We start from the raw sequence: 72,089 nt of genomic DNA, 5'->3' as shown, positions 1-72,089 counted from the left end.
AAAAAAGCATCTGTTGCCACCGTCTCCTGAATAGATTAATACCAGGTCACTAAATTCACAGAAGATAACTAGATGAGGACAGATTTTACAGAAAGCTAACAACAGAATGAATTTAATTTTGTACTGTAAAAGCTAAAGTAGTGGAGTTTGTGTCAGTAGAGCTGTATACTATAGGTTATGAAGTGAATTGGAGAACATTCTTCAGATAGTCTGTGTGGGCAGAAGACAGCGTGCCTGATCTAACAGAGCTGCCCCACCTTTATATTCTTCCCTTCTGTGATTAATGGTCATTGATCTGACTGCATACAACTGTTTTTGTTTTGTTTTGTTTTGTTTTGTTTTTTTCATATCAGTATTATAAAAAACAATTGGATTGCTGTCAACTCCTGAATATCTGTACAGTGGATCATCTCTTGTTGCATTTTTCTTGCTTGAATATTGCACTTTGTTGGCCTTTTGGGGAATGTTTTCCTCTCTTTTTTTAATTCCTGAGAAATGTTTAAGTGACATTTATTATCCCAGGACCAATGTGTTTAAGATAGCACCTGGACAGAAATTATGTTAATAGAGCTACTTTTCTGTCACTGTCGCAGGGTATACTCACCTTAACATGAACTTGTGTAATCACATTCTTCACATGTGACCTATCTTTCTGTTGACACTATTTTCAAGGTGTTTTTAGTAGGTACTATGTGATGAGGTTGGCTAGGAAGCCTGGAAAAAAAATAAATTCTGTCAAAACCCTGGCAGAATAGTTCACTGCATTGAGATTTCTGACTCAAAGGGCACATGCATAAAACACAAGGTATGTGACAATGAGGAGAGGGCAACAAAATCCTACATTACTCTTTGGAATTAACGTAAGAGGTTTTTCAATGAGATTTCATGGACTTCAGCTGATAAATATCAGATTTGCATCAATCAGCAATTAACCTATATACTGTTTGAAAGTGGTCACTCTCAAAATATTAACAGAGAAAAACTGAACATGTTTTTGTCCTTAATGGACAGTGCAGTGTTTTGTGATTGCGAAATGGATATATCTGAAGTCTTTTTTTGTTGTTGTTTTCTTGTTTCAGAAAATAGGTTGCAGGTGCATTCTCCCATTTAGTATGTCTCTCTCTGTGTATCACTTTTCCAATTACATTCATATCTACAAATGTCATACTAGCATTACTAAAATGATAGCCTTCAGTTTGATTTGAGAATGGTGTAAGGCAAGGCCCAGACATAATCATACCAATCTTAGTGGAACAGCTTAAAATAAGCACCTCTTGAGAACCCTCGAGGAGTGGTTGAAATTGCTCTATAAAAACACAACAGCATGGAAAATAATTGAGAAAACAGCTCCCGAGAATAGTGACTGTTTAGAGGAACAGGTTTTTTTTTCATCATGAATCATTTTGTAGGGAAGTCAGGGCTTGCAGATGTGAAAAAGTCTCCACGCTATGTTGTAACTTCTGGTTTTGAACTACCAGGATGCAACATCATTCATCACCATTATTCTTGGTAGAGTTATCACTGCACAGTAGTCCAAAAAATAAATATATATATATATATATACCTTTTAGAGAGTTAAAGTTGTAAACAGGGAATCCTCCCTAACTTTTATCAATGGAATTTTTTATCCAAAAGATTAATTAGCCTGCCAGTATTTCTAAATGTATGTTCATGTACATATTACAGCAATATTCAGTTTCCTGGTTTGCATGCTCTTCTTATAGTCATTCTCTCATGAGAAATTGCTCATGTCTTCCAAGGAAACACAAGACAGATCAACTCCCCTCCAAAAATAAAAGCTTCTGTTCTAATACAAGAGGAAAGTTTGGCCAGTTATTCCTTTTATTCTCATGATTAATTTGGAAAAGCAGCAGCAAACTCATCCAATTGTACCCTAACTTGCACCATTATTTCTGCTTCTGTACCTATGTACAAATAGTATTTTGTCTTTTACTTAACAGATTTATTGTTTCACTTTTCTATTTATCAAAATAAAGCTTTACAAAAACGAAATGCCATAATATATTTTGTTTGCTTCTAGTTTGACTAAAAGCTTCCTGAGGTGACTAGAGCTTGCTTCCTATCCCTGAACTAGTTTACTCATTTCTGATTTAAGTACTTGGTGAATTGTTTCAATTGTGTTCAAACATTATCAAAACAGGCTTTGAATACTGTTTCGATGTCATTTTGCACTGAAGCCAAAATATGTTATAGCACATTTCTTATTTTTTTTCCCAGCTTTTAATCGTCAGTAAATTACATGGAAAGTTATCCTTTTCTTAGTGTCTGAAGCAAGTGAGCAAGACTAGATAGCAGTTAAAGGCAAGAAATGACTGAAAGGAGGTGAAGAGAAACTACTAAAAAGTTTAGGTGGAGAAAAGGATACTATTGTAAATGAGAAGCGATAAAGAAGAAAATGGATCCTGGACAGCATTAAGATTAAAAAATGAAATTATAAAAACTGTAATCCTGTTCTGGAAAATGTCATACACTGGTGCAAATCAGAGCTAACTTGTGAAATTAACATCTTGACCAGTACAAATAATTCAAAAGGACGTAAAACTGAAGTCACTAGAGGCAAAAATGTATATACCTCTCTAAGTGCTCCCTTTCCACACAGTTGGCTCAAAGTGGCACAGGGAAAAGGGTTAGGTGATGTTAGTGATGGGAAAAGGAGGATTTTATGTCAGGTGCTTGCAGTTAAATCCTCTTGGCCTCTCTGTCCTTTGAGCTGCTGGGTAAGGCAGCCATACATTCTCAGAGGATTCCCTTATGATGGCTACTGCCTTAAGGCAAGATAAAGTCTTTTTTTTCCACTGCGGTAGCACAAAAGGGAATTGTAAGCACTCAAGGATAAAGTCTTTGGTTTCAGCAAGAACAAACAATTTTGGCAGGTTCCCAGCACAGGTTTCCAAATATACTGAAATTCAGTCCCCTATTAAAAATAATTTTTACAGCTTGTAAAGAACCCTTTTACATCTTACTATAGGTATCCCTTTTTTTAATGTCCAGCTTTGTTCTACAGTAGCTTCATAAGAAGAAAGATAAATGTTGCAATGAGTCAGTTTCCATTTAACTTTATATTGCTTAGTGTGGGGCAGTAGTTCAATCTTTCTCTTTTTGTCATTTTTATAGTTTGCACAGATGTATCTTTAGTGACTGGAGTCATGGTGGATTGAAAGGAGAGGATTTTGCTGAAAGTTATTTCTTTAAAACAGTAAACAGAGTTGGAGAATGAAAATGAAAAAAAAAAAAACAACTTTAAGTAACATCATGATAATTTATAACATCTGCACATCCCATGTCTTTCTGAGCAACATTTATGTCGCTTCTTTGAAATTGAGCACAACCATACAGCAAAGCAAGTTTCACTGTGGAAAGTGAATGAGGTAAATAAAAAGGTAAGAGGATGTTTAGCCCTCTTTCTTTCATCTGAAATTTGCAGAACTTCACTTGGAGTCTAGTTTTAACGCTCCTATTTGACTGCTCCTACCAACAAATAAGTCCTTTTCCAAATATAGCTTCCAACACCTGCTTTAGTAAAGTAGACAGTATAAAAAAATAAAATGACACGAGTGATACCTAGACTATATAGGTAAAATTTTTGACTATCAACCAGGCTTTCTTTTTAACACATCTTTTTCAGCACAAACTTAGCATGTCTGTTTCATTTTGTCTGTAGGTATCTGCTGTGAGCTTTTTTTTTTTTTTTTTTTTAACTTGTATAGGAATTGATCACTCAACCCAGAGAGTCAAAATAGTAATAATTACTTGTCTTTATAGGCAACCTTTCAATATTGAAATATTGAATTCTAATTCACCTAATACACCTAATACAAAAACTAATCAGGATTTCCTGATACTTGTCAATTTTGTGTGAGATCTGAGAAGGGCTTGTTTTCATAAATTTGTCTACTAGGTTTATATAGAGTCACCAGCTTTATAGGAGCATTGAAATCGGTGGATTTTATTTTTATTCTTATATGTATCGCATTGGCCCAGATGTTAAAATGGGACAGTATTACATCTGAACTTCAGTTGGTGGATGATGGTACTAAACTCACAGTGTAAATGAAAAAAAATGGATGTTAATGCTGCAAAAGCTTGAGTCTCTCTCAGTGAAGGTCAATGAGACATACATTTTAACATCATGAGAAAAGGGATAGTTCTCTATTCAAACCTACTATGTGCTTAAAAGAGAAACAGTAACTGTGAATTTTGTAATTCCTGGCCTTGTATTTTTGTATTTTAAGTATCTTGGGTATAATCAGAAGGATGTATCTCTAAACCAAGGTGCTTTTTTGTTTGTTTGATTTGGTTTGTGTTTTTTACAGTGTAAAATGGTTTACACTTTTTTGCATACAATTTTCATATGAAATGAAAGCATGCCATAGAAGTCTAAAATAAGATTTGTGAGATGCTGAATAGCAAAACTGAAAACTTAAGTTAAATAGGGAAGGAAGGTTATATGATGGATATTACTTAAAAATAAAATGTTAAATATTTTCCATAAGAGAGATAAAATAATAATAATAATAATATACAGATCTGGTGTGTGTGAAAACGATGCAATGCACAATTGCAATAATGAGAAAATCTCAGGAATACAGTGTTACAAGCAAGTCTGACTAGACTGAAATACTATAGTTGATCTTTGTTTTACCTTTCTACATAAATAATTCTGTTAATGGTATAGCTTCCACTTTTCAGAACATTTCCTGAGAAAATTAGTTGGTATAATCATAACAGACTTTACAAAATCAATAGTAGTATGGTAATATGTAATAATTTGAATAAAAATTTCTGAAGAAATCTTTTACATTACATTTACATTACATAACTAATGAAGCTACCTTTTTTTTTTAGATTGCTATTATCGTTTTAGAAAAAGGAAATGTTTACTGACTAATCCACTTCCGATCAATTATATAAGTTTTTTGACCTACCCTTGTTTTATATTCACGTAGGCCAAAAAACTTTAGGTTTAATTGTTTAATGGTATTAAGCAACTTCACTAAGTCAAGATAAGTGAGGAATTATCTTTACAAGAAATATATAGAACGGTGTGTAATATTAATTTCCAGCTCATAACTAGCTTGCTTGCCTGGGGAAAAGAATGCATAAATATTTAAAAAGTTGGATGAGAACAAAGATTATATCTAACTAGAGTAAGTAAACTTCATTTCTGAGTGAAGATTTAATATTATTATAGATAGGAATAGCAGAATAGTATGATTCTGCTATAACACCCTTATTAGTTTTTGCAGTTACTGTACACGATTAAATTAAATGGGTCCATAGTACGTGCAGATATGCACACATTTCCAAAAGAAGAGATATTTCAAAATCCCTTTTAACACTTTGCCTGATGAAGGCTGTTTGAATCCACAGGTGGTGAGAAGTAAATATTATCAAATCATTTTTTATAAATATTAAATATATATTATAGAATTTTATATATCTAATATTTATGACAAAATTATAATATAAATAATCTAATAAAATAAATTATTTATAATATTTTTATAATTCAAAAATAATCTGCTGCATCAAGAATTCTGCAGTTTCATTTCTGAAAATTTGTTTGCATATATTTCCTTTTTTCCTTCTCCCTGACTTTTTTTTTTTTTGGCATGATACTGCATGCATGGAAATAGGATCTTTGTAGGAGGAGGTAGTTACAGCTATGACTCACAGGACTTCTATAAACTGTTATGTGAGAAGATAACTTTATTAACAAGAAGTAAATAGTTTTGGCTTGCTGAGTCATTTATGGTGATCTCTCCAATGTGAACTCTCCAATTACTTTCACATTCATGGAAGAGAACTGAATTTGTTAAAGTAACAAAGTAAGATATTGCCTTTGCTCCAAGGTATGCACAGTGCTCGGCAATGCTCCGTCTCCTAAAAAGAGATTAATGTTCTGATGTTTTCAAAACTGAGAACATGTAGAGAGGAAAACTGATTTATCTTTCTAAAATATGTTATAATTTATGTTTATCTTAAACCTATAATACTTCTAGTCTTAGCAAATTCCAGGAATCTGTTTTTGCTGCAGAAGGAAGCATATAGTTTTCAAGTTTGTTGATAAAACTTTAGGTAAATGAATAATGTGTAATTTAAAAAAATAAAAATCCCTGAAAAACAAACAAAACAAAACAAACAAACAAAAAAACACCTCCTCGATCATTTAGTTCCTAAAATTTCCTAATTTGAGCTTGCTTTAAGATTGTTTTATCTGGGACTGAAAATGCCAACAGCTTTACCAAACTTTTTATATATGCTACATACAGTTTTATAAAATTTAAGTTTAGGAATGTAATGCTTGTGAGCACTGTTGTTTGATAGCATATAGGTACTATTTGGATTTTTGTCGTTGTTGTTTCCTTGTTGTGTTCTTCATATTTTGTGATTATTCTGTTTCAAAGACTGACATATTTTTCTTATCCCAATTAATAAAGCAAAAAGTAACGAGTCAGTCTGTTGAAATAATCATTTTATTCACTGAGAAATTAAGTATGGCAATTAAATAGAGAAAGTTACTCTTAAACTGTTGCCATTTAGGCTAAAATCTTGTATTTACATTATTTAGACAGGGAAAATCTTCTCTCTGGACATGCTGTGTGATATATGGGAATTATGTACAGACAGGATATCACTTATTTCATTTTTCATAAAGATACTGTTTTTGTTGTTGTTGTTTGAAAGGTTATATATTCCTACTGGTTGTTATGCAACAGGAGCCATCACAGCTCCTCTTACATACTACATATAATTATTAGTCTGACTTCCCATAAGGGCTAATTTGTAAGACAGTGAAGTTAGTAGAGTTTCCATTTCCCTTCCTTGGGTTTCAGAATAGACCCTTACAAAACACATTTAAAAGTGGATGAGCTCTTCACATTGGTCTTTGTAATGAAAAAGTTTTAAAAAAAATTTCAAAAGTGAAAATTAATTTGTACTTATTGGCACTCAGATGTTATGGTAAGATGTTTATTAGAGACACTTAAAAAAGATAGAAGTAAAAGAAAACAAACAGCTTCCCTTTCAAAATGTGATATCATTTTTCCCATGGTAGTTGTAGATGCTTGTTACAGTATACCTAAGAACAGGATCAAAGGCTTGTGAAGCTGTGTTCCTCAGCCTGTTTGAACCAAACATGCGTAATGTCTGTCTGATACACCTGCAAAGTAAAGACATCAGATGAAATAGGCACAAAGACTACAACTGAAGAATGTCAGAAAGCCAGCTGGAATGTGATCAGACAGAGAAAATAATCTGTCCCACACTGTTAAACTTTAAATACTGAAGTCTGCTTTAACTTATCCTCTCTTTGCAGCTGCTGAAAAAGCATAATGCTTAGGAAGTGTGCTGTTTTGGCATCCTGACTTGTGAAGGTCACACCCCTTGATTGCACTATTATTTGTATGAGCATAAATGATCTTTGGAAGGTCCATAAGCCTCTTAAGCCATGCTTCAAAATCTTCAGTGCAACTTAATGATGCACAGGGCTTCTGTTCTTCCTGTGTCTCTGGACAGGGGATGGCAATGCAGGGGTGGAGAGGAAGGGATGGGTTCTGGCTGCAGCCACTGGTTCTGATGCCAGCAGACCCCTGCTGCAGAATTCCGTGTATTTGAGATAAGGCCCTTTACGCCACACTAGCTAACCCTTCACACAGTTTATCCCTTGTGTATAAACAATCATACTAGGCTAGGGTAAAGGTCTCTTGTGTCTCTTTGTGGCCTATGGCAGATGATTAGAAAGCAGCAAGGACCTTCCCACTGACCCCATTATCTGGCTGATGGTGTTTCTGAGACTTCCTGCTCCTGAGGCTGCATCCACAGCACCATGCTTAGTACACCTAGGCAGACATTTCTTCAATGAATTTGTGTAATCACTTTTGAACTGTTGGTATTCACATTCTGTAACAATGAATGTCATTGTAAACTGCTAGGAAAAATGGAGAATAAATGTAGCCTATTTGTTTTCTGCAAGACATCTGACTTCATCCGTGCTTTGTATATCATCCTTCACTCATAGTTTGTCTAAACTAAAGATAGGGGATGTTTAATTTTAGTCAAATGGAAACTCCCCGCACATTTGATCGGCTCTGTAACTACATTTACAGTTGTTCTTTATAAGTCTTTGAGCTATAGGCAGTTTCAAAGATGTGGACCCAATAGAGATTCAAAAGAAATAACAAAATGCTTTTCCTTTCCTTTCCTTTCCTTTCCTTTCCTTTCCTTTCCTTTCCTTTCCTTTCCTTTCCTTTCCTTTCCTTTCCTTTCCTTTCCTTTCCTTTCCTTTCCTTTCCTTTCCTTTACGCTCCTTTCCTTTACGCTCCTTTCCTTTCCTTTCCTTTCCTTCCTTCCTTCCTTCCTTCCTTCCTTCCTTCCCTTCCCTTCCCTTCCCTTCCCTTCCCTTCCCTTCCCTTCCCTTCCCTTCCCTTCCCTTCCCTTCCCTTCCCTTCCCTTCCCTTCCCTTCCCTTCCCTTCCCTTCCCTTCCCTTCCCTTCCCTTCCCTTCCCTTCCCTTCCCTTCCCTTCCCTTCCCTTCCCTTCCCTTCCCTTCCCTTCCCTTCCCTTCCCTTCCCTTCCCTTCCCTTCCCTTCCCTTCCCTTCCCTTCCCTTCCCTTCCCTTCCCTTCCCTTCCCTTCCCTTCCCTTCCCTTCCTCTGCTCTTCTCTCCTCTTTCTAATAATCCAATTTTACTTGATTTTTTTGACCTCTTCTGAACAGCAATCTGATATTTTCGTAGAATTATCCATAATTATACAAAGCCCTCTATCCTGAATGTTAATTTTTAGAGCTCATCACTGTGTATTTGTAGTTGTAATATTTTTTCTCTTCATGTGCATTACTACACATGTATCAATTTTGTATTTCATATGCCATTTTCATCACACAATTTTTCATAACTGTAGGATCCTTCTGAGGTTCTTTGTAGTCTGTTTTAATTTATTGCCAGCTGACAGTCTTCACCTCCCTATTTCCTCTTTTTTGTCATTATTTGTAAGTAGTTTGAATTTCATTGTGCACAGCACAGTTGCCTGATAAGCTCTGTAGGAAATTTTTGTTCTAATAAACTTACTCCTTTGCAGCTTGGCTTTCCTATTTTCCTATTCTTTCCTGAAAACCCTGCTATTATTCTATGATACAACTACTCTCCTCTTGCAATGACAATTTAGTTTAAGAATCCTTGTTAACTTTTCCAATAAAAGTTTATCAGAAATCCAAGCAGTCTATATCATCCCAATAAATGTTGTCATAGGACTGGAGTAGATTTCAAGGAACCGTGACTTCCTTCAGTGAAAGTTGTTGGGAAAGTTGAATCTTTCCTATGCCATCACTTTTCAATTTACATAGTTCCATTGTTGGCTTTTTTCTATCACCTTATTCAGTGCAAAAATCAGTGTTGCTGGTCTGTAGTCTTATGTTGTGCAATCTTGGTCCCTTCAAACAATGGATTATGTATGACAAGCAGTAATCTGATCCATATTTTATCTCTTTTAGATTTTTGGGTTGACTTGAGTTTTGTTTCCATATATTTTATTTTTTCTCTTATTATTCTGTTCATTTCATTGCTTTATCCTGAAAACTCTTCTACTGACACTTCAATTTAAAACATTTTATCAAAGTTCTGGGGGAGGAAAGAAATCAAAATTTTCCTAAACTCATTTATACTTTCTGACCTAAATCTCCATGAATTGATGTGAATCATCAGCCTAAGAACTACTCTGCAGATATAATTATAGAATATTTGGGTTAAACGTGAAACATTTGAAATACAAATGCATTGAGACTTTCAGATATTTATCAGCATATCTGACTGAATCAAATACTTTAACACATTTTGTTTGTTTGTTTGTTTCCTATTTGCTTATAAGGTGTAACCTTGGGTTGTAAAGTTTGCAGGGTTGCTGTGGTATCCTATAAGTATAGTTAATGCATGAGATCATTTTTGCATTCTTATCACAGTTTCAAAGGTATTCAAGCAATGCTATTCAGAAATACAGGGCAGATTTAGAGTATGACTTGCAGAAGATACTTCTCTACCTTCTATATAATTAATACTTGTGACACTACATTCCTTCTGCCTCTCTTTGCTCCCTTCTGTTAACACATTTTTTTATGTTCTTTTTCTTAGAATTTAGCTTATCAAAAATATTATCCCATTTTCAAATGACTGGCTTTCTGGAAGTAGAGTATATAATCAACTCCTAATGTTATCACACATATTTGATCGTTATAATTGCCTTGTTGGGACCAAATATTACCTTTTGTTTTGCAAGAGAAATTACAAATCTGATCAAAGGTTTATTACTAATGTTGTCCTTGACCCACATAACTACCCTTCAACCTTTCTATAAGAACCAAATCACAAAAATTCTCTATTCATAGAGAGAGCATCAAAGAAAGGCCAGCTACACTATATACTGCCTTCCACATTACACTGTCTGTGGACATCAGCTTTACTTTTTATGCAGTTACACTTTTATCTGTTCCTAATGGCTCTGACCTATTTGTCACTTTCACATAACAAAAAAAATAGTCCACTGGGACTCAATCTCCTTATTCATTTGTGTCCTTAGCAGATGCTTAAATAGAACTGGAGATTTTAATATCTCCTATATCCATCTGATTAACTTAACATAAAAATAAAGATAATAATAAAAAAATACAAGGTAGCAAAGACCATGATATGCATGGTTAAATGGCAGATGTCTGGCATGATCCATCAACCTATGTTTGCTAATCCTGGTTGTTATTACTGCACAGCTTTTCTCTGGTGTGGAGGTGTGGGGTTTTTTTGTTTGTTTTGTTTTGTGTCTTTTTTTCCCACTTTTTTTTTTGTCATTGAAGATTACGTCAACAAGTTGGTCAGTCAGTACGTGTGTTATTGTTCCAAACTGCAAAAGATATGTCCAACATTCATAGCAATAGTGATTTTTTCCCAAATAATTCTTTTTTTTTTTTTTTTTTTTTGGGGGGGGGGGGGGGGGTGCTATATTCATACCATAATTTTGGTCATTAATCTCCAGTACTAGAGATTTTAAATCAAGTCCCCGTTCTGACAAAACAAATCATTTTTTTTTTCTTCAGCAAATCATTCTTCAACAAATCATTTCACCTTGTTTTGCCTCAGTTGCCCATTGTCAAAAGCCAGCAGTATTTCCTAACTCTCAGCATGATAATGAAGTCTTTGATGATATGTTATTTATTGTTGTGACTCAGAGATACTCGTAAACATTTTCCTATACAGAGATTCTCATCAGTATTTGAAACATTTTAATTATCACCATTTTGTTAGCCTCACAGCCAGATGATATTTTTTCTAAGTATTTATCAAAATATGTTTTTGACAGTTGTTGCAACATTGCTATTATAGCCAAGAAATATCAAAAAATCATTGTCAAAGAAGGATGTGTTATTACTTTTACATGATTTACAAAAAAAAAAAAAAAAAAAAAAAAAAAAAGGCAAATGATTCTGAAGATGAAATAATCAAAAAGTCAAAAGTAGTATTGTTTAATAAGAAAAAATGTTCTTTTGCATTTTTCCTTCTATATTCTTAGAAAGAAAAATATTTTTTCTATTGAATGAAAATCAGTAAACGTTTGTCCATCTTAAACATGATTTCCATACCACCGTGCTTCCTTTCCTTCTTTTAAAGTCCACCATAGTGTATTTCTCGTTCTACTTTCCTTCTCTGTTTCCCTGCTGGCACTTGTATCCTGGAGGAATTTCTATTCCACACTCCTCCTTTACATTTTTGATCAGATTCCACTTGCTATATGCTGCCTTCTCCAAAGTCTAGCCTGATCTAAATTTCCATGAGTAAAAAGCCTTAATGTTTTTGTCTAAATTTAAGAGAAATTATGCACCTCTACAATTAAAACCTAAAACCACATGCAAAGTATCCCTGTGTGTAAAGGCAAAGTAAAACACATCGACTTTTTTTTTTTTTTTTTTTTTAATCTGCAATGTATTGGTAAACGATAGCCACTTTATTGCTGCTACATTGGCCTGGAATCCCTTTGTCTTTAATGACGTAATTGTCATAGGGTGGGGGTGAGGGGAAGCTGTCGTTAAACTACAGACATGGTATTTCTGAACTGTTGCTGCCTTATGATTGTTCCTGACCTACTACTACAGATTATCTGGAACAGGTAGAGAGACAAGCAATGTAGGCCACAAGTGGAAAAGAAGCAGAGAGAATTTAACTCTTTCTAAACAAAATTATTAATGTATTCTCTGTCCTCTGCAGCTCTGGTTACCCAAATGTCTTTGCTAAAGTCTTTGAAATTAGCCAGTCCCTAAGTGACATCCGTTTAGGGATTAGCTAGTCATGTAAGGATCAGTGTCTAAGTATGGGCTTGTTCCCTCTTCAACCCATCTGTCATTTTTCTGAGATAATACATTAATTTCCATGGCAACAGCTTGTAATGTTACCAATGGGATTATTATGACTTTGCTGCAGGATCAAGCAAAAAGAAGCTGGACTGGTCTGGAATAAACTCCTATCCAAGCACAGGAAGTCTGAAATAATTGGAAAGCTGTTACAAAAACCATAGTTAAGTCTCCTTTGCTATCTGTTACATTAAAATAAGTGGCAAAAAATAAGTTAAATGTAGTGAGAACTGTCACCATTTGTAAACGTTATGTCCACTTGATTGGCTTTATTCCAGGTTTTGCTAGAGTCCAGGAGATGAACAACCCTGGCCTAAATCCATTGCTGCTTTTTAAATAATTAAAAAATTGCAGTCTGTTATCCCAATATTAACACATTATGCAAAGTTCTAAATATAGATGATTTTAGCAATATAACAGAAAAATAAAAACATTTTAATTTCAACACAATTTACCCCACCCATGGAGGTGTTCAAGGCCAGGCTGGATGGGGCCTTGGCCAACTTTTTCTGGTGGGTGGCATCCCTGCCTATGGCATGGGGGTTGGAGTTAGATGATCTTTAAGGTCTCTTCCAACCTGAGCCATTCCATGATTCTATGGTGTGAAACACATGCATTAAAAGTATATTACAACTTCTTGATATTTTAACAAAATTAATTTTAACAGAATTCTTCCCTTCCCTTCCCTTCCCTTCCCTTCCCTTCCCTTCCCTTCCCTTCCCTTCCCTTCCCTTCCCTTCCCTTCCCTTCCCTTCCCTTCCCTTCCCTTCCCTTCCCTTCCCTTCCCTTCCCTTCCCTTCCCTTCCCTTCCCTTCCCTTCCCTTCCCTTCCCTTCCCTTCCCTTCCCTTCCCTTCCCTTCCCTTCCCATCACTCTACATCCTTCATTTAATGTTGTGGGTTAGGTGACCCAGACTTGCAGGGAAAAATGAGCTGTTGGGACCTTCTTAGAAATTCAAGATCTTTTGGAAGTCTTAAGTGAAATCCTGCAAAAAAATGTTATTTATGGATGGAATTTAGATAAAGTTATTTGGCCTATTAAGCTTCATATACTGGCTTAATTGCTGAATTCCCAAATAATTTAATAATATCATTCTAATTCATTGATTGAAATCTACCCATTAGTGGCAGGGTATTTAGTGAGACACTGGCTTTGGCTCCCAAATAAACAAGTTTCAAAAATAAACTTCATACTGAATTAATAGCATGAGATTGCTTTTTGTTTGTGGTGGAATCTTTGTCTATGTCTCCACAGGCTTTTATTATTGTCATTATTGTTTGTCATTGTTGTTGCTATTTCCATGTTTTTATTACTACTTTCCATGAGCTGAATTAGCATATATACTGGATAGTATATATACTAGTTAAACACTGTCAAGAACTAACCAACCTGACAGCTGTCTACAATAAGATGACTGATTTGGTGGATGAGGGGAGAGCAGCAGATGCTGTTTACATTGATTTTAGTAAGATTTTTGACACTGCTCCAGTAACATTCTGATAGGCAAAGTAATGAAATAAGGGATAGATAAACAGACAGGCGGGTGGACTGAAATTGACAGAAGTGCCATGCTCACAGGACTGTGATGAGTGGTACAAGGTCCAGCTGGAGACCTGTCTCTAGTGCAGAACCCCAGAGGCTCATGCTGTTTAACATCTTCATTAAAGTCTTGGATAATGGGACAGAAGATGCAAATTGGGAAGGAATGGTTGATAGACCAGTGTCACAGAAGGAATAGTGCATTTCACTCGTAAGAGAGAAGCAGCAATATGTTTTATTGAAAGGAAAATGCCAAGTAGTGCCCCTGGGGAGGAATAAACCCACACAGGGGAATGACCAGCTGGAAAGCAACTTGGCAGGACAGGTCTGGGGGATCCTGGCAAGCACTAAGCTGAGGATGTGCATTGGCAAAGAAGATCAATGACTGCATTAGGCAGAGCGCTGACAGGTGGTCAAGGGATGTGGTTCTTCCTCTCTGCTCAGTCCTGGTGAAACTCATCTGGGATTTCAGGTCCAGGTCGGGGCTTCCCTTGAACAAGAGAGACATGGATTTACAGAAGCAAGTTCAGGAACAGGAAAGAGCCACAAAGATTATTAAGCAACTGGACAATATGACATTGAAGGAGACTCTGAGACAACTGGGACTATAAGTCTGCAGAAGACTGTCTCTTCTAAAACTATAAATATCGGTAATAACCCTTACTTCTACATCAGCAAATCTCATGAGATTTAACACCCAAACCATTTTTTTTATGCTATCCCTAACATCAGTACCCAATGAGGGTCTGGAAATCGAAACAAATGTCCAAACCTTGAGGGCCACCATCTTTCTTGTACTGACTACTGCCCATTTCGCTCCACCTTACATCACTAGCAGTTAGAATAGGGACTAACCTAGATCACAGACCTTCCTGTTCTGAATCTATTGCTCTTTCTTTTTTTAATTTTCTGCCTGTTGCCTAGGTATTATGTACAATTCCAGTACTTAGTAAACTATTCCCAGCACCTATTTTTTTCCAATAAATTTGCATCCTTTATAAAGTCCAGGTTCATAACTACGTATGGATATTTTCTGAAACTTGTAACATCTTCTTTGCTACAGTTGTGAATATTTCCTTTGAGTTTATTCCACACCTCCAGATCTTCTTGTGAGTGTGTCTGATTGCCCGCTGTCCTGTTCCCTACTGAGATCTGTTCTTTCTCCACTTCAGTTTCTAAGATCAAAGTCCCAAAGCTCTATAGCTTATTGTGGAAAGCTTGACTTCTAAATACATATGTTTCTTTGTGACTTTTCAACCTGTTCCTCTCCTAACAGGATTTCCAATATAATTTCCCCATCTGTTACTTCTCTTCAGGGGATAAGAAATTATTTCACTTTGTCAATCTTCTATTCCACAGCAAAGAAGATTCACTGAAATAGTAAGTCCATGAGGACAAATTTGTTATCTATATCATGGCCTATTCTAGCATAGCCTGTTGCCCAAGATTTGTTAAAGAATTACTGTCTGTGGGAATTCTAGATTAAAGTAGTCTTCTAGATTAAAATAAAAGCAGTTATGTAGTAGCACCACAAAGAAGATTTAATTATGTAATTTGTAAACCAAATCACAGGGATGATTAGGAGAAGGAAGGTGAGTAGGAAGAAGGTGAGACAAAAAGGTTTCAAGTAAGAATCAACTGATTCACTCTTTAGATATCAACTTCAGAGGGAAGATTTTCAGTCACTTATTTGGTAATTGCTGTAATTACTTTATCCCTTCAGTCTCATGCACTGATGTTAACTTCAGGTTTCTTATGGGAATATACTACAAGTACTCTTCCATATAAAATTTGAAATATTTGGAAATACTTAATACAGTACACTTCTTTCAGAAGAATAATGTTTAGGTAGTGGCCACAGATCATTCACATGGAGTGGCCACAGCTCATTCACATTGGACCTGGTATATATTAACATCTTTCCCCCTTCTCCCCTCCCTGCCCCCCCCCCCCCCCCCCCCCCCCCCCTTCCTCTTCATCCCTTCAGGATAGTTTTCTTCTAATAAAAAAGCAACAGTAAGCAAACTTTGCGATTTCCTTAGGTTCAGCCAGTCAAGCTGTTACTGCTGATGCTGAAGTGGCTGCTAAACTAAAGAGCATCACTCATCTTTTCCTCTTACTTTGTACCCCATTCTCTGATCATGGTATATGTCAAAACCTTTGTCCTTGTCAGATCTTTACTTTGGATCCGGCTGCCCATCTAAGTGCAGCTGCTACCTTGGCTCATGTCCATCTTTCCATGGTATTCACAGTAAATGACCCTATGGCTGCAAGCCACAGATACTCAGAGAAGACTGCTGCTTTCACCACTCAAAATACCACTACCAGGATGCACCGTGATTTCCATGGTTTTCACATAGCCATCTGGGAGTTTTTGATTTCACAGCCATGGCAGCCATTCCCAGCAGAACCATCTGCTCCTGGGTTCCCTGATATGTTGCCATCTGACGATGTGGTTGTCAGGATTCTCTGTCTTGCTATCCTTGCCAGGAGATCAGCTCCAGGTTCCCTCCAACATTTTGGCTGAAGCTGCAGCCCTCTTCTGCCAGTATATCGACCAGGGAAACCTTGGCAATCAGCCCCATACTATTGCTCCTATGAACTGCAGCTGCTTTATCCTTTCATCTTCTGCTGAGAAATGTCCTGTCCACCCTTCTTACTGCACCTTGTCATTAGATGTCTGGCTTTACCTGCTAGGTTTCCATTGTCTTTTTTTGTCCTTTTTTTTTTTTTTTTCCCCTAGCTTTTTGTGCCAGACTCTCTAGCCTTCCACAGGGACTGTATCTCCTTTCAGCCTTCCACAAAGTGAGCTAAAATGCTGTGTGAATAGTCTTCCCTTCCTCAAAGATTTTTTTCATCTGTATATATGTTCCTTTTGGTGTTTCTTCTCAGTTATCACTGTTCTCTTTTCCAAATCCAGAACAGAGGTCTGTCCAGATAGTCTTTGTTGATAAATCTTCCAGTTTTCTTAACCCATTCTCACTTGTGCCCTCAATTTGCGAAAGTAATAGATCTGAGAGTAGACCTGTCCATATCTTTTGCATAGGTCAACCAAATATTCTTACTGGACCGCAAGATGATTATCTCTGTATCACTGCAGCAAATATTTTGCTGAGGTTTAGGTACTCTTACAAAGATTGTGTCAAGGTGTTTTGGAATTGCATCAGTTGAAATCAGCACAAAATAAGAAAGCAATAAATAAAAAGTTAGTTAATAAAATAGAATCTCATCTCTACCAAAATATCGTCAATTAAAACTTAACATTTCCTTTTCTTGTAGGGAATGTTTTCAAGGATTCACACCGCTAATACTGTCACTCTTTTCTGCTAAATGCTCTGCAAACAATCCCAAGGAGGTTTATCACTAGTTGATGTACTGACATTTATTTAACACATTAAATACTTTATATTCTGCAAGAGTTTAAGCTTATTTCTGGATCAATATTTTGCTAGTATTTTGAATATAACAAAAAGAATATAAGATTGTTGATGTGTCAGTGTCTGTGCACTGAACAAAGTAAAAACAAAGGTAATGTCAGCATACTGTAGATCTTTTCCACATAAGAAATTTTGAGTAATGTTATACACTTCACTTACCAAAATGAACTTAACATTCTGCGTACCAAATATCATCTCACCCATTCTGGCCTTATGTAAGAGCACAATGTTTTGCTTCAGCATGTGTATAAAAGTGTCTTTGTGCCAATCACTGAATTAATGAGATTTACAAACAAATTTCTTCCTCTGCTTCTCCTTCATTGGATTTAAACATGCACACATAGGTATCTCGCCTGTACACAACAATAGATGAGAAGGGGACATTTGTGAGACTGTGTGATATTTTGAGTTATTGTCAATGTTTATTTAAAGGTTAAATATTTTAATATCTAACACCAGTGCCCCCCATCTTCCCCTCCTCCCCTCCCCCAAAGCCAATTTTTCAAAAGTTCTTGGCACATCAGATTTCTATGGAAACTAAGTGGATTGTTATAGAATCATAGAATCATAGAATATCCTGAGTTGGAAGGGACCCATAAGGATCATCAAGTCCAACTCTGGGCACCACACAGGTCTACCCAAAATTTTAGACCATGTGACTAAGTGCACAGTCCAAATGCTTCTTAAATTCAGACAGGCTTGGTGCAGTGATATTGCTGAGTGTTTTAGATTGAGTCCATTTTTATTTGGAAGCTTCCCTGTACAGTTAAATCTTACATTTCCCCTTCAAAGTTTTGAATCTCCTTAAAATTACATATCCAAAAATACATTATTTTTCTCTTTATACCAGAGCAAATCTACTGATCTCAACATAACAATCCATGCATAACAATCTAGTTTCCCTACATTTTTTGTGAGTTAATAAAAGGTAGTTTAAGAATGATAATGAGAATTCTTATGTCCTTTTTCCTTGAATATATATACAGACTGGGGGACAAGAGGCTGGAGAGCCGCTCATTGAAAGGGTCCAGGCTGGTGGGGTGGGGTGGGTAGGAGTTAGTCAATGGAAAGTTGATTATGAGTCATCAATGTGTCCTGTCAACCAAAAGGGCCAACCATATTCTGGGGTGCATCAAGAACAGCAAACAGCATTGCTAGCCAGTTGAGGGATGTGATTGTCCTGCTCTACTCTGCACTGCTGCAGTCTCACCTAGATCACTGCTTTGGGCACCACAATATAAGAAGGACATAAAACTATTAGTGTCTGAAAGAGGGCTACAAAGATGTCTAGAGGGCAAGATGTATGAGGAGTGGCTGAAGTCAGTTGAATTGTTCAGCCTAGAGAACAGGAAATGGGAGACCTCACAATGGCCTACAGTTTCCTCACGAGGGGAGCAGAAGGGCAGGCACTGAGCTCTGCTCTCTGCTGACAGTGACAGGACCCAATGGAATGGCATGGAGCTGCAACAGGGGACATTCAGTCTGGATGTTATGAAAAGGTTCTTCACTGAGTGAAGGGTGGTTGGTCTGTTGGGAACAGGCTCCCCAGGGCAGTGGTCACACAACAAGCTTGACGAAGTTCTGGAAGTGTTCGGACAATGTTCTCAGACATGGGGTCTGATTTTTGGGTGATCCTGTGTGGAGCCAGGAGTTGGACTCAATGATTCTTGTGGGTCTTTTCCAACTGAGGATATTCTATGATTCTATTCAGGTAATGTCTCAAATGTCTCAGAAGGTTACCTAACCACCACTAATCAAATAAGATCACTTTAGTAATATAATTGATAATTAAAAGAATAAATACTATTAACTTCTACAATATAAATGCTATTTTTATCACTATAGATGAACGTTTTTGCACAAGGAAACCTAAGAAATCCAATGATTCACACCTGTAAAAATGAATAAGGTTAAGACGAATAGTACTTCCCAAAAGAGAGGATGTTCTTTTAGAAATCTGGGTGTAGTCAATCTGTGTCAAAGGATTTCATTAAATTAAACATAGCTATGTAAATTTAAATTTTATATATATATTAATATAAAACATATATATGTATGAAACTGTGGGTAAATCTGGTACATTTTGGTGCATGCCATATTAACAGTAATAAATATTGGTGGTGACATTAAGTATATTAGTTTACCTTAAAAAAAGCATAGGAAGAAAAAAGACAGTCACTGTGTAGGATATCTATTGCCGTCTTGTAGACTACTCCAGCAGTACTGTCAGCTCAGTCAGTGCAAAGCAGAATGCATCAGCTCCTGATTTTTTTTTTACTTCAATGAAAAATACTCAAGTACATAATGAGGCTGCCCTATAAACAGCAATATCTCTCCTCCTTTTTCCTATGATCAGTTTTGATACTGCATAACATAAGGAAATTGAGATTCCTATACTGTAGAATAAGTATTAAGTTAAAAAACTTCTTAAGAAGCTCAACTCGGGGCTTAAGACTGTAGCAGAAAAAGAAAAGCACAAATGGATTCAGGAAAATGAATTTATGTTTCTTAGGAAAATCACGGCTAATCCTGCAGCTTTTCTTTAGCCCCATGTCTTAAGACCTGACCAAGTATCTTAAAAAATAAAATTAAAAAAAAATCCCAAATTATACTTTACTTCTGTATACAGATAAATCCCACATAAAAGCAACATCCATTACAACTGCTTAAAATATTCTTTGTTCCTCAGTGACCTTATAATATATGACAAGATATATTGAGCTATAATATTTTGTTTGCAATCCACACATTTGGCTGCTGTTTTGTAAATATGATGTTCAAACATTATATTTTAATGATATTTTAAAGCCCATAATGAAACTTTGCATCAGTATTTAACATATTATTTTGTTAAAGTCACATAAACTGTCTTCTAGATGGTTATTCAAAACTGGAGAAATACAAGCTGATCTGATGTTTTGAACTAATTGTTTTTGTTTCTTGTTTTCAATTTGTGCATGATGTACTTTGGCTTTGGTAACCTTAGTGCTTCTATGTCAGCTAACTCTAAGTGCATTTATAGGATAAGATAAATACTATGCCTTTACAAGAAATGTGGATGTTTTTATTAGGAACTGATAACTCCTAAGTGCTATACAAATGTACACACAGATACAGCTACATCACTTAAGCACTGAAAGCTACTAATGGCCTAATCTAGTACTAAACTCAAAGTCAAGTAGAAAATGACTATAGTAAGTAGCATGCCATGCCTGCCATGCATCACCAGGGAAGATCACTAGAGATTTTTTTGTTGTTGTTGTTTACAATTCCTTCTGTATTTCTTATACTCAGTGTAACTCATTTGTTGAACTTGGATAATATTGTGGGTACAGGCTGCTGTTAACATCTTCTGCAAGTGCATCTCTGTACTATTAAATTCTGTATATAGATTTTTGTCTGGACACTGAAAAGACCAATAGACTTCTGCAAAGTCCACTAAAATGAATGGGGGGATTCCTTGTGGTTTCATTGAGAATTAAAAGCTTTAAAAGAGGCAAAAGCAAACCAACCAAACACACACAAAAAAAACATAATATTCCGTTTGTTTTTCTTTATGTCTCTACCTATGCTAGCAAGACTATGGGAAGCCTATAAGGTCCAAAGAAGGGCAACAGAGCTGGTGAAGGGTCTAGAGAACCAGTCTTAGGAGGGGTGGCTGAGGGAGCTGGGTTATTTAGCCTAGAGAAAAGGAGGCTCAGGGGAGAACTTATTGCTCTCTATAACTACCTCAAAGAAGGTAGTGAGGTCAGTCTCTTTTCCCAAGCAACAAGCGATAGGACAAGAGGGAATGGCCTCAGGTTGCACCAGGGTAGGTTTAGGGGTTTAGGTTGGATATTAGGAAACATTTCTTCACCGAAAATGTTGTGAAGCATTGGAACAGACTGCCCAGGGAAGCAGTTCAGCCACTATAACTGGAGGTATTCAAAAGACCTGTAGAGGTAGTGTTTAGGGACATGGTTTAGTGGTAGATTTGGCAGGGCTAGATTAATGGTTGGACTTGGTGATCTTGGAGGTCTTTTCCAACCTAAATGTTTTTATGATTCTCTGATTCTAAGGTCTTTGTTTCAAAGAAGAGATCTTATATGTTCATGAACCCAACAGAAGTCCTGTAAGGGCAGTTTTTCTGGCTTACTTGTGCTTTTTGAAAGAATCATCATTTGTAAGATCATCTACTTGGGGTTACACTAAAGGTCTGTCTAGTCCAGCCATCTGTCTCTAACAGCCGAAAGCAGATGCCTGAACAGTATAAGAACAGGAAAAACATATATGTTACTTTAATAGTCTTTTGATGCTTATCTTCTCTCAGTTCAGGAAGTTCCCTTGTCGGATATGCTTTCTGTAATAACTCTTCATGGATTTTCTTCCATGAATTTCTCATGTTTGAGTCCATATAAAATCTTAGCATCCATGTTATCATCCAAGGAATTCAACAGAACATTTATCCTGGCATTCAAAAATCATTTATTGAAGATTTTCACTGTTTGTTTGTTTGTTTTTCACTTTTTGAAAATAATAATAATAATAATAATTTACTCTTCTCTTTTGTTTACATTAAAAAAAAAAAAAGTTCCCCTGCAGTCCGTGGAGAGTACCATGGTGAAATAGACTGTCCCAGTGCAGCCCACAGTGTACCACACTGAAGCAGATATCCATGTTGCAGCCCATGGAGGAGCCCATGGTGGAGCAGGTATGGAGCCCCATGGGAGCAGACTCCAGAATGGAGTCTTTTCCATAGTATTTTCTCCCACTCTTCTGTTGAGAGAGAGTGAGAGTGAGAGTGAGAGAATAGTGTGGTGTTTAGCTGCTCATTGGTGTGAAACCACCACAGGTGTCAACTACAAACTTGCTGAGGGCGTACATAATCCAAATATTTATGTTACTGGTGAAGATACTAGCAGTATTGGTCCCAGTATAGGTTCTTGATGGACACCACGCATTACTGGTTTCCATTTGGACATTGAACCATTGACTGTAACTCTTTTGTTTTTCATATTACTTGATATGTTATATGCAGATACCAATGCAGCTTTAAGATAATCAGTGCTACTAATTTACTTTTGCTTCTGAGATCTGGAACTACTGGAAGAATACTGTCTGGCTCTAGCAACCCATTACAGTTCATCTTGTGTAGCTCAAAAATGTTTTCAAGGTTAAATTGAACCTAGTTCTTGTAATGAGTCTTACACAAAGAAAAATATAAGGTTGAAATCTCCTTTTTTTCTTCTGCATTGTACAAAAATATGCTCAAAAAGAACTGATATTCCCCTTCTGTGTTCTCTTTTGCTATGAGTAATGTGTGTTGTTGTTGTTGTTCTCATTTGATGTTTTTTTTTTGTTTGTTTTATTTTTTGTTTGTTTGTTTGCTTATTTCACTGTTATGCCTTGATCATCCGGGGACACTCTAGAAGGCTTCTTTCCCTTAATGTATGGGAATATGGCAGGCTGACCTTAGCCAGCAGCCAGATGCCCACCCTGCTGCTGTCTCACTCTCCCTCCTCAACAGAACTAGGAGATAAAATAGCATGAAAAAACTCACAAAATGACATAAAGACAGGGAGATCACCTAGCATCATGCGTAAAATAGACTTGACCTATGGAAAATTAATTTAATTTATTGCCAGTTAAAATGCAGTTAGGTGTTAAGAAACAAAGAAGAAATCTAAAAAGCACCACCACAATTCTATATTTTTTCCTCAGGCTGCTTCGCTCCTTCATTCCCAGCTTCTCTACCTCTCCTTTCCATTCAACAGTTCAAGTGTTTCAATGACCTGTGTAAAGTTCATGCAGCAAGTGCAGTGGAAAACAGAAAAGACTTTGGTTTCCAACAAATTATTAAACTTTTTTTTCTTTTTTTTTTTTTTTTTTTTTTTCTGTACAATCCCACTTTGTTAGATATAACAATTGTTTGTTTTGCTTACATGTTTCTTGTCAGAATCTTTTAGTACATATTTTTCTATCCACCAGTGGAACCTAAATTCACCTTATTCTGAGACAGGAACCTCAACAGCAACTACTAGCATAAAATGGTAAAATAATTAGAAGAAGGTGACTGAAAATCTCAATGATATCTCTAATTATCATATATCCTTAAAAGAATCACATTCCTTCATCTACAGAACAGGAAAAGAACCTGTGGCTTGTGAACATTTACAAAGGTAATAGCATAACTTGCATTTAGCACAATGAGCACCGAACACTTGCAGAATAGCATGACTTATGTACAAGATAAACTTAAACAGAGATTTGTCCAAGATATTCGCATACACGTTTAAAGAATTTATAGCTTTTTCATGCAAGTACCAAGAAAAAAAATAAAGGCAGAAAAAAGCTTTTTTTTTTTTGCCTTTTTTTTTTTTTTTAAACTACTTGGTTGAGTATGAATTATTTGCTTTATACAGCTGTTTTTCCACACTGCAAGGAGGAAATGCAAGGTGATTTTAATGATTGATAATGCTTCTTGTCACTTCAGCACAGTAGTTTAAGAGTAAAACTCTGTAGAGTCAGCCACTGCATGGGAAAACAATTCAATGCATTAAGATGCTGCAATGCCAGCTGCCATATATCATCAGCTGTTCTAGTGGTAGCAAATCCGTAGACATGAACATCAAGGACAGCTTGTATTTCAAAGGAGTCAGCAGGAGACAACTTAACTGCTTTACCATTGTTAACTGTCATCAGTATTGTGACATGCTGCTCTCTGTTTCTCAGTGATGTGGAAATGAAGAGCATAAAAGTAACTGAATAAACACAAGAACTAACATGACACCTTTGTCTAGTAGTTTTACACCTACAAAAAAAAAAAAAAAAAAGTAAAAAGAACACTGGACATGGGCTGCATTTGTTTAACTGTCCAGACTATCGTTTATGAACAGTTACTAAAATCAGTTCATAAATTACGTTTTGAATTCACCCTGAATTTCACACGCTGCTCCCCAGTGGATGGTGTCCTGGAAATCATGGAATCATAGAACCGTTAAGGTTGGAAAAGACCTCCAAGATCATGTGGTCTAACTGTCCCCCTGCTGCTGATTTTACCCCCTAAATTAGGTCCCTAAGTACCACATCCAACCTTTCCTTAAATACCCCCAGGGACAGTGACTCCACCGCCACTCCCTGGGCAACCTGGCAAGATGATACTTGCACCACTGATGGTCTGTAATTCGTTCTTTTTGGTGGCTCTTTGTTTTTTATTCTTCAGGTCTTCAATGTGTTTGTTAGTTTGGAGAATTAAACAGGAAAGTGTTTACAAAAGGTGTTCTTAATGTTGGTGTTCATGGCTTTTTGGTTACTGCATGTTCTACATTTTTGCAAGGTGTACCTGTCACCCTATCAAAAGTGTGCTAGGACTTTTTTCATTATTATTATTTTTAATAAAAGTAAGCTTTCTTCTGCAGAATTTCCACCATTGCCAAAGCATATCCTGTATTAGTGATAATAGGCCCTACAACAATGGGAAGGTAATGAATATAGAAAAATTCTTGCACATTATGTTAGAACTGTAAAATTATAAGTGTGAATTAAGGTTTTGTGTCAGGTTAGTAGTGGTCTACTTCCACCGTAACAGCCTGTCATAAAAGAAAGCTTTTTCAAAGCCTACAGAGAAAGGTAAAAAAGCTGTTATATCACTCAAAAGTTAACTAATTCAAAATTTCAGTGTATATTTTCATGAATTTCCTTTTCTTTAGTCTCAGAGACACTTTTAAAGGAAGAAATATATTATCAGTCTTAGTAGAAAGAAACATATCTTTTCAACATATCTTTTTTTTTTTTTTTGGGGGGAGAAGAAAGTCAGATCGATATCTTTTGTTCCTGTTGAAGATGGAGTTTAATCTTATTCCCTTATTCCCTTTAAGGAAAAAAATAAAATTAAAATAAAATAAAATAAAATAAAGTAAAATAAAATAAAATTAAAGAAATTACAGCTTTTGTATCTCACAATTTCTTACTTGCAAGTAGCTTCTGGCAAACTACAGACACACCAATTGCTCACTAATTTTTATAAAACTCCATCTGTTTAAGACTCTTGCTTTTAGCTTGTCTGTTCACAGACTTCTGACTGTATTGCATAAGTGGAATTATCCCGGCCAGCTAATTTTATACGTAAAATTCACAGAATTCAAATATATAACTACATTTTTTTAGAAGTAGAAAGGAAAACAGCAATATATTTTAAGAGCTGCAGGCAGAGTCACAGACACTGTAATTGAAGTAAGTTGACCTTGATAAAGACATTCATGATCTTGATAAAGGAGCCAACAGATTTCCATATGCAGGTTGTCTAATTTCAAAATCAGGAACATAAAGTTCATGATGCAGGACCAGCAAGCCTCAGATCCATAGGGCTTCTAGGAGCAGGGAAAATAACGTCAGAAGCTTGCTCTACCTGCCTGAGCTCTCTGACACCAAGACAGGCAGAAAGATATAACTATCTCCCTCTTTAAAATCAGAAAATCTAAACTTATTTTCTTTAAGTCTTAAGACATATATTTTCTCATAGTTCTAGGATCTTTTGATATTCCCAATTGCTTTGTTAAAAAACATCCAGTCTATAATAACTTTTCTGCCTTTATTTTTTGCTTATTCCACATCATAGGCCAAACTATACTAGAAAACTTATAAAATAAGCTTTTGCCAGACAATTACCATACTAGGTTGTACTTATCAGAATAATCCAGTCAGATATCAAAACTCTGAAAATTATTTGGAAGGTAAAGTTCCAATAAGACACTGATTCACTCTTCAGCAACATACTGGCAATGATGGGTTACTATACTGTACATTATATCAATTTCAGACATACCGTGTTTTTTTTTTTCTTTTTTTTTTTTTGTTAGCTACACAAGAAAACAGAAGACCATTCTCTTCATTTTTACTTTATTTTATTTTTATTTTTTTCAAAACTGGAACACAAAATGCATATATTGTTAAGATCCTCTAACCTATAAGAATTAGTTAATACCTGACATTCATTTCTTATGTAATTTAGATAAGTAGTAGCAGGATATACGTATTAGCTGCAGGTAAAGGTCTTATCAATAAAAAACAGTTTATAAGTCAAAATAAGATTTGCACAGGTGAAATTCCTTTGATAAAATGTCTTTGTTGAGGAAAATATATTATAAGCCATTAGTTATATTACAGAATTGCAGAATCACAGAATATTAGAGATTGGAAGAGACCTTGAAAGGTCATCTAGTCCAATCCCCCTGCTGGAGCAGGAACACCTAGATCAGGTCACACAGGAACACGTCCAGGTGGGTTGTGAATGTCTCCAGAGAAGGAGATACCACAATCTCTCTGGGCAGCCTGATATTGAGAAGTTAATTCTTCCTCATTGGTCTTATGAAACCATTCAAATTTGTTTTCAGTTCAACAGTAGCAATTTAGATTGCAAGATGTTTGTTCAGCTTGCTTTAAGGTTCCTGAATTCCAGTGATGGATTCACTTCTTTTTCTGATTTATGTTATCTACTAAATATTGTGTACATTTAACTATACATTAATATTCTTTCCAGCAACAAATTTTGAAGGATGTTACAAGGAGCTCAGGCTTTCAGAACTTTAACGTAGGAGTACTGTATTTAAATGCATCAGTATGCCCTACCTAAAAGCTAGTCTGCATACGACAAGGGAGATAAACTTAAAAATGCCAAAGATATTACAACTCAGTCTTCCTGGGAAATTACTGGCAAAGTTTTATTAGCTAGAATTTAACCATATGTCTCCAAAACATGATTACTACACTTGTACTTTGTCTATGCTGAATAGACGAAATAAAGAACAAAATCACAATTAGTTTCAAAGGGACCTGTTCAACTCCTCTGGCCACAGCACAAAGATGTCATGGTTAGTTATGGTTTGTAATGAGTTCATGGAAAACAGAATAAATGACAGACTAAAGTGAGAGACTGGATAAATGAAGTCTTTTACCAGCCAAATTGTACAAATACCATCCTAGCAAAGTAAAGAGATAAGCAGGAAACAGGTTCTTGGTAATAACTAGCTAACTAACTAACTAACTAAAACCCACCTGAATTTAGACACATATAAACCTCAAACAATACAAATATGGAGAGTTTGCATTCTCCAGTAGGTTTCTGTGATAGATGTAAAGCATAAATTTTGATATATATATATATATTTTTTCTGATTCTATATTGCTTAACTCATAAACTCTTTCAGTTTCTTATATACACTACACAGATATGTGCACTTACTTATTGTCACTTTCTTAATTATCTAGTCTCTGGGGAAACTAAACATTCAGAAGCAAATTGGAAACTGCCCAGTACTATTGGATAAGAGGGGGGTCATTTCAAAACACTAACAGCCCGTTATTTTCACTAGGTATTACTCTGGAACCCAATAACAATTGTGAATTCTGCCACCAATAACTTTTTATAGCTGATTAAAACATGGGATAAACATGGTCTTGTTTGAATATCTCCATAGTCCTTTGAATGTTTTGTCTGGCTTTAAAGATTTGAATAAATGAATCAGTCTTGAAGAGGCATGACTGGGAGAGTATATATATGTATTTAATATTCTTCATTCCAAGTCTAATTTCTAGGAAAATTAAAATGGGTCCATGAGGTAAATCATAAATGTATATATTAATACTTTGACTTAAGAATGTAAGTTCATAATAAAAACTTCAATATTAACTTGTCACTGATGTATTAAGAAACAATTTGTCACAATTTAAAAAAAAAAAAAAAGCTTTTGAAAGCAACAGGTGTTCCTCTCTTCTGTAACTATCAAAAGCAATCTATTCATATGAAATTGTTTTCTAACAATATGTGTAATTAAGAGCCTGAAAGTAGAAACTGTTGGGTTTCTGAACAAGGAAACCTCCTGGGGACAGTTTTGAAACCTTATTAATGAAAAACAGATTCAAGGAAGAAATTTCAACACAAAATCTGTATTTAAAATATTTTGGCACTAAGTTAAGCATAGTCTGCAAAGAAGATGGTAAACTAAAGAGCAGTAGATCAGGCTCTTAGAGCAACTCTAAGTTTTGTGGAAATGCACCTACATATTTGAAAGGTCTATGGGTATCTTTAATGTCACCAGTACCACATGCACTAAAATTAGTACTCTAAAATGTAATGGATATGACAGCTGCTTGGTGGTTTTTTTATTTTATTTCTATTCTATTTATTCTCTATTTTATTTTTTTCTTTTTTTTGGGGGGGTGTCTTGGTGGGGTGTGTCTGTGTGAACATAATTTAATTTAGCAGCTTGCTGTAATGAAAGGCAAAGAATTAATTTATTCAAGATTTTTTTTTCAGGAAATATACACGGCTAAATGTTTTTGTTTGTTCCATCTTTATTTAGTTTCAAAGAATAGAAAGCTGATGCAAACTGAAAGGACTAATAGAAAGCTACTTGTGTTAGCATCAGTTTGTATTAAAACCACAAAAGAACAAAACTGATATTATACTTCGTGATAGTGTATTCTATAAATGGTTCTTTTTAAGATAATTCACATATTAGGGTTACAATTCTGTGCGGAAAACAGATATGTAACACAAATGTATAGAAAAAAAAATGGCTGTAGGCATAGGCAAAGTGGGGATGCAATCAATGTACCTGACCCCAATATGTGATTTATCTTTGCCAATGTTCTGGAAAGCAGACAGGTGGTGGCTGCTGGTGTCAGAGCAGTTGTTGCTCACAACCTCCCATCTGCCAGGCAGCAGGAGCAGGAGCAAGCAGCCGAGCTCCCTGCAGCTCCCCCGTGGCTCTATGTTCCTGCTCCAGCCTTTCTCAGCTTCTCACCCATGGAGCTGCAAAATTTAATTTTGCCTGTGTTGTTGAGAGGCCTTGAGCCAGCTCTGGGAATCATTCTGAGTACCTTGAAGAGAAAAGGTATTGAGGCAGAAAAGCTACTGGTCACTATGAAAGCTCCCTCTCTTTTTTTCTCAGTTATATTAAATTGTAAGGTTTCCGTATGACATTTGTACATCTATATTTTCTGCACATACACACTCATACACAACCCTTCCGAACTTCTATCAGAGAAGTTGTATAAAAGGAACCCATAATAATTACTGTTTCTGAGACACAATGAAGTTCTACTCTTTCTATTATTTCATGTTGTTGTAACCTTTACTCTCAAATCTGGAGTCGTTATTGCTTTAGTATTGCAGACCTTAGGATTATCTCTAAGAGGTCAGCTGATGTTGGAAAAGAATAGATGATCTAAATCACATCCGATCTCTTGACCTTCTGACAGTCACTCTTTAAATACAGAAATGTTTCTTAATTCATATTCATAAGCTTCTCACCCTCATTCAAAAGTCAGATTATCTCAGCAGCCAGAAAGGGAATATGTGAGTCCTGTTAGATGACTTGCTTTAATATTAAATGTCATCCAAAACAGCTTTATTAAGAAGCTATTCAATTTGTCTAGATAGCAAATGAAACAGTTTGAGATATTGCTACACTTTTCTAGCTAGGTATACCCAAGCTGGCACACAGAATATAGTTACAGGAGGAAAAAAACAAACAAACAAACAAACAAACAGATTTTAGACCTCTTCTCTTTTATCTTCTATGCTGCCCTTTCTAGGAGTAAAAATTGTTAAACAAATAAATAAACACTACAAAATAAAATGTGGTTTTACCTGATGTAGGAGTGAAGAGGAGGGATGGACAAGTATTTTCAGTTCTTATCACTCCTGAAAGAGTAGAATATGTGATGTATGTTGTAGATTTCCTTGCCAAAGTAGGCTAGGCAAGGAAACCAGCTCCCTAAAAAAAGTTAATTGTGACCTTTCAGTACTTAAAGGGGACATAAATAAAGATGGAGAGCGACTCTTTGCTCAAACAGATAATGACAGTACACGGGGGGAATGGTTTTAAAATAAAAGAGGGGAGATTTAGATTAGAGGTTAAGAGGAAATTCTTCACTCAGAGGGTGGTGAGGCACTGGCGCAGGTTGCCCAGAGAGGTTGTGGATGCCCCATCCCTGGAGATGTTCAAGGCCAGGTTAGATGAGGCCCTGAGCAACCTGGTCTAGTGGGTGGCAACCCTGCCTATGGAAGGGGGTTTGGAACTAGATGATCTTTGAGGTCCCTTCCAACCTGAGCTATTGTATGACTGTATGATTCTATGATTAACAGTGCTAACTCCTGGGAGAGCCCAGGAAACAGGTGAAGAGCTGAGCTGAGTACAGAGGGCTTCATCAAAATCATACAAGTGGGACACTAATGGACAAGTTAATTAACAGTGAGTTTTAAAAAAGTAGCAAAAGAAACAGATGGGCATGGAACTAGTGCTCTACAGGGAGGGAGCCAGCAAAGGCTTCATTGTGGTCCTGGAAATACAGGAGAACCAATTCACACCCCTGAGAGTCTGTGTTCTTATCCTTCCTTCTGCCACATAACCCTGTACTTTTACTTCCTTATTCCGTGAAGTATTATGAGACACTTCCCATCCAGCAGCTCTGTGTGATCAATTGTTTAGAAAACACATGGAATATGAGAACTAAAGTAGACTATTCTACAGAGGAAAAGACAGAAATTAAATATTAAATCTTCAAATACGTAAGAGAGCTGCAAAAGGTGATCATCCGTTCTCCATGCTCACTGTTAATAGGATGAGAATAGTAGACTAGAACTGGAACAATGTAAATTTAGTCTACACAGTGGAAAAAATGTCTAATGGTAAAAGTAATTATGGACTTTTTCAAAACTAGTGAGAAAAATATCTGTTATTAAAGTTGATAGTAAAAATGGAGTTGCACTATAACAGACTGTGTAGACCATGCCATCCATGTACACCATTATCACTTCTTTTGCTACATTTCTATGACTCCCATCTGAATAAAAAATAGGTTTAATTTTCATTGTGTACATAGAAAGGTTTGTATGAAGAGCTACTCAGATTTTCTAGAGAATGGGGGGGAGGGGGGAAGGGGGAGTAAATAATTAATACCTTGTAACGTTGTCAACCTAGCTTCTAAAATTCATAAACTATAGAAAAGTTACACAATAGCAGCTTTATATAGTTTTGAAATATAAATGCCTGTTCAAATCATGGAAAGTCTTTTTAAAACAGATCACTGTTTTATTGTATTAAAAAGTCACAACAAAAAGATGATGTTTTGAGGAGAGGCAAGTGAGAAGTGTCTATTTCTACTAAGCCCCTTTTCCCTCAACAATTTCTTATCTTACTTTTGTTTTCCAGACTGAAGAGAAAATCATTAAAAAATATCTCTTTTAATGGGATATTAAGGTGACAGATGCTGGTCTATAACTTAAAATAAAACATTAAGAAATACTTTGTCCCCAGTTAGAATCCTACTGTTTTGATTAAAATTTTGTAACATTCAGAAATATTAGGCCCATTTCAAAACAATGTATGACGTACAAGTTAAAAATCACAGATGTTTTCCTGAAGGTCTGTTTACCCTTAAGAAGATTTCTTTCTTCATGTTTTTGTACTTTCATGTAAAACATAGGAGGAATAGACATCTTAGGTTGCAGGCTAGTGGTGTAGTGGACGATTGATTCATCCCAGTAAGATAATTCCTAACTTCTCTCACATGGTATTTCCTGGAATAAACTAATAACATTGTTTGAGTTCTGCTATGAGTTTCCAACACTGAAATTTTAAAGAGTTTCCAACACTGTTCTGTCGACAGAGGAAATTAGCTGTAGCCCTTACCTAGATAATTTCCTACCATGTGGCAATATAGACCTTGATGACAATGGAGCTGCACATAAAATGCAACTTTTTGGTATCAACATTTAAAGTGATGGTGAAAAAAAAAAAAACAAATATTACAATTGCAGTATTACGTCTGTGCAAACAAATACTGTTTGGTTGAGAAATCATTTTCAAGCAATTGCTTGGTTGGATATTCTTGTTGTAAGACAGGAAATATAAAGAAAGTTTTAGAAACAAAGCAATACAATCAGATGCTCTCACATTTCTCAGTGTGAGAGTCTATTAGCAGCTCTTCAAATCTGTTCATAAATAACTTCAAGTTAAGTTTAAATGTAGTCAGGCCTTAACCATGCTCCTCAGCCTAAATATTCACAAGTTTGGGGTGATTTAAGAACATTGAACTATGTGTTACAACACAAATCCTTGTCTCATTGATTTTAAACTACTTAGATAATTTTTCAACTTTCTTTACTTTCATGCAGCTACAGCTCAGAATATTTAAATCACTTTTTTTTTTTTTTTGACAGTTTCCTGCTCCTGGAGGGAAAAAGGTACATGCAACAAAGCTGTTAAACTTGTCACCTTAAATGAACTGAAGATGAGAACTGATATATAAAAATATCTGCAGCACATGCATATCACAGTATTGCCATAGAAGAAATTCTTCCATCTCAGCCTGCAGATTGCTTGGATTCATGAGGAACAGAAAAATACATAGCGATATGCTGATTATCATATGTTCACTTTTAGAGTGACTGAATAAGGTTATATTGGTGAGAAATTAAATCTGATATTGAATTTGAGGTGTATAGATAAGTGGGAGTTTCTCTCTGTAATATCTTGTGGTGGTTTTACCGTGCTAGGCAACTGAATACCACAACCGCTCTCTCACTCCCCCTCCTTAGATGAGGAGGGGAAGAAGTAAAGGAAAGAACAACTCACGGGTTGAGATAAGGATGATTTAATTAAAGGAAAAAAATTAATTATTAAGGAAAGATTATTCTTAATTAAACAATTTAACTAAGCAATTAACAATTTAACTAAAGGGGAAAAAAGGAAAAGGGAAAAGGGAGGGGGAAAGGGAAAACTAAACAAAACAAGTAAAGGCTATGTGGAAGTGCAGAGGAAAGGAATTACTCTCTACTTCCCACAAATGAGCGATGCTTGACCACGTCCTTGAAGCAGGGCCTCAACGCACGTAGCCAGTGTTCGGGAGGAGGACAGACGTTTTCACAACGAGAGCCCACCCCTCCCCTCTTCCTCCTTTTTCCACCTTTTATTGCTGAGTGTGACATCATATGATATGGAATATCCCTTTGGTTGGTTTAGGTCAGCTTCCCTGGTGATGTTTCTTTTCTCACATCTTTGCCCACCCCTAGGGGAGTTAGAGAGAGTCCTGATGCTGTGCCAGCACTGCTCAATAGCAGACACAACACTGGTGTGATACCATTGCTGTTTTAGCTACAAGTGCAGAGCACAGCACTGTATGGGCCGTTGCAGGGAAAGTTAACATCCCAGCCCGACCCAGTACATATCTGCTCCATGAAGTTGCCAGAGCCTCATCAACTAGCAGTTATAAACACTGAGAACTGTTTTTTTTTTGTTTGTTTGTTTGCTTGGTTTTTCTCTCCCCAGCTTTTATATTAATATCTATTTTTTTTTCATCATTGTTTAACTAGATTTTAAGTGTTTTCAGGGCAATTCCTGCTTTGTCACTTGCAGGGAATGATTTCAAATCGGCATCTCAACAATAAAAGCAATTTCATTAACGTTTAAACTAGAATATTTTTCTTACATGAAAGTTTACATGTGAACATTTTTTGAATATGGTTGAATTCAGTCTCAGAAGAATATTTAAAAGAAATACTTTTTGAACAGTATGCTTTGTATTTTTCAGCCAGTTCTAGTGTTCCCTCAACCACAGAACACAAAGAATTAGATCAGGTACATTGCTCACATGTGAGCCTACTTATTTGCTCTTCACTCCTAGAAAAAAAATGAAGGTATGGAGTAGATCTGGCATTTTTAGATCAGAAATTTCATCTTATTTAATTCTCTTCTCTTATGTCATTGTAAACAATGGGGTACAAGAAGTTTGCTCTACTTTAGACCAAGGAGTAGACGTGTCAAGTCATTTCTTGTAGCTTTCCTCAATATGTTGTTCCTTCTAGAAATCCGTAAAGCAGTATTGAAGTGCTAGACATGCCTTTTTGAATGAATGAATACATTCAAATTGCACTTGGGACTTTTGCACTTTTCTTTAAAACATTTTTGCTGGATTTTTTGTTTTGTTTTGTTTAAGAAATCTAAGAAAAGGAATTTGTGCTGACTATCTTGAATAAGATGGCCATCTACTTTAACTTTTGCAAAATGAAAACTAATAGAAAATTATAAAAACACTTTCATGGGATTCTGTAACAAATATTAACGTCTTAGTCTTCCCAGATACATCCTAAAGTTCTGTGTTGAACAGAATGATTAGTTGTCAGACAAAAAATGTATTGCCAACATTTCAGATATTCAGACTTGATTCTGATTTGTAGCATCCGCAGTTAACTGTGATGACATGTTCCACATAAAGTTCTAATAGGTAGGGAAAATATTTTTATTTATTTTTCTTTTGGACAAAATACAGCATTTAAAATTGCTGAAAAACAATCACTTGAATATCAAATGAAAATCACTTTTCTCTTAAATTCAGCTCAAAATTTATACCCCACTGAAGTGCCAACTTAAATATGCCTATTGGCAGATTATAAAAATACAACACCCACTTTATCTTTAGCATGGTTATCAAATGTCATATTTTTTTCTCACTCTAAAAAAGCTTAGCTACAGAAAACAATAACAAAAACAAAACAACCATGACCAAGTATTAAAAATAAATAAATCAGAACCTCCACATAAAATATTAAATGGTATGTCTGAATTTCTGCCTTCTTACATAATAATCATGATTTTTTTTCTCTCTTTTTTTTTTAATTGTTTATTCAGGAAATAAGCAAAAATAGTTTCTTAATTCTTTTCTTTACAATTCTCTTATAGGATAATGGAATTTCTCAATATATAATACAATAATAAAGCCAGCCCTGTACTTAAAAAGATACTTATCTCCTTAAGTCAGTGGGCCTTAGGCTGTCAGATTTACATGCTTTTAATTTTTCTGTCTAGCCAAATATCACAGAATTACATGATCTAACAAGAAAAATAGAGTTCAGTTGAATCTGAGTCAGATTTAGTCAATGTCCTCATTTGTTGATAATAAAAGTACTAAGCAATGTCTGTATCATGCAAGAAAGTATTTAAGGAAAACTGAGCTATTAAAACTGTCCTTCCCCCCCCTTTTTTTCTTTTCCTTTTTCGTTTCCTTTTCCTATTCCTTTTCCTATTCCTTTTCCTATTCCTTTTCCTTTTCCTTTTCCTTTTCCTTTTCCTTTTCCTTTTCCTTTTCCTTTTCCTTTTCCTTTTCCTTTTCCTTTTCCTTTTCCTTTTCCTTTTCCTTTTCCTTTTCCTTTTCCTTTTTCTTTTTCTTTTTCTTTTCCTTTTCCTTTTTCTTTTTTCCTTTTTCTTTCTTTTTCTTTTTCTTTTTCTTTTTATTTTTCTTTTTCTTTTTCTTTTGCTTTTGGTTTTCTTTTTCTTTTTCTTTTTCTTTTTCTTTTTCTTTTTCTTTTTCTTTTTCTTTTTCTTTTTCTTTTTCTTTTTCTTTTTCTTTTTCTTTTTCTTTTTCTTTTTTTTTCTTTTTCTTTTTTTCTTTTACTTTTTTTTCTGTTTTCTTTTTCTTTTCCTTTTCCTTTTTCTTTTCCTTTTCCTTTTTCTTTTTCTTTTTCTTTTTCTTTTTCTTTTTCTTTTTCTTTTTCTTTTTCTTTTTCTTTTTCTTTTTCTTTTTCTTTTTCTTTTTCTTTCTTTTCCTTTTCCTTTTCCTTTTCCTTTTCAACTGTCTTGGAAGACAAGACAGTTGACCTATTCTAAGCATACAGGAAGGTGTGCTTGAAAAGAAAATGGGATGGTTTGCATTATGGATTAGACATCTTATTTAGTTATGTGCTCAGAGCAGTAAAAGGGTATTCTTTAAAAGCACTTTACGAAATGCTAGAGCCAGTTTATTGATTTGATAATAAGTCAAGATAGAAGGGAACTAAGAGTAGGAAAAATAATTTAAGGCAGTCTGTACACAAGATTATACAAAAAAGGTCTACAGACATTTGCAACCTGGGTTTTGTTTCTCTTAGGACTTTACACCCTACATGTGACAGTCTTACCATATAGATGGTTACTCTGGCAATGTTGCTGTGTTAGGAACTGATAGATAACCATTTGAGAACACCCTGAAAAATGAACCAGTGGCAGACCTGAAACTAGCAGGAATTTTTCAGAAGGTTTCAGACACCTAAATCAATGCCTTGCACAGTACATTTTGTTGTGTTGTTATTCTTATCCTCAGTACATTGCAGGAGGAGGACGTTTGTATAACTTGCTGAAGTTTCTATTGCTTCTACTGCTGTTGGTTATTACATTCTGAGCATAGGGCTTTTTAAATTGTGAAGGGCTAAGCTGGTTCATACAGCATTCTTTTCTTACAAAATAACTTATTTTGTAATAGGCTTGGATATAAACTATTACATGGACATAGTCTTTGAATTAAACTAAAAAATACTGTCTTCTTACATTTTATATTTGATGATAAAAGGATTTTTTCTGATGTGCCATGCTAGTACACTGTCCTTGACCCAGTATACACTGCAACTATGCTATGCCATGACCTACAAGATCAATGAAAATAAAGGTTTTTGGAGTTTGTTCTGAGTAATATAGCACCATAATTTAAAACAAAGTGAAACACTATTTGAGCACAATCTATTCTTCACTGGTTACAAGAGTTCACCTACAGAAAGTTTTTCAAAGTAGGGAAGTCAAATGTGACCAGGTGTTTAGGACAGTGGAACTGATGAAGCCTTACTTTTTCCAGATGCATCTTTGTCTAAAGTCTTACATACAGTATTCCAGTAGACAGAGTATATAGCCTAGTTCTCCTCTGGGAAAGAAAGAATTTAGTTGTTTCCTAAGAAAATATTGAATTTTTGAATTGCTCACTGGCAGCAGTAATTTACGTATTTGTCCTCCACCTAGTTAGAGAAATATGAGACTTCTTTCAAACACTTGCGAAAATGACTGATATGCTCCAATGTATATAGTGCTATGAAGATTAGATTATTGGCAAGAAGACTAATGCACAACATAGTCACCTGGTATTTGAAATGTGCATGTAGTAGCCCCTGGAATGCCCACACCACCTCCAATGGAACTGAACGGAACCTTCAGATTTATGTATGTATGTTCATGTATAAATACATATACAAGTAATTCTACACACATTGAAAAGACAAGATGAAAATATTTTGTGAATATTTTTTTCTTGAAGTCTGTCTATTCAAGCTTAAAGAAGAGAAAAGCCACACATTTTTTAAAACAACTTTTTATTTGCAATTAAAAAAAAAAAAAAGTGTGTGTCACCTTCCTGTTAATAGATGCCATAAGTTAATTAATCTTTGATGATACAAATTCAAACACAAGGCAAAGGTACACTGAAATTTACTTACTGTGTGTGTTTGCCTGCCATATTAACTAAGAGAATAATTTTCAGTCTTTTATTCTTTCTACTGTGGGTGAAAAATATGTTCAGACATCCTAAAAAAATGTAAGCACATGTTGTATGTAACTTAAAGAAGGATGACTGCCCTGCATTACAACAGTAGAATGAATAATTCTTGCATAGGGTCCAATGCCAAAGAAACGTGCCAGCTGGCAGGATATGAGGGTCTGATGTATTTGCTATTAAATTTATCACACAGGAGTCTTTCATTTCACTTCTCTGAAACAAAAAACAAACAGCAACTCTTTCCATAGAATCATACTAAAAATAAAATAACAAAAAATAATAAAAAATACATAATTGCTACATGCAAATAGTAATTATGTTAATAATGAATAACTTAGAAGGAGACTGATAATGTTCTGAAGGATTTAAAAGTCTTTGTATCATGCCAGGCCACGTTGGGTGATTTTGTGATGTTTACTGTGACAGTTTCAATAAACAGTTCTTCTCAGTAAACTTGAGTATAATGAGCAAACAAACAATCTTGCAGTAGAATAAACTAAATATAGAACGCCACCTGATTCTGAAAAAAAAATCATCTTAAAACATTATAATTGATAAAAAATATTTTATAAGATTAGAGAGAATTATGAAATCAATTTGTCATTTTTCAAAAAACAAGAAAATTTATATTTTTCATTGGGCAATAGGCATGAAGTGATTCATCTTATTATCAGATGCTGACTGCGGCTGTCCAAGTATAAATGTCCCCAAGAAGGAGGAATAAAAATATAGCCCATAACCTCATGTCCCCTCACAGTACCATCTAAAGTTGGGACCTAAACCAAGATTTTTAAAAATATCAAAAATATGTAAGAATCTTAGCTGACTTTTATGAAAAATTCCATTCGCTTAGACCCTTAAATACTTCACTACCTTTGCATTGGATCCTATGCAAGAATTATTCATTCTACTATTGTAATGCAGAGTAATCATCCTTCTTTAAGTTACCTACATCATGCGCTTATATTATTTAGAAGATGATATTACATATTATATATTTATATTATATATATATATATTTATATAATAATATATTATATAAAATGTAATATTATATATGTAATATATATTACATGTTGGTGATTCTATCTTCTGATTTAAAAATTATACTCTAATAAGAGAAGATTGAAGTAGTGAACTGGAAATAGGACCAATGTCTGTGGCCAGTCTGAAGTTGGCTTTAAAGCTTAGTTGAAATATATACTTTTTTTTTCTAATTTTGTTGTAAATTTAGTTTGCTGAGAAACTCTAGTGTACACTTGCTCTTAGAGTATTTCAAATCTTTTGGCATTTTCAACAAAACTATAATGATTAATAAGTATATCTCAATCCACTGTGTATTTCAAATGATATTTTAATAGCCTATTTTTCACTGTTCTTAACAGAAAACAAGTTTTTAAAGTATTTGTGTTGTATGTGAGACTGTCATTTAAAGAACAGCTCAGTGGAGTTACATCTTTTACACTGAATTTCTCATATTGGCAACATTTTCCTTTATTTGTAAATGAATCCAGTGAAGCAAAGCCAGCTGCAAAAGCAATGTCTTAATGTGTAATAATGGAAAATAAAACCATCATCCCATACTTCTTCCCTTCCCCAAATTACAAAACTTACATTAACATAGCCAATTTATTACATCTGAAAGCATCATTATGTAAATGTGCTGGATATCTGTTATAAACGCATTTACTATAGAATATTATGGAAACAGGATATTATTTTTATTTATTTATTTATTTATTAAGACTGTTAACTCTATAGACTGAAAGTCAGTGAGAGCTCATCTTGTTAGACATTATTTTGACTACAAAAAATGATCTGATATTTTAAAATTGACAGTAGAAATACAACTGTTGATTGTAGACATTTAAAAATAATACTATTCTAGGAGAAAAGTTCAGAAGCTAGTTTTCAGAAGTTTCTTTGCAATCCAGGGATCTGGGCAGATACGACAAATAAAAGGAAATATGAAGACACTAGACCTGACTAGAAACAGCTCTTGTTAAAGGATATTGTAAATATTTCCATTGTCAATGCAAAAGCCAGAAGAATTAGTAGATGACTTGCACAAATGCACGTATAGATGACAGGTACAGCTCTGTTATGCCAGAAACCTGAAGATCATCTGAAATGGCAAGACTACACAGTTGCTTGAGAACTGCTGCCCTTCATCTGTAGGTAAATGTTTGAGTTGATGGGAACTAAATTAATTGGTTAATAGTTTGCTATCACAGGTCAGAAATCTAAGCTGGTTTAGTTAAATAAAACAGAACATTGCCAAATTTTGTTCTACTTTGTGTCTGAAACTGTGCAAGTTGAAAGACAACCAGAACTATTGGCATATTGTCTGTAAGAATTGATTTAAAAGGATACAGCAAATTATGTTGTATTAGCCTGATGAGATGTCAAGAAGCAGTGAACAAACTGAGGTGAAATGGGCATTGTGTTTTTGTGTATGCAGGCAGACATACAAACACAGACACAAATATCGGCCCAGAAAAGTGTAAATTCAGATGTGATCAAACAAACAAAACAAAACAAAAAAAAAAGAACACTCTTGGATTTCCTTTAGCTACATTTCTAAACATACATATACTTTCAAACACCCAATGGTGAGAGGAATACAATCTGTCTTGCCATACCATCATTTTATTATATTCAGTTAATGGTCAAAAGCAAAGGAAAAACTACTTGCATAAGCATAATTTTACTAATAATATTCATCTATTTTTATTTCCATTAGGGCTATTTGGTTTTTACATTGTTAGAAAACCTGTAACTTTTTTTAACACAAGTTAAAAGTCCAGGAGAATACCAAGGGTACCTAAGTATTAGGAAAATGTTCTTTACTGAGAGGGTGGTCGGGCACTGGAACAAGCTCCCCAGGAAAGCGGTCGAAGCACTGAGCCTTCAGGAGTTTAGACAACACTCAGACTTATGGTCTGATTTCTGAGTGGTCCTGTGCGGAGCCAGGAGTTGGACTCCATGACCCTTGTGGGTTCTTTCCAACTTGGGATATTCCGTGATTCTATGATTCAGTTTGAAGTACTGATCTTTCACTTGGATTTGACTTTTCACCAGACTGCCCTTTTGTAGGTTTGAGGGCTCGTTCATTACCTGAGTTAGGTGATGGTTTCCATTAAAATACTTCCACTATACATTGGGATGCTCCAGCTACATAATTAATATTTTACTGAATAGTTCCACAATGCAGCATCATATTCTGTGATAGTCAGTAAATGTTAAACTCTACTAGAAGCTTTCACATTTCAGACTTACCATACAATAAATGATCAGCTCACTTGAGCACATAAGTTCAGACACTTTTGAAGCTCGAGAGTATTTCTGTAGTTAATTGATATAATCTCTGCAGGGAGGATATTTTTGAAAAGCAGTACTAGATTACATATGGTTACTTTTCAAATTGAGGAAAAAGCAGTGTTATATACTGACAGGAAAATGTATCTGGCAGTCACTTATTTTTGGAGTTTATTAGAAGGCACAGTTCAGACATCCTAATAAATAGCCATTCTAATCAGAAAATTAGTCTCCTTTATGGAAATGGAATTATTTGAGTGCGTGAAACAGTATTCATAGGGTACGAACATAGAGATAATACTGCTCTGATTTTTTTGACCTTTAAAAGCAAGGGACAAGTTCATTTTTATAGAATACAATAATCCTAAACCATATTCTGCTAAAATCTGTCTAGAGTCACTGGCTCCCCTACAAATATCTGTGTTAGAACCAATGTAGGTTTCCAAGTAAGTATCTGAAATTTTCTGACCTTAACACTTTAAACAACAGATCACCAGACACCCCAACTGCTCCCTGTAAGTAGGGACTCAGGACACTGTAGGCCTTTGCTCTTCCAACTGGCAAAGACAGCTCATTTATTCAAAAGAGAACACAGTCTTATTTATTCCCTAAGGATATCTGGATGTCTGCAAGCTCCCAGAAAGTGCTCTACACTGCTTCTCTCTGAACACTTTTTGTTTGTTTTGTTTGTAAATTTTTGTTTGCTTTCTTGTCTCTCTTTTTTTTTTTTCCTTGTGGCTGAGTATAATTTACAAAATATGTTTCACTGTGGTTATATATATCTGTACATGCATGTTGCTTGTTTTGTAGTTTTTAGACTTGTTTGACTGCAAGTAACATATAAATCTTGTGTCAAGATTTCTTTGGTTGAAAGTTTTCTTTTATTTAAGATGAAGTGATTTAGAAAGATGTAAAATGCTTTAAATAAAAGAGCAGAAAAAGCATATTTTAAAATAAGTATTACTTAATAGCCTGATCATTGGCCTTCAAAGCACGTACAATTTTTTAGGCTTGCTTGGTGGCAATTTAAAAATATTTTTTTCTATACATATTAAAGTAACAAATATTTTAGCATAGAAATCTGCTTTCAGCTTTCACTGTGCAGCTGCTTTTTTATCAGTTTTTTTTTTTTTTTCATGATCTGTAACTCAAGAAAACATCTTGGCAGATTTAACCTCATAATTTGCAGGAAATATACACATTTGGATGCTAATCTGCAACAAATCCATTACCACTGCACAGACTATAATCTACATAAAACATACAAACCTTCATAGCTAGGATTAGCTCTTGATAATCCCCTCTTTACTTCTCTCCACCAGCTTTCCCTTCTTTACTGCATCCAGCATAAATGACTTGCTTTCATATTTTAAGTCCTTATGGCCTTTCTCTGCCCAGCCTTTCATCTCTTTTATGGTGCCAACACACTGTCTCCCACCTACAATTTTCCTAGCAGTGTCGGTATACATGATATGGTGATATGAAGTTGTTTTTCAGCAAACATCTTGCTTTCTTCTCTCAAGCCATTGGACAGCACATTGTTTTAATTCTGACCCCCATAGCAGCAAAATCACTATTTTTCTTCAAATCCCTTAAACTATTATCGGTTTTACAGCCCATAATCCTAATTCACCACATCAGTAAATCAGGTGATATTACTCAGGTGTACCCCACACATCATTTCACTCATCTTGGATATCTCTAATTCTACTTCAGCTACCACTATAGTATATAGCTATGTTTTTTTCCTGACACATCTCATTTTGCATAGTTGATTGCTGAAGAGCTAGTTCTCATTAAAACTAGATGAAGAATATTTTCATTTCCTGTTTTTAAAATGTTAAGATTCTGATATAACAGGTTTTTAATGTGTTTGGGAAAGTTTCAAATATCCTGAATTTCATCATATACTCTAATGTCAGAGTGAGTACTGGGAGTCTGGTGCTAGATTCATAAATAACATGTTGCTCTAGAGGCTCTGGATGACTTTTCTGAAAAAACAACAACAACAACAACAAAAACAACAACAACAACAAACTTACTGACATGGAGAAATTCCATCTTGGAGTATAAGTTACATATTAAAACCATTTATCTTCTTTCTGAATGTCTAAAAATACACTTTCACTTGACAGCTGGCATCCTAATGAAATTAGGGACATTAGTTTATTCAGACCACGGACTCTGAAGAGTGAGAGTGATAACTACCTACACTACTCTTTCTATTTATCAACAGCCCTGAAATTAAGTCAAAAACCTTATGTAAGAGGGAAAAAAAAAAAAAAAAAAGATGATCAAGTTTAAGTGGAACAGGTGTTGTCTTCTATTTAAGCCAGCATGTTAGAAATCAAATATGAACGTTATATAGTGCATCTTCCCCTTCTTTCAATACAGAAAATTATTCCCTGAATCCTAAACAATTACCATGGTTGATGTTTGCCTGTTTTCACTAGGCATCAGATACTCAGACATACATCAGCCAGACATGATACAGACTTCATGTCAAACAGGCATGTCATGCCAATTTAGGCCTTTTTAGCGTCAAAAAAGTGACAACTTTCATCTCTCCAGTAGAATACAATCATGCAATTTCTCAGTAACACATGTCACTGAAGTATAAATTAGCTATGCTTTTGTTTTTTGAGAATAGGAGAAAATTGTCTCAGTCTCCCTGTGATACAGGTGCTGTCTATTGTAGGGCTAGTAGAAAAGGTTAGAAACATCCACTTCCATTTTTTGAGACTCGTGCCATTTTTCAACCTCAATTCTCATGTAACAAACAGTAAAATGAAATGATAAAATGATATTTCACAGCAAAATTTTGAACTAATAAAAAGTTATGTTCATCTGGAAACGTTGCCATCAATCCATGCTTTTCAGTGTGGAGAAAAATAATTATGCTGGATTGGCTTTTATCTGAGGCTTCGAAATTGAATCCTAAATATGTTTTATATTTATAACTGTTATCAATTAGCTGGATTTTAAAAATGGAATGCTAATAGTGAATAAAAGGTGGAATTAGCCTTTCCCTGGTAGTTACACAGAAATGAAAACGTATAAATCTCCTGTGATTTTACTTGTGCAAAGTGATAACATATCTGATAGGCCATAAATAGCTAAGAAGGGATAGAGTGATAGTTCTATGATTCTATGATTCTAATTTCTTAAGTTCTATCAGTTTCCAGATAGTGACTGCTGGTCTGAACACTTAGACTAGTACAAATAGTTATGTATATATTTGGATGGCAGAAGTATTTCACAATTTTGTAAGACAGGAGGAAGAATAAAGGTACCAGTATCTATATGTACTAGTATATATGTACAGAGGCAAAGTGGATTTTCCTTCACATATTTTGATGTTTCATAAAAATGTATTGTTGTCTGGAAAACTGGACCAGGTTTAGGTACAGCCATGAAAAGATGGCTGGACAGGTGTTAACATGGACAGGCAGCACAATATCATTCTAGAAATAAATAATATTTTGCTTCATCTATCTGAGGTGCTTTCAGAAAGATTACTGAATTCTTAGGCTTTTCCTCACTGGGACACCAGTAATCTTGAAATGCTTAGTCCTGGATTAATTCTCAAGCTTGTCAGCTTTACTGAGGAGTCTTACATTGTCTTTGATTAGCACTTCAATTTTGTTACCAAGTCCCAAAGCCATATTTTCCACCTCATTGACTTTCCACTACTGAGTGTTCATCTACCCTGCAAATCCATTTAATATTTTCTTAAATGCCCACACTGACTCCCATTAGCCATCTATCTATTCATTCTATGCATTCATCTATGCATTCAGGTGTATGCCATAATTGCAGAACTGGAACTTCAGCATACTAGCTTCCAGTGAGCCAAGTTTCGCTCTCAGTAACATGCATAAATCCAGAATAACATCATGAGTACTGGAAAGGGTGGTTTCTTACCCAACTTTTATCTTTTTTTGTACCATGGGTCTAGCGATTTTAATCTTTAGGTCAGTTCAGAAAGCAAACGTAATTGAATTCACACTACTTATTTAGAAGATAGCAAGGGTCTTCAGAGTCTTCAGAAGCAAAAACTAGTATCAATTCCCAATCACTGAACTTCAAGTTTGTATAGGTGAATTTTAGCTTTTCTTCATCACAAGCCCAGAAGTCCCCACAGTTCACAAACATAGAAGGACATATGTTAAGATTCTCTTCTTGTGTTTTTGGTTTGTTTGTTTGTTTGTTTTGGCTTAGTGTAACTTTATTTATTTATTTTACATTTTGTACGAACTTTCCTATTGCTGATTTTTAAATGTAAATTAAATTAATGGCTATGGAAAAATCATCCAGCTGGTCTACCAAATGATCTCTGGGCTTTATTTTGTAGAGTACTGTACAAGAAAACCTGCAAGAAAAAGTCAGTGGGATATGTGGAACCTCATCACTTTGGGAAAAACAGGACAGAAGTCATCTGATTATTCTTAACAGATGAATTATACAAAATTCAAACCTCATTTTAAACTGTTTTGTAATTATTTCTCTATCTATTCTATTAAAAAAAAAAACTCTTTATATTTAAATTTCTTATAACTTGTGTTCATTGTATATGCTTGCTTTTTCTATTGCAGTAAGAGCAAACACCCATGCTTTGAGCTTGGGGAGAATAAGAGGAATAGGAACTGGAAAATGCTATTAGAGGTAACGAAATTTATTTATTATTGCAATTAGCCTAGTAAGTGGATGCTAACACATTCAGTTGATGGAAGTAGTAAGTTCTCAGAGTTAGGAATTTAATTTTAGTATTTAAGACCTTATACAATTTTTGATTCTCTTCTGGTATGAAAGCTTGCTTTGAAATTTCTCTTCATTAAAACAACAACTACAAAATGACACACGTTATGTGCATTTTAACTGCATTAACTTATACCAGATTTAAGATCAACTTCTGACTATATAGCATTAATTGTTTTTTTATGGTCATTCAAAACTACATGTTTTTCTTACTTTAATTTTCTTGGTTAACAGATATTAGTCACAGACCTGTACTGCTTGCGCTCAGAGATCATAGATATATGTTGGTGTGTTTCTTATTTAATCATGTGAATATACAGGTTATGGCCAGGCATTTTTTTCAATTGTAGGCTCTTTTAATGCATTGTCTTGGCATGGTTGCTCCATCCAATATATAAAACTACACACAGTGTGATTGAATGAACTTTAAAAATTCTGTGCCATGCCATTTAAGAGATATATAGACTCTCATCTGTCAAGGCCAAAGAATGTACTGTATGTGACTCAAACCTTTGTTGTCTAGCTAAAGTACTTCAAAATCATTTCCTTCTATTTAACTGAAAATTGTCCTAAAGTTTTCTGAAAGGAAAATGTTTTCATGAATATTAATTAGTAACATATTAATTATATTACTTAGCATCAAAATTTGAAATTAGAGCAGTGTATAGGCAGTGCTGTTAAAGTATTCTGGAGCACCGTATTCATATTGCACTTGAATAGGCAATTACCTATGATGAAAATTAATCTGAAAAAAAATACTTTTGGCAGGGTTCATATTTGGAAATTCTCAGCCTGAAGGAATCAAAAGTTGGGCCTAAAATGTATATCAGCAAGGTTTATCACCAATCATGAAAACAGATGAGAAGCCTTGAAAATTGTATAGTGAGGAAAATTGGCATAGAAGGCCTCTGAAGTGTATCCTGAACGTCAGTTTGAGCAATGTTAACAAATTTGTTCATTCAACCCTTTCCTGCTATGACTCAAATGTATTGAAAGAGCCTTGGAAGAATATATTTTGAGGAAATAGAAGTAAAATGGTTAAATAGAGTGTGAACATTTATCAGCTAGCATTTCTTGAAAACTAACTATCTTTCAGATACATTGTGAGGAGAAAAAGTCCGTACACTGCTATCAAATTCTTTCAAACTTTTAGTATTGCACCCAAATATGAGCCTTAAATCATTTGGGGAAAAAAAAAAAATGAAGAGGGGAGACCTTAGATCATCAAATACAGAGCACACCAATGTTCATCACATTAGATGACTTTTTTATTGGAAATAAAGCAATGAAACCTCACAGTGCTGGCCTGTAAAATGAGAATCTGCAAAGATAGAGTTTTTGTTGCTGTTGTTTTGTTTTGTTTTGTTGCTGCTGCTGTTTGTTGTTGTTGTTGTTGTTTTTATTGTTAAACTAGAAATAATAGCTTTGCTCTCAGAACAGGAAGGAAACAGACAGTTCCCTAAAGAAGGCAGTAGGTCTATCAGTAAGCTGGAACTCTCTTATTTTCAGTGATGAAGCTTCTTGGAAGATCCTTTTCAGTCTGTGCTTGGAAGGTCTAGAAGTCCAAATCTGTTATCCACTGGATGATTGTTCATACAAGCTCATAATGAGATAGTCCTTGCCAAACAAACAAACAAACAAACAAAATGCCTTACAGATTAAGTTCTTTAAACACAGAACCAAAAGAAAAACAGGAGCACATACTGAAAATATTTATTTCTTGACAAGAGGAAGACAAAACAATTTTAAAATGGACCATAATATATTTGTAAATGGCCTTATGTCTATGACAATATACTGATAAAAGAGGATAAAAATAAGTAATCCTGTAGGTTTCTTTTTATCATATGTCTTTACAAAAGTCCTGATGCGGATTGATCTGCAAACTAAATCAATACCTCCTGAGACTTGTCCATGACTTTTCTGCCTGAGATGCTATAGTAACTAAAACACAGGAACCAAATTCTAAACTGTTCTTTGAGTTCCTACATGAGTGGATTTTCAAGGATGTTGAAATATACCCATTTCTCTGGCGGTAGCTACATTTCTTCATTTGGATTATTGACCACTATACTGCAAATTGTGATTGAAAGTGATGCTTTCATTTGACTGGCAAATCTTTACTATAAATTTCTCAAAAAAAAACTAAAAAAAAACAAAACTACAGAAATAATGAAATAATGTGCCAGTATCTTATAAGCGATATATATAAACGAAGTCCCAGACAGATTTTAGTAAACAATTAAACAGTTAACGATTAAAACCATTAAAATTTGGGCCCAAAGTTAGATTGCTCAGAACGACAATGTAATATAAATAAAATAATAATTAGAAAACCTCAGCTACAACATTTGATGTTTATTGAAGTTTCTTCAGACCCTTCAATAACTTTACAGCATATTATCAAGTGCTTGGACTGGACTTTTCTCAGAAAAGAAATGGCTCACGTGACCTGTTACAATAATACTTGCTAGACTTCCTTTTAATTACTATTCACCTAATTTACACATAAAAAAAAGAAAGATAAAATAATTTTCTCCAACCACCACGTCTCTTACATCCTGCCATTAAAACCACATTATTCAATTAGTACATATGCATAGGTTAATATTTCATATTTTCAATGTGAGCTTAAGTGTAAGGAAAAGGCTAGCTGGAGTCAACCTACATTTTGTACACAGCTTACTAGAATTGGTCTTGCATATATATGTATTTGTTTATTTATTTGTTTTGAATCATCATCATGTTTGTGCTATGACCATGCAAGAGCACTAGAACCAGTGTCCTATTGCATAGTTCTGGTGCAGCAGACACCTTGTAAAAAAATCTTTTAAAAAGTTATTTTAAGCAGTTCTCTGACTCATATTCTGCCACGATAAATAGAAAAGCAGAGGAAAGATGGTATTCTGTGGTAGTTTGTATGCACTGATAGCTTTTTTCTGGCTTCTGCATCCTGTCATCCTTGCACAGTGCTTTGCTTCAAGGGTTGCTTCTGTCTTGGTGGTACATGTGAAATTATTGGAGAAAACAGTTAAAATAAATAGTTCAAAATATGTTCAAGTGCTGTGGAAAAACATGATTCTGTGCATGGCAACATGCAATGTCAACAAATTTAATAAGAACTGAGAATGTTATTTAATGGTTGCAACTTAGATCGTTCAAAAAAATGAGGAATTTCTTACTACACACAGTGCAGTTGCATTAAGCCAAGTAATCAATTGTCTGTTATTTAAGTGACTTCTGCAAGACCATTCAATATGAGCACACTTTTAAAGATAAGAAAGAGTGGATTCTTGAGTTTTTTCGTGTTGCCCTTTACCTCCATTTCTCAGCCTTAATCCTATTTGAGCCTCTACAATAGCCAAGAAGAGACATGTTTAACTTCCCAGGTCTGCCACAGAGCCCAGAACATTTCAGTTTCATCATAAAGATTGTTTTAGGACAATATTATATATTATAACTCCATGAATTCTTCTCTGACAGCCTGATTTCTAAAAACTGCTACTCCCATTAGCTGTAGGAGAGCTGGTCCACCATCTAGGCCAATTGAAAAGGAACCCCACTTGTATGTCTTGGAACTGGTACGTTTTTCCATTTTCTATGGAAAGATAAGCGTATTTTGAAAGTCTGCGGTTAAGCAGCAGATCCTGGGATGTTTCCCTCTTAACTTCCAAACTTGTCTGAAGTTTGCTTGTCAGCCACCAAAGCCCAAAGGCCCCTGTACATCTGCACAAAACAAAAACAAACAAACAAACGAAACCAACCAACCAACCAAAACAAAAACAAACAAACAAAACAAAACAAACAAAAAGAAACACACAACACTTGGACAGTTGGTTAGAATTTACTCTTCAGTTCCCATGATCTGCACAGCTCCTGTGCAATTCACTTTTGTAAGTCAGGAGTGAATGTTTGTGGCTGTGCTTCTCTCACCATCATTTCAGAGACGTTGAGTAAAACACAATAAACCTATTATTTAAACAACCCAGGACCTTGCAATACCATAAAGTAACTGGGTGTTGCTCAGCACAAATCTCTCAGACAGGTACATATGGAGGTGAGATGCGCTTGTTCATGCTTGAAGCTGGCAGGCAGTGAGTCAGTCTGTGTGGGGAAACAGACATGTTGTGCCCTACCAAAGCACCTAAATTAGCATGCCCCCTCTTCCAGTTTATACATCAGAAATAACATAGATCCCCCATGAAATATAGACAATTTGTATTCAGTTATGAGACTTTAGTCCCATTTTTTGTCTTTAGTTTACTACGCAATGCCCAAAACAATAAATTTATACTGCATCTGTCTAAATAATTTGTTAAATGTATAAAATATATATTAGCCTTTAGGGCAGGAAATTTGTAAACCTGCTTTACCTGCAGTATCCTTCCTAGCAGCCAAGAATGAGATGCGTAGGAATGAAATGTTAAAGTAAGACTGAATTAAAAGGAAAAATCAGTTTATGACTGGTACAGTAAATGAAACTTATAGTATAGTGGAATGGAAAGTCTGTACCTAAAGGGGGAACTTAATTACAAAACAACTAAAACAACAACAACAACAATAATAAATCATAAAATCCTAAGGAAACCAATCCCTTTGGTCACCAAGAAAAGGATATAACATAACCTGAAGTAAAAACACTTTATCATAAGTCTGAACCTTGTTCTTATTGTAAGCAACTGGGATTTTATCACTACTTTCAATCATAATTGCAGTTTAATGTTACTACAATCTCAGCCACTTTTTTTTTTTTTTTTTTTTTTTTTTAACGATCAGCTTAAGTTTTGGTACTCATAGCCAAGAGGATACAGGGTCTTTTTGGTCACCCCACCACCTTACATAGAAGCTTAGAAATCCTGAGTCAAAGGATACAAAATTTCTTACAATGCCTCAATTAAAAGCAGACTGTATGGCCAGAATTACTGTATCTACAACTAACCGTGAAAGAGAAAGAAATCAAACACCAGTTCTCCCACAGCTCTGTATTCCAGAGGGATTTTATATGCAGTCCAGTTCTTTATTTTTACATGCCATGAGCTTGCATTTGGTTATGCTAGTTTGAATGTCAAATATTTATAAAGTGGGGAATACGACTGTCAGTTTAATTTGTTTCACTTTCATGCTGAACACTTAGATGATGAGATCTGTGTATGTATGAAATACAGCAGGCTTCCCCACCCTCTAGTCCAAAGCAAAAGTGGAAGATAAAACACTACAAAACAAAATAAAACAAAACAGCACTGAATGTATGTAACAAACACACACACACACACATAAATCCACAAGAAAATTACTTAGGAGATGAAAAAAATCCAGGATCTAGTAATTTTGGACATATGTTTTCCATATGTTTTCTGCTTATGTCTTAAATGCAGTTTATACATACTCATATATTATTACTCATTACCAAGTAACCAAAAGAAAGTAATAATATTTAAAGAGGCAAAATAAACCAGATTTCCATTCTCAGCTTTAAGATTCTCTGTCCTTCAAATTTTTCTGCTCTTAGTGAATATCTACATAGAATATGGTATCAATGAAACTTTTTTTTTGATTGTTTTTGTTTTCCTTTTTAAAAACATTTTATATAAGCAAGGAAGAATTTCAATAATTTCCTTATTATAAATTGGTATAAGCAATCTAAGTTGCTTTTATGAATGATTTTGCAAAACTAAGGTACTTGCTATCCATTATATGTTGTAATGGCAAAGGGTTATTTGTGCAACTGGTAGTTACATACTTTAATTTCATGCAGTTAATTGCATTCCTTTTTCTTTTTATTCTTTTAGTATTGCATTTACAGCACTCCTTGCAGTGGTGAATTGTGACAATCACATTTTGATTTGCAGAAAAGACTGTTCAATAGCATGCTATGCTAAACCAAGCAGGGATTTACAGGAATCTATCACACATACTTGTTGTTGATCTGTATTTTTCAGCCTGCAAGTAGATTTTGAAGATGGCAGCCAAAAATCTATTGGGATTTTCTGGAGCAAAAAGCAAGAGTGAGGTAAAGAAACAAATGAGAAAGGGCCATCCTTATATCCCAGTGCTGAGACAGTTAATTCATGGAGCATCTTGAAGGTATGGCAGTGTGGATCAGCACTCTAAATAACATTTCTGTTTGTTGCAAAATGCTTGTTTTCTGATCTGCTCCTTTTTCTGACACACCTAGCTTTCTAGCCCATAAGAGTTTGTTTGCTTCCTTCTTTACCTATAATTGTGCTAGAGTTTCTATTTTGTGACTTGTCAAGAAAATGGAAAATAAGTACAAGGCTAGAAAAATGTGAAGGAATGAAAACTGGAGGAAAGTCTGAATCCAAAAGGACATAAGGCCAAAGAGAAGATGAATTAAAAGATAACAGCAATGTGTGAGGGAAAGAAAGAATGAGAGGAGCATGGAGCGAACATGGAGCGTGGGAGAACAAGCCAGAACAAATAATCAGTATCACTGAATTCTTGGAGATGCTCTCAAGCATACAGATGTAGCCTGGTTATATTTAGCTAATTCCTTTAACTGGGCATGTCAAAAAAAATAATAAAATAATAAAATAAAATAAAATAAAATAAAATAAAATAAAATAAAATAAAATAGAGAAGTTTAGAAGATATGATGATTTGTATGTGACTTTTAGTGGAAGTGGATTTTTAATTTTCTGTCTCAAAAGCCCTGAATAGCAGCTCTTGGAATACAAACACTTTTCAGAAGACCTAAGGTTTTGACCTTTAGACGGCAAAGTTAGTCCGGTCAGAATGAATGTTATATCTTCATCCTTCTTAACTCTACTGTTCCCAGATACTGCAGGAACTACAAACAGTGGCTGGTGATACTGTGTGTCTTCCATTCTGTAGCATTTGAAACCAATCTGTATGTGAATAAAGGACAGAATCAAGATTTAAGTAAGTTTCTTTGCCTCTTCCTGATTTTACTCAGATGAAGCTTCAACAAAAACCTTTGGATGGAAATTAAAGCTAAAAGTAATACTTTAAAGGAAAAAGAAAAAGCAAACACAAGGCACTAAAACTTCATCTGGATGTTCAGGAATAACTCTCACTGATTTCAGAGATGGTCTGAACATTAAGAAAGTGAAGGATTTGTTTCTACTTGCTGCCTTGCCCACCTCTTTATTAGGACTTTAATGAGCAACAGCTTTAGTGGATCTCCTTCTTTGACTCTTACTAGTATGTCAAGACAGGCCATTCTCAAAAGTTATTTCTTTCTAAATGAAATGTATAAGCTATTAACTACGTGAAACAATAAGATTTTTAAAACAAATGGTTCTGGTAGTTATTAGAGGACAAGTAGTTTTTAGAAGATAAGTGTTTGTACTTATCTAAAAGAAAATGTCAGCTTGTCATTTATTAGGTGGAAGATGTTGTAATAGTTCATTCATCTGTAGAAGAACATAATATAGGCAAATGTCAAGATTATCTGTATTCCTCCCTAGGAAAAACATTTAGTACTTCAGTCAGGACACTTAGACTTCTTATAGAATATGAATGATATACTTCAGCAACTGACTGCAAAGTGAATGTGCTCCAAAGAAAAACTTGAAGAGGATCGATATTCACTGACCTTAGTAAAAGAGAAAAGGACAAATTATATTTCATTCCTTTCACTGTTAATACACACACAGAGAATGTGAATTTTATCAAAATGAAGAAACAGATTCAAAACCAAATCTCTTCTACAAACATGCTATCAATTAAAACAAAACAAACAAACAAACAAAAAAACAACAACAACAACAAAAAAAGAGACTATATCTTCATGTTAGGCATAAATAGAATCAATTCCGGGAAAAAAAAAAAAAAAGAAAAAATTTCTTTGTATTCCTCAAAAGTTTTATTTTGCTTATTCTATCATTATTTTAGTTTATTAATGAATAACGTTTCCGTTGGAACAAAGTCCTTTATCTCTTTTGAACATTCCACACATCATTTCCTGCCTTTTTTTCAGTTTTGCTTCCTAATGGTCATGGCTGCTACTAGTGTGTTGTTCTCTACTGAATCAATTTAAAAAATTAACACAGAACAATATGAATGGTTCTTGTTTCAAAAGCCATAAAATATCAAGTTTAAATAAATAAGTAAGGAGCTGACCACGTGGGATAATTTCTCACGGTTTGCTTCTTGTTATTTTTTGCTTTTTTCCCTTGGCTGCAGCCACCTGTTAACAATTTGGCACTAAATCTCTGAAATTTTAGCAATTACTAATTGCTTTCTCTGGCATATCTATGCAATAACAGCATAAGTGTCAGAAATCATAGAAATAATAAAATATTATGTCAGTCTATTACTCTGCTGTATTCATATCCCTGAATACTTCTAGACTGACAAAGAGTTTAATTTGCCTCAAAATAATACTTACTTGTCCTCATATTTTTTTCAAACAGTCAAGAAGTGTTGGTCTCTTTCTATTAAAAAACTCCCCCTGAAATCTTTCCAACTACTGAAAGCTTCTTTTGTCATTTTGAAGAAAGAGTAAGAGTGGTGAGAAGACATCTGACTGTAAACATACTCAATTTCTGTAGCTTTTTATTTAAATTAAGAAAAAATGAAATTGTTAGCAAGCACGTAATTTCTGAACTTAGCTATATAGCCTATTTGACCCAGCATGCTAAAAGACATGTTGTTTATATGTCATGTGATGTTTCTGCTTATAAGGATGCTTAAAGGATGGAGAAAGAAGACGACAGTTTCTCACTGCTGAAGATGTTGTGGATAACCTTCCCCCTGCAGAGCAACTCATGTCAGAGAGCCCTACACTGCAGAATCAAATTCAGGAATAAATTTTGTTGTTGACATCAGTGCAAATTGTATTGACATTATATGAAGAAATAATGTATCGGCTTGGAAAAGGCTATATACATATATTTTTGAGATTATAATGGAGCAAAGACTCAAGTTCATTATTTACAACTTCCTTAGCTAAATAATGTCATGGTATGTATGCATTTAATAACTGACAAAGAAATCTTATCCTAAGAACTCACTAAATCACTTTCAAATGCAGGTTTTCTTTCTATTACTTTCCAGACCCCTAAATAATTAAGCATACTAATAATCCAATGGCATTTTACTTTGGTTGTCTACACATAGGACTAAAAAGTTCTACGTCAGTACTTACAGAAGCCAGTTTCTGTTTATACTAAATGTAAGAATTTGCATAAAGTCTTTAGAGACCTGAATTTCATGAGATTGAAAACTATGATAGAAACTTTGAAGTTTAACACCATATTTGGTAAGAACAATTTCAAATAAACCTCCCCAGGAGTATTTTCTTAATAAAAACCACAATTTCCTTAAAACTCACTCTGGAGAACAAGATATAATAAAAACAAGCAAACACAAAATAATCAATAGATGTGCCCACTCCATCACTTTGTTAACTAACTAAGCATTTAACATTTTCTTCCAGTGTTTCTCTCCTATTATTAGAAGCTCTCTTTTAAAAAGATTAAAAAATAGTCTAAGTTGTCCAGGTTAGAAGCCTTAACTTTTTTTTTTTTTTTTTTTGTCTGTGAAACACCTTGCAAAGTTGTTGTTTTCTGTATAATAATAATAATAAATAATAATAATAATAAAATCTAATGGTATTTTTGTACTCTTGCTTGGTGAATTATTTTTTCCTCAATACATTATTACATGAATATAACAAAATCAATAGAAAGCCAGTAGTCTGAGGATAAACAATTTAAATGTCTCTTTTTTATACTACAAATATATTCCTGTTTGAATTTAACCAGTTTCCTAAAAAATAATTATACTGAATTTCACTACAGTACACTGAAAATAAAATAAAATAAAATAAAATAAAATAAAATAAAATAAAATAAAATAAAATGAAATGAAATGAAATGAAATGAAATGAAATGAAATGAAATAATAAAATAAAATATTAGGAGGATACAATAATTCTTTGTATCACTGAGCTTGGCAATGGATGTGAAGAATAACAAGAAGGGATTCTATAAGTACCTTGGCCAGAAAAGAAAGGCCAAGGACAGTGTACACACTCTGATAAATGAGAAGGATGAACTACTAACAACAGACATGGAGAAGGCTGACATACTCAACAACTTCATTGTCTCAGTCTTCAATGCCTGTCAGGCTTCCCACATCTCTCGAGTCCGTGAACCTGAAGAGGAAGGCTGGGGGAGTAAAATCCCTCTCACTGTAAGCAAAGAGCAGGTTCAAGACCACTTAATGAAATTGAAAAATTGAACGATATGGGGCCTGGTGACATGCATCCCAGCATCCTGAGGGAACTGGATCATGTAGCTGTCAACCCACTCTCCACCACATTTGAAATGGCAAGGCAGTCAGGCAAAGTCTTCTGGTGACTGGAAAAAGGGAAACATCACTTGCATTTTAAAAAGGGTAGAAAGGAGGACCTGGGGAGCTACAGACTGGGGAACCTCACCACTGTGCCTGGGAAGACCATGGAAAATATCCTCCTGGAAGCAATGTCAGGGCACATGCAGGATAAAGAAGTGATCCCAGACAGCCAGCATGGCTTCACCAAGGGCAAATTGTGCCTGACTAATCTGGTGACCTTCTATGATGGAGTGACTGCATCAGTTGACAAGGGAAGACCGACCAATGTCATCTACCTGGACTACTGTAAGGCCTTTGACATGGTCTCATATGACATCCTGACCTCCGCATTGGAGAGAGATGGATTTGAAGGGTGGACTATTCAGTGGATATCATCTTGAAGGCCACATGCAGAGAGTTCTGGTCAATGGCTCTATGTTTAGGTGGAGGCCAGCGAAGAGTGCTGTCCCTCAGGGGTCTGTCTGCTGTGTAATATCTTTATCAATGACATAGATGATAGGATTGTGCCCTCAGCAAGTTTGCAGATGACACCAAGCTGAGAGGTGCAGTTGGTGTAACAGAAGGAAGATAGGCCAACCAGAGGGACCTGGACAAGATTGAGAAGTGGGCCCATGTGAACCTAATAAGGTTCAATAAGTCCAATTACAAGGTGCTGAACCTGAATCAGGGCAATCCCAGACAAGAGTCTTTCCTGCCGAGAAGGACTTTGGGATTCTGGTGGACAAAACGCTCAATATGAGCCAGCAATGTGCACTTGCAGCCCAGGAGGCCAACTGCATTCTGGGCTGCATCAAAAGAGGAGTGGCCAGCAGGTCGAGGGAGGTGATTGTCCTCCTCTACCTTGCCCTCGTGAGGCTCCACTTGGAGTAATGCATCCAATCTGGGGCCCCCAGCACAACAAGGATGTGGGCCTGTTAGAGCAGGTCCCAAGGAGGACCATGAAGATGATCAGAGGGCTGTAGCACCTCTCCTGTGATGAAAGGCTGAGAGAGCTGGGGATGTTCAGCCTGAAGAAGAGAAGGCTCCATGGAGAATTCATTGTGGCCTCTCAATACTAAAAGGAGGCTTATAAAAAAAGACGGGGAGCAGCATTTTACTCAGGCAGATAATAATAGGATAAGGGGGAATGATTTAAAAAAAAAAAATCAGAAAAAAGTGGGAAGATTTAGATTAGATATTAGCAGGAAATTTTTCACTCTGAAGGTGGTGAGGCACTGGAACAGGTTGCCCAGAGAAGCTGTGAATACCCCATCCCTGGAGGTGATCAAGGCCAGGTTGCATGAGGCTGTGGCCAACCTAATCTAGTGGATAGCATCTAGTGGACTATCTAGTGGGTAGCATCCCTGCCCATGGCAGGGCAAGATGATATTTAAGGTTCCTTCCAACCCAAGCCATTCTATGATTCTATAATGATTCTATGATAATAACAAATGAAAACTTTTTGTAGGTCTATATTTTTAATTTCCAGAAAAGCAAAATCCAGGTGCTGAGTGGTTTGAAAACTTACCGACAGCATTTTATTGTTATGTTATAGATCCTAGAAAATGCACATGCTGACAAAACATTAACCAAAGTAGTTTAACTGACACTGCTCTCTAATATATTCTTCCATTTATTTATCAGTGTCATATCTATATTTTTCTATTTAATATTCTAGATTTTTTATTTACTCAAAGATGTGAATTGCTAATATTGATGGGTAAGAAACTAGTGGAACTTAAATAAGTGACTTAATCATGCAAATATTCATAATTTTTATTGGGATGCCAAATACATTAAATAGCAGCTCACCTTTCTTTGATCTGTGTCTGCAGAGGAGGCAGTAAAAAAAAATAAATAAAAAAAATTTGTCAGTAAGTATTTCAGTTTACCTATATGGATCTCTGACATATCAAAAGGTACAATAAAATCTGAAAGTTTACCTAGGAGCATAATATGCCTCTGTCACCTTATATTAATATGAAAAAGTTTAAACTATAATTTATGTATACTCTTGTACTTTATTATTCAGTCATCTTGTTCTTAAAAATTCTCATAGCGAAATTGGTGAAATATTTCTTGTTTTAAAGGTGTTTCTCAGTATGTTTCCTCTCTAAAACAAAAATAAATCTATATAGAAGTGGACATGTATTAGTGTATTATTTGTATTAGTGTATTATTTATGGCATTCTTTCACAAGTAGGACCTTTCATGATGAGGACCTGGGCAACCTGATCTAGTGAGTTGCATCCCTGCTCATGACAGGGGGTTTGGAATTAAATTATATTTAAGGTCCCTTCTAATCCAAGCCATTCTATGATTCTATGAATAAATGTTGTATTATACATTTAGAGTAAGTAAACTTTGTGTTTCATTATGAACTTCCAAATGTCTAATTAAGGAGTCCAATAATAATAATTTTACACACTATTATCATTATATAACAAATATTTCATAAGATTTAATATTTGCTTACTATAAACTTTATATTTAATATTCTATATTAAATTATAATTATTAGGTAATGCACAAACAAGAAGTTAATCTTAAGTTTTTTTTTTCTTTTTTCTTTTTTTTTCCCCCTTTAGAATCATAGATTTGTGGAATGGGGTTGCAGCCACAAATTACAAAATCACGAAGTACAATTAAAGTACAATTAAGTCCTAGTCCCTGAATGGGATTCCTTGATTCTTGATAAAATAAAGATAGCTGGGAGAGTTGCTGTGGAAAAAAAAAAAAAAAAAACCAACAAAACTTAAGCATTATCATAATTACTATTCTTTCTGGTATATAAACATCTTTTTTAAACCTTAGTACATCACTGTAAAAAGTGTTTTCTTCATACCATTTTCTGAACTTCTGTATAATACAACAATTTCTTAGCTGTGAATTTAAATTAATATTACATTCATTGTGGGAAAGAAAGCTGTGAAGCACATAGCAAAATTTATCTTGCGAGTTATATCCTATACTGTAGGTAGTTTACTTTACAAATAAGATCACTTTCAACTCCAGGATGATCAGGACATGTAGCATCATGTTTTCAGTATATAGCACCATGTTGCAGTAGAGGGTTGAAAAACAAGGGAATTCTTCTGGCCTTAAAAGATGTTTTTGTGTCACGAAAACTTATGCGCACTGTGGGATTTTTTTTTTCCTTGATTTACGTCTGTTTCTTCATGAGATCACAAACGTATGGCTCTCCTTACATATCCATGTATTTACCCAGAATGTTTTCTCACATTCTAACATCCTCTTCTTAGACCCCGCAAAATGTAGTCTTTCCTGTTTGTATTCTGCTGCAAACAGAATTTTCTAAGCCTCTTTGTGTGATTCCTGTTCACTTCTTGCAATTGGATCTGCATTTCTTTTACTATTCTTGCATGTTATGTGTTTTCTGTCCATTTTCACTCTTTATCTGCATTTATGTTGTAAGACCTCGAACATAATCATAAGCTTAATTTACACAGCCTTTTTGTTCTTTCTGATTAAGATTTTTGTCCAAACATGGCTTAATATCTAGGCGAGGACTCTTCAAATATGGCATTATAAATAATTTTGTTAGCTGTTGTTTTCAAAATCCCATAAAGGCTTCAGAACTTGACTTAAGACAAGCCAAACAAGATAAAACATAAAACATAACACACTGCAGGAAAATGGCCTACAGGAATATGTTTCCATTTACTTCTTCCAGTAGGAAACCTGTGTCACAGTGTCAAGCACTGTTCTTCTAAGTTAATAGAAGGGACACATTTTCAAACCACTCTGGTAAGATGTAGACGATCCACACATTTGCAAGTGAACCTTGGCTCTCTTCACATTTCTTTTCCATTATTTCAAATTAACATCCATTCAGCCCAAAGGGCCTGAAAAACAACTATCTATTCACCAGACTAAATGCATATGGATAGTACCTAGAAATAAATAATAATAATAAAGCTGTAGTTCATTTTTAGATATGCTATTCATCTTCATAGCTTACATGCTGAAGGGTGAATCAAAACATTGAAGTGTTGCAGTCCAGCTGTATTTCCAATAAATCATTTTTTACTCTATGAAGACTAGTTTCTGTGGGCCAGTTTAGTTTTAGAGCAAAATGTTAATCTCTCTCCTTTGAGGGATGAAGACATGATTGGACATGTTCCTGAGCCTTTTGACCAGGTTGCTTCAAATTTAAATGTGGAAGAGCAATGGATGTTCTCTGGAGGTCCCTTTCAACCTCAATTATTCTGTGATTACATGGAGTACATCTGACAACTCATTTTTGTGTTCTCAGTAGGAACTAAAATTTTGTCTTCTACCATTTGCTGTCACAATGTTAGCAACTCTAGAGTTTTCTTCACTGTTTTGTAGTTGGTGGGTTTCTGAGTTAAATGAATTAAGAGATTACAGGCACCACTCTACACCACTGCTTGATGAAGTTATAGTTAAATGAGATTATAGAAGCTTGTCTTCTTTCTTCGACTTTTCAAGACAATTATAATACTCTTCAAAGACTTTCAAAAGCAGTTTCCAAGTCTTTCTTCATATTTTGTTTACTTCTCTTTGAAAAGTCTGCAACTGCATTATTTTCTATTCAAATTTCACTTTGTAGGATTTCATCAAAACAACACAGAGAGCTCTTCCCTGTTGTTCATCATCAAGTAAAATAAATGCCAAGCAAGCTGCCTCAATATTAATGTATACAGCAAGACTTGGAGAGTTCTTTCACAAAGGAGGCAAAAAGGATATTAAATTAGAAATGCCATTATCACATATGTCTATATTTCAAACAATTAAAGCACTGGCAACTGTTGATAACTAGAAACTGAAATGAACTCTTGCTAACAGTTTCTGCTGGAAGCAAATAAATACCAAGAAGAACTACAAAGCAGGTGTATAAAATGTTAATGCAAGCTGAAAAGTGTACACAGATTTTATTTGGCCATGGTCAGGCATCTAAACACTATGGTTACTTTTCAGATTTCGGTGGTGTTTTCAACTACCACTTTGTTTGGAAATGTGCTATTATATATTATATATTCTAAACTTAAATATATGTCAGTAGTCTATGCTTTCAAAGAGAATATCACCTGCTAGAATATATATCACATGCCATAACTTCTCATTCATATTAGAGAACTCCAATGGATACATAACTGCATGGTATTTGACTTTCTCTGCATTCGATACTGCTTCAACAGTATCTAACAAAGGTGTTACTTTTTTCCCACCTTTCAACAACCTGTATAAAATTTACACAGACTTACGAAGTATGCTGACTTCAATTTTAAATAAATGTAAGCTGAAAATTCCAGATATTGACTGAAACTTTTAGCAGTGTCTGAAATTCTATCTTCACTCATCATGTGATAGAAAGAAATTACTCTTTTTTTTTTAAAACCAGATCTGAACCTTCACTTGGTTTATTTGATTACAGTTTAGTTCATCTATTTTTCATTATTTTTTAATCATAATGTCTTCTTCAAGAAGGAAATTGGAAATGTTTTCTTACTTTGAAACTCTTTGATTCCATTTAGTTGAATTTTGGGGCGGAAGCTGAAACAGCTTTGCAACTTATAAGGTGATGATACTAGGTTACCGGGTAATTTTCTGAAAGTCTTGAAGTCCTAGTAAGCACTGATCATTTTTCTGAGCATTCCATGAAGTTAAATTGTAAATCAAAAATTGTGAATATCTCTCATTAGGTTCTCAGTTGCTAAAAGGCTACCCATTAACAACAGAACCATCATAAAAGTTTATATTTCTAGCTACAAAAAAGAATTAAACTATTAACTTATTTTTTAACTAGCGGAGATATTCTGAGAGGTTATCCTATAAGGCATGTGCTTACACAATGTGAAATTCAGATCTCCAGGACTTTGTTTTGCAGTTTCATTCACTGTTGTCATTAGTTTTACTTGTCTTTGATAATGTGGAATCACTGAAGCTGACATCAAAGACATCGTTATTTTCCCCTCAGGAGACTATACCAAAAACAGGGTACTAGAAAGCAATAAGCACAGAATCAGTGATATATTCCCTGAGACAGTGGAAATATTCTAAATAAATATATGTCTAAAGGGTACTATAGGCAGTTAAGTGAGTGAATTATACATTTGAAATTTTCTTCACTAAAATAAAATATGCTGTTGATAACTTTCAGGTGCAACTAAAAAAGCACACCTATGGTATTTTAGACCTATTGACAGGCACTTGTAGTTGTGTGTAAAGTGTTCTCCCTTTACACTGATTACTGCAGACCTATATGTAGTTTTTCACTCTTGACTGTTATTTTTCTTCTTTTTGACTTCTTATAGAAAGTTGGAATGGAAGTTCTACATTTATTTTTCATTTGTTTTGCAATGAACCTTGAAATTTTCAGAATTTTCCAGAAAATGAAATTGAAGGGAAAACATCTTGAATAGCTAATATTCCATTTAATTTTGATGTCTATATTTTTTTTTTTGAGTCCAGTAATGAGTGGAGTACCCCACGGATTAATCCTGAGCACATTCCAGTTTAACATCTTCATTAACAATCTGGACGATGGTGTAGAGCACACCCCCAGTAAATTCACAGATGACACAAAGCTGGGGGTACTGTGCACTTAGTCACATGGTCTGAATTTTTGGGTAGACCTGTGTGGTGCCAGGAGTTGGACCTGATGATCCTTATGGGTCCCTTCCAACTCGGATATTCTATGATTTTATGATTCTATGGGGGTAGTGGCTGACTCACCAGAAGGCAATGCTGCCATCCAGAAGAAACTTAACAGACTGGATAGATGGGCTAACAAGAATCTCATGAAGTTCAAAGAGAAGTGCAAAGTCCTGCAACTGGGAAGAAACAACCTCAGGCATCTCTACATGCTGGGGACCACATAACTGGAAAGCAGCTCTGAAGAAAAGGACCTAGGACTCCTGGCGAGCACGAAGTTGAACATGAATCAACAATATGACCTTGCCACTAAGAAGGTTAATGGTATTCTTGGCAGTTTTAGACAAGGTATTGCCAGCAGGTCAAGGGAGGTGATCTTTCGTCTCTACTCAGCATTGGTGAGGCTGCACCTGGAGTACTGTGTCCAGTTCTTGGCCTTCCAGTACAAGAGAGATGTGGACATACAGGAAAGAGTCTAATGGAGGACCACCAAGCTGATCAAGGGACTAGAACACCTCTCTTACAAGGAGAAGCTGAAAGAGTTGGGATTTTTCATTCTGGAGGAGTCTCAGGGGGGATCTTGTCAATGTCTATAAATACTTGAAGGCAAGGTGCAAAGATGGAGCCAGGATCTCTTTGGTAGTGCCCAGTGGCTGGACAAGAGGCAATGGGCACAAACTGGAACACAGGAGGTCCTGTCTGAATATCAGGAAGAACTTCTTTATTGTGTGAGTGATGGAGCAGTGGCTCAGGTTGCCTAGACAAGTGATGGAGTCTCCCTCCTTGAACATATTCAAAAGACATCTAGACATGGTCCTGGGCAACCTGGGTGTCCCTGCTTGAGCAGGAGGTTTGGACTACATGACCTCCAGAGGTCCATTCCAACCTCAGCCATTCCGTGAGTCTGTGATTTATCATATTATAGTACATAAAAACTGAAAGACAAAATGCACGTCAGTCTAATATCAACTTATTTAATTCTAGAAATAATAAATATCTTCTTTTTCTGTGAAACATTTGAGTGCAATCAGCACAGTTTTCAAAGAGACTGCACTTACCATTTTTCCCCTAATACGTGCACAGAAGTAAGTATACTGGGATTACATCCCATGTATCCCTTGAATGTTCATATTTGTTAGGTATAAAATATTTTGTTAATAGAAGTAAATATTACTTAGTATTGCTTAATAGTATTTCTGGGTCATGAAGTACCATCTGAGTGATATCTAAAATTACATGCTTAGGACTATTTTCCTACAAAAACTAACCTCAGTATAAATTAGAATGTCTTTGCAGGAGCTACTTACTACATTGTGTCTGAACAGTTAAACTGTTTTTGTTACAGCATCTAACTTCAAAATACAAGCTATTTTTCAGAAGACACACCTAGATGTAGAGCCAAGTTTACTTATAATTTTGGTTTGTTCTTGGTGTCTGTATGCAGATTTTACGTTGGCAGGATATTGAAATATGCACTAATCCCATCAGATTGCAAATATAAGAGGGAAAAAGCTGCTCTGTTCTTACAAATATGTTACTATCTACAATCAAAGACAAAATACTGTCAAAGTGAAACCCAGCATTTCTACTTTTTATTTTGTTCCTGTTCTATTAAGCTTGCAAAAGAAAATTCAAATGCCACTGCAGAGCTACTGAATGATAGGGTGTGAAAATTTATTTGGCAGTCAATAATGTAATGGCAGTCTCATATTAAAATATTATAAGGTATCATTTTCCTTCCGTGAGATGGCAGGGAGGCACTGCAAACATGGAGATGACCAGAAGAAAGACCATAAATGGAGGCCTTTGTGCATATTATGGCTGTTAAACAGGGGCCAGAGATTGAACTGAATAACAACAAAAGTGTTTATGTCCGCATATAATTATTTTTAAAGCATGTGGAAAAGGACCTGTTTTTTGGGGGGATTTCTGTGACAGAAAATAATATATGTACATCTAATAATACAATAGATCTTCTTCTTGGATAATAAAATAGATGGTGGTTGTTTTGCTTTGTTTTGTTTTGTTTTTGCATATGATGGCTAATTTCTGCCAGTGATTGTCACTACCAACATTAGTAGGAGCTACTTCTCTGCTGCTTCAGAGGAATTCTTAGAGTACATGTAACTACTTGTGTCCTAAGGGAATGATCTGAATTACCTATATGAACAACATGAAAATAAATGTTTTTGACACTTGATTACTCTTCCTGTTATGTGTTTAGCCTTTACTGAGTTAAGTAATTCCTGACTATATTTTAGAGGTAATTTTGTATGAATGGGAAGGGAAAAAAAAATGTATCTTTCCCCATTTTTCCTGTGTTGATGGATTTTCAAACACAATTATGAATACCAAAAGTTTTAGTTATTGCATTAGATGATTCTTCAGTGCTCTTGACATACCTGTGTAGTGTCAGAATAGCAGAAACATGTTTCTTCAGTTCAAATAAACTAACACATTCATATAAGAGCTCTCTAAATGATATGGAGGCTTTTACTGCTTGCTAGCATGGTTAATGTTTATCAATGCTGTATTATGCTTTTAGGAGTGCAGTAATATTGCCCTTAGCTTGTTTTTAAACTAGCCTAAGTTTTCTCATATATCTTTAGAGTTTCAAGGACTAGGGCTATGATAAATTATTTAGATGCAGTACTCATTAAAGAGCTGAGATACATAGTTATTCAGACAACTACCTGACAAAGAAAATTTGTTGACAGGATTTCCTTTTTATTCAGTGTCATCTGAGTGTTAACTTTTAAAGTCAAACATTAGGATAGTGTGTGAGGAAAAAGACAAAAAATCTTGTATTAAATAAATGAATGAAATATTGGAAAAACTAGAGGCATGTTGGCTTCAATTTCTGTTCCCCACTGCTTGTTTAACTTGATTATCCATGTAATTTTTTCCTGGGAATCTCACAAATTGTATTAAAACTAACCACCTTCTTACCTCTTCTTCTCTCAGTTGCTACCAAATTTATGACTTTCACTGAGTAATGGAAAAACATTTAATAATGAAATTTATTGTGACTTTAATTGATTAATTGAGAAGGTTTTAAAAAATTTTTGAGATCTATATGAATTCATTTTTGCATATATTTCTTCTTATCTACAGAATTCACTTGTTTCTTTAAAAACTTACCTATATTACCAATACAATTGAAGATACACTGTCATGTGCTTTTAAATTCTATGTGCAAGAATTGCAAGTGTTGCAATTGGATTATAGTCATCTGAAAGTCACATTCCCCTCCAGAAAACATCCCTAGAGTTCTTGTAACATATTATATCAACAAAGTTAATCACCATGTTGTAATTAAATTGATAGGGAGATTCCGAGATCAAATGCAGTGCATTATAAATAGCTACCAAGTTTACGGGATTAGCTTATTTTTCACTGCAGCTTTGTTACAGGTTCGTGTACATCCACTTTTATTATTACTATTATTTTTATTTATTTATTGACACCCTAGGTATGAAATGATCTCCTAGAAAGCTTAAGCTTAGGAATCTCCAAAATTCTGTCCCCGCTTTTACGAATTTGAAGTTAAAGATTAAAGAAAAATCATTCCTTCAGGAAAGCTTTTGTTAGAAAATATTGTATTACCATCAGGGGAATGTCTGTAGGCAGAGTGGAAAACAACTTTATTGTTAGTAGGAAACTTGGTGAGGAGCACTGCTCTTTTTTTCCTCCCAGAAATCTGAATGTATAGAGGAAGTTTTCTAGCCCTTTCTTCTATTTTCATTCCATTACCTTCTCATCAAAAATTTGAAATAATGCCGAGGAAGTGGAAATAAGGACTAAGGTCTTTTAGTCCTGCATTGAGATCTCTGCCCTTTTAGATGCACAAAGGAGTGCCCTTTCTGCTTGTTCTGATTTTGGTATGATTAATTTTAAATTATTATCTGCACATGGTCCATTCCAAGCAAGGAATGTAGCAGGGTAGCTCACTCCCTGAGGCAGCATGGACTTGAGATTTTTTCCACCACAGTTTGAATACAAGCTAAAAGTAATCCTTGATAAACACTCCACGTGCTAAATCCTTATGCAAAAAGTGGAGCCATGGACTCCCAAGACTTTTTTTTTTTTTTTTTTTCCAAATAAAATCATGACCTGTCTTCGCCTTAGAGAAGTATGTTAAGACTTAGGTAGAGCAGGCATATTTTCAGTCCCAGGCAGTGTGGGGAAGTCACGTAGGAGTTGGTACAGAGAAAAAGAAGGCAGCCACAGTCACAGCCAGAGCCCAATGGGATATCTTCAGGGATTTTACAATGACATATAACTAAATGGTCTTACACATGACCAACTTTCAGCAAAATAGATGATAATTTTGAGTATGAGGATGGTTAAAATTTTAGGCAGCTAAGTAAATCTCTGAGTAAAAAATGTAAGTGCCATAACAAATTAAAAAATATATAAATCACTCAGTCTTAAATTCATCTTGAGATTCCATGTCAAAATATTTTGTGTACTGCTCTTAATGTCTCTTCAATTTTGTAACACTATGGAGAGAGAAGAGGGAGAAGAAAACACAAACATTTACATCAGGGAACACTGATAAAAGTGAATCAATATTCTCTTTAGGGGCTCATCAGTCGGAAAGAACCGGGACATTTTCTGGGGGGTAGACTCTTCCATTTTTTCCTTTTATTAACTTTCTTCAAGTCTACATGGCTAACTACAACTGCCATGTGATTTTTTTTATGAAAGTTGCAAATCTCTTTTGTTCTCTAAGAGTAGTTTCTCTAACACAACTGAGCAGATGTAAGGAATGGCATAGGTACTTTTTAAGACGAAGAAAAAAAAAATGAATTTTTTTGGGGGGGAGAAAAAAAAACTTTATAATAGAAAGTATTCAGTGTATTCTATAGGCAAGTATCATGACATATATGTACATTTTATTACTTTAAATTTACATTATAACTTAAGAGATTTTGCTTTAGCCATATCATAGTAGCAAGAAAGAGCTACAATTTTTAAATTAAAAATACTGCTCTCTGGACCAGGAATAGACCTATAATTTTAATTGTCAAGATATTTCAGTTTGAAAATATAAAATTAAATAGAGTTAGATCTTAAAGAACTTTCTTGATTCTCCAAAAAGTGGATAGACTCATAAAATAAATTAATATTAGAACAGTTTTCTTTTAAGCTCATCTTGCCTCTGGACTGCCACTGAAGTGAGTTAAAAATATAAGCTTTTGGTTATAATATAAGATTTTGCAATGCATGTTTTATCTACCTTGATGTTAAGGATTTTTCTACAAGGCTTTTAAAGCCTTTAGCATCTTGCTTTGGGAGAACAGCTTTCAACTGTAAGGAAGATAAATTCTCCTAGTAGTTTTGTCTCTCCCTAGTGGTCTACTTGCTGGAGGTCTTTAAGTTTGCTGTTCTGTAGAGATTTAGATTTAAAGTGGGAAAAAAAAAAAAAAAAAGAAAGAAAAAAAAAAGAAAAAAAAAAGATGATATTTATCTGAAATAAAAATTGATACAAACTTTTAGAGGACTATGACTGAGATATAATATTAATTGTCTGCATCCACGCTTCTGATTTTGTCTTCTTGATACATTGTTTAGTAAAGTGTAGACATAGAATATTGGGTGTATTATTGTGTTGGTGGTGTATGTTAGTTTTTCAATTACAGTTGTTTATGGATTTCTTTAAAATAGTTTGTTTTGTTCCAGAAATCCATATTAAATTATTTTCTCAAAATAGCATAATACTCTTGGCTGTTTTTTTGCTTGCAAAGTATGCTTGACAAAACCCTTCACCTGGATTTAATCTAAAGGAAGAAAGACTTGAAGGATTTGTGATCATTCACTTAAAGGAAACAGATTCTGAGAGAGCACGAAAGAATGTTTGACCCTGACCTTTATTCTGCAGGATGTAGATTATATTTCTTTAGAATTTAGACCAGTAGTCTTTTATATAGCATCACTTTTCCCTAATCTACATTTTATTTAAAAGAAGATATTGTAGTAAGTCTAAATCAATCAGTTATTGGAAATCAGTAATTTAATTCCTAACCACTTGCTTCTGTGATATGGGAAGCCATGTAATTTTGACTGTATGATGAGATGTATTGACATTTTCAAATGCAAACATACTCATTCCAGGCTAACTTCTGATCTTGATTATACTATTCTACAAACACAGAAGTAGCTCCATAAGAGTTTGTAATTTGTAATGCCATAACTAAGACAGTCTGCTCCAGTGTCGTTTGTTGTGTATGTTTATCAACATCCTTGTTGTTGTCAACTTTGTTTTCATTGTTTCCCATCTCAAACTCATTGTTCTGAGAGTCTAATATTGACTCCTGATCCCTTGGCTCAGATCCCATCTCTGTTAAAGCTTTGTCTGGTTGAGTGCAAAACGCTTGTATCTCTTTACAACAATCACTCAGATGACTTATTAGGTGTATCATGCTGGTACTAAAAAGACTTTATACCTTATAGTCACAGCATTTTGTGATCTGGGCATGACTCCTTCTCATCCATACATCATATTTTAGATCCTAGAGGAATGTTTTCTGCCAGAAACAATATTTAATCCCGTTATTAAATTAATCTATGAGCTTTTCTTTTTTCTAATATGAGGCTCCTTTCTTGGTCTGCTCTTTTTGGTGTAATGATTTTTAATTTGATTAACAACTTGGCAGGATAGAATAGATATTGAGCTCCTGTATATGGAAAACCATTAAAAACAAATATGGAAGGAGGCAGTGATAATGCTGGTTTGCGTAAGGCATTTTTTTTAGCTTCTTTTTATGACTATCCAATTTTTAAATAATTTTACTACCCTTGCCACTTTGCAGTATCCCTCTATTCCTCACCTATACAACTGTGTTAAGGTGTTATTCTCTTCTTTTCATTGTTGTTGCTTCTAGAAGTGCTTGTTGTACATTCAGCTTCCATCTCTGCTTTCCTGCTGGTGTCGACAGGAAATTGTATAACTTCAGTTGTTGCATTTTTACTGCGACCACATGTAATATCAGTGATAGAAAGAAGAAAGAGAACAGATATTGCTTTCCTAATGTTAGCCTGTGTCAAAACTACAGAAAATTATAGTTCTGGCACATGTCAGGAAACTACATGATTGACCCCAACAAGCTTGCCTCCTGGAAAATGTGAAAGAAGCTTCATCTCCTCCATTCTACCTGCGGTTCTGCTCACAGCACAACTTTTTTATGTAACATTGTAGCTCAACTCTCTGTTAGTGCTTTTCATTGATTGGTAAAGAGTCTTTCCAATTTCTAAATGTTCCTGAAGTACGCTAGTTTTCACTTCATTTTTTAAAGACATGTTATGATGTCTGTTTTCAGTAAAATTCTTCCTGTCAGGACTGGCTTGTCCCCAGATGACTAATTCTATTTTTATGCAGATACTATGGGCATTTCTTTTTTCTACAACAGGTTTCTTTTCTTTTATTTTCTTTTCTTTTTTCTTTTCTTTTCTTTTCTTTTCTTTTCTTTTCTTTTCTTTTCTTTTCTTTTCTTTTCTTTTCTGTCCTGTCCTGTCCTGTCCTGTCCTGTCCTGTCCTTTTATTTCTTTTCTTTCTTTTCTTTTCTTTTCTTTTCTTTTCTTTTCTTTTCTTTTCTTTTCTTTTCTTTTCTTTTCTTTTCTTTTCTTCCTTTTCTTCCTTTCCTTTCCTTTCCTTTCTTTCCTTTCCTTTCCTTTCCTTTCCTTTCCTTTCCTTTCCTTTCCTTTCCTTTCCTTTCCTTTCCTTTCCTTTCCTTTCCTTTCCTTTCCTTTCCTTTCCTTTCCTTTCCTTTCCTTTCCTTTCCTTTCCTTTCCTTTCCTTTCCTTTCCTTTCTACTCCTTTCCTTTCCTTTCCTTTCTGCTCCTTTCCTTTCCTTTCCTTTCCTTTCCTTTTCTTTTCTTTTCTTTTCTTTTCTTTTTCTCCCCTCCCCTCCTCTCCTCTCCCCTCCTCTCCCCTCCTCAGTGGGTTTGCACACTGCTTAACACACAGGTACTCTTATTTTTTATACTCTTATTTTTTAGACAGTGCAACAGGTAGGAGTGGAAATAGGATTACAGAATCACAGAATCATAGAATTGTAGGGGTTGGAAGGGAATTCAAGAGATCAGGTCCAACTCCCCTGCCAAAGCAGGTTCCCTAGAGCAGATTGCCCAGGTAGGCGTCCAGATGAGCCTTGAATATCTCCAGAGAAGGAGACTCCACAACCTCCCTGGGCAGCCTGTTCCAGTGCTCCATCACCCTCACCGTGAAGTTTTTTTGCATGTTCGTGCGGAACTTCCTGTGCTCTTACTTCCAAGAATTATAACAAAGTGCAGTGGTATTTAAAGCTTATACACCCAGAATGTTCTCTAATAAATTCTCTCAAAGTTAGAAATTATTTGCACTTTAAATACTGTATGGTCCCACAAAATAATGTCATTTGGTTGGCTGAAGCAAACTTAAAATATATAGCTCTCTTGCTGATGATTATATGCCTTGGTCCTGATGGTCTTAGAATTCAATTTTTGATATGGGAGCTTTCTATTTCTACATCAGTGCATCTATCATTCTCAATCAAATGCTATGGATTCATTAGGCTGACAGCTTAAGAAGAATTGTATCATTCCATCTGTTTAGGAAATATTAAAAACAAAAAAAAAGGGGGTTAGACATTGACTCACCTGTAAAGTTCATAGCCCATTTGGTAGCCCTTGAAAAAGAAGAAGTCTAGCTTAGATCTGGGAGAAAAAGGGAAAAGGGAAAATGTTCTTTCTCAGTTTTCAAAACATTTTTTGCTCCTTCAGAAAGGACAGAGAGATGTGGGGCCAGATTCATCAAGTTGGATAGCAGGTTGCTCCAGAGGAAGATGAGGAGCTGATACAACTGCCTCACATGTAGTGTGGTCATAGGAAATACTGAAAAACACACTAATGAAGTTTTAAAAACTGAAGAATTGGGAAGGTGGCAGTCCCTGAAATTGTATTTGAGGGGCAGGGAATTACATCTTTTGCACTGCTGTAAAATGAAACTGTACTGTTCCCTAAGAGATATGTAACTTCTGTGATGAAACCGAGGGGGCTCAATAGGACTCAAAAGATGTATTTAAAGAAATTAATGAGAAAGGGACTGCATCATTAGCGAAATTCTTATACAGAATTGATCAATATCTGACAGAATTCATACCAAATGTTCAGTTAATCTCTTATTTTTTAGAATACATTCTATGAAGTTATGAGAAATATTTTGTATCCTTTAGATGATCTTCATTATCGAAAATAACCTAGATGTCTACATCGTTTGCTCAGAGCTGCTTGAAATGCTGTTCATACTTTTTTAATGTTTCTTTTTCCTAATGCAAATTTGAAATAGATTTTTTC

General features: G+C 35.0%; 3 long non-coding RNA genes across 5 annotated transcripts; 1 reads left to right on the top strand and 2 right to left on the bottom strand.

Moving 5' to 3' along the window:
- Window positions 1–13,712: 13,712 nt before the first annotated feature.
- Window positions 13,713–18,550, bottom strand: LOC121065372. 3 transcript variants are annotated; one of them, XR_005817020.1, is made up of 3 exons: window positions 18,373–18,550; window positions 17,540–17,737; window positions 13,713–14,437 (listed from the first exon to the last, which is right to left on the bottom strand). It is a non-coding gene; the product is annotated as an uncharacterized LOC121065372 (long non-coding RNA). The 3 variants fall into 3 exon arrangements; XR_005817019.1 differs by having other exon boundaries at window positions 17,570–17,737; XR_005817018.1 differs by having other exon boundaries at window positions 17,585–17,737.
- Window positions 18,551–18,668: 118 nt separating this feature from the next.
- LOC121065371 lies at window positions 18,669–32,877 on the top strand. The gene is made up of 3 exons (XR_005817017.1): window positions 18,669–18,883; window positions 30,514–30,619; window positions 32,590–32,877. It is a non-coding gene; the product is annotated as an uncharacterized LOC121065371 (long non-coding RNA).
- Window positions 32,878–49,152: 16,275 nt separating this feature from the next.
- LOC121065369 lies at window positions 49,153–71,426 on the bottom strand. The gene is made up of 3 exons (XR_005817016.1): window positions 71,394–71,426; window positions 69,203–69,283; window positions 49,153–49,520 (listed from the first exon to the last, which is right to left on the bottom strand). It is a non-coding gene; the product is annotated as an uncharacterized LOC121065369 (long non-coding RNA).
- Between the last annotated feature and the right edge of the window lie 663 nt (window positions 71,427–72,089).

The sequence above is a fragment of the Cygnus olor genome, chromosome 2, assembly GCF_009769625.2.
Source record: "Cygnus olor isolate bCygOlo1 chromosome 2, bCygOlo1.pri.v2, whole genome shotgun sequence".
Lineage (NCBI taxonomy): Eukaryota > Metazoa > Chordata > Aves > Anseriformes > Anatidae > Cygnus > Cygnus olor.
This window is presented reverse-complemented; position numbering and strand designations above follow the sequence as displayed.